The 63,189-nt window shown below is 39.3% G+C and overlaps 1 pseudogene; it reads left to right on the top strand.

Moving 5' to 3' along the window:
• Positions 1 to 19,088: 19,088 nt before the first annotated feature.
• Positions 19,089 to 33,001, top strand: LOC114616729 (annotated as a pseudogene).
• The last annotated feature ends 30,188 nt before the right edge of the window (positions 33,002 to 63,189 follow it).

Consider the following 63,189-nt stretch of genomic DNA (forward strand, 5'->3'; position numbering starts at 1 on the left):
ATTCTGTGTGTGTGTGTGGTGCGTTCTTGCTGGCGAGACGATTACACGCGCGCCTCACAATGAAATAAATAGATATCCCCACAAAGCCAGGCCCAACCATAAATAAAATGAATAACAATTTACATCCAGGGAAGAGAAATCTCCCGAGAATCCCCTTCCTTTTCCTTTCCAGGTAAAAATGAATCACCCGTGATGTCTGCTGTTAGAAGTTCTAATCCAGATGCTGGCCTCCGAACTTATACTACTCAGACCTTTGAAGGGCCATTGACAAGAATATCAAACAGCTAGAGATTGACATCACTAATCTGAAGAAATCCCTCATTTTGCTGTCTGAAGAGACCTCCTAAAATCACAAAGATCCTTATTGGACTTGATTTACTCTATTATAATAGAAAAGGCTGTGTATAGCTCTTGACTGTGTACAGCCCTTAAAGAAGAATATTGCCTTTACATAGACAAGACAGGATGGTTAAAGAGAACATGAAAAAGTCAGAGAAGGTCCTGAGAAAAGTCAGAGAGAGAAAGAGAAAGATGAGTATTGGTACAAGAATTGGTTTTCAGCCTCTCCAGGGTTGTCAACCCTACCCTCTCATCTTGGGACCATTATTTGGGTTACTTTTGCTTATTTCTTCTAGTCCCTGGGCCTCAAATAGGCTAACTCTGTGAAACAACAGATAAATAATTTGGTAGCAAAACCTATTCAGATACATTATCATAAGTTAGCTATGGAGGACCACGAGACTCAAGATGAGGTTGTTACTTTATCCAGGGTGTTCCCAAAACCCATCTCCACCCCACCCAAAAGAGGGGACTTCTGCCCCTAGACCAAGCAGCGAGGGGCCACCCAGAACCCCCTCTGACTGGCGATCTGAATTCTTGCTTAGGCTGCAAGGCTAAGCACTGCAAGGGAATATAAATAAAAATTAAAAATATCTCTTGGGTTTTCTGAGGGACACGTCTGACTGCATAGGGGTTGATGTCAAAAGTATCTCCTCTCCAGGAAAAAGACATTGGGATGGGTATGGCCCTCATGTCTCACTGGACAACAACAGGGGACTGGAGCCATTACAAGGTCCTCTTCAATTACTGGAGGTCAGGCCTCTATCCCCGCCTTCACAAGATTAGAATCACCATAGCCCTTCTATACTTAAAGAAGCGGGGAGATGTCAGGGGCATCCCTGCTTACACACTGAAAGCCTAAAATTAGCCATAGGCCTAAAATCAGCAATAGGCCTGTCATACATGTATACTAACACCAAGTCTTGGGTCTCTGTGGAAAAACATTGAAACAGATGGCTATAAGCTATTGTAAACAGGCAGCTTTTGTGGAAATTTACAAGCCTGAGTAGTCATAGACCTTGTAAATAGGTAGCCTTGGTGGATAATACCAACTTAGATAGGACAAGTGAATCATAGGCAGAGTCATAGTGACCTGTCCCCTGAACCTTCACCCAGCCGATACTCTGTTCTGAAAGATATCTGTATTCCACCTGAACACCCACGTTCCAGTGTCATCCCCTTCCCCATGTCCTGCCTTTTTGTGTTTATAACCCTGTGTGAATGAGTATAAATTACGATTTGAAAAGAATTATTTAAAAAAGTCCAAGCAAAAAGATAAGTAAATAAATATTAGGACAATCAATATGAGGGCTTATCCCTGGGATGGGATAATTCTCCTTCTCTCAGGAGGCATTAGTAGCCTGAAGTTCTTTGTCTAGAGGTGGGACCTTTAAGATTTTTACTTTGTCTATGTTACCATCCTCTTAAAATCATTCCAACCCCCACAATGTTCCTTGATCAGTAGATGCGGGAGCTGTGATGTAGATGTATCCACTGGGGCTGGGATCCCTACAATCTGTTAATCTCTGCATTGTCTCCAGTTGTAGCTTTATCTGATGATGTCCATGTGATGAGGGGTGAGAGTTACACTTATCTGTAGGTATTATGATAATATTTAGAATGTAGTAAGGAATTATGCTGGTCCAGCAGAGTTACAGTAGTAGATTCTTTTGTAATGTCCATAAGCTAAATAACATTGAGAAACTCACTAGATTTCCAGTACTATGTCCAATGCAGAGTGCTCAGCCTTGAAACCATACACGTACCACCAACAAAAGCAGATTCAGGAGGTTGTATTTGAATATATCTATACATGCACATATGTACATATGTTTGTTAACAATAAATATATATGTTTGTTTATATATAACAATAATAACCAAAGAAAAGGATTCTATCGACTTGAGAGTGTGGGGCATGAGAGGGACTTGAGGTAGCTGATAGAGCTAGTGGGAGGAAAGGGGAAATTGTGTATTTCTGTTTCTGTTTGGAATATTTTCACTGTAACATAAATTTTAATAATGTGAATTTCTGTGAAAATATGTAGCCCATCAAGCAAGCAATTCTAGTAAAATACTATCACTGTTTTAAAAACAAAGAAAGAAAAAGAAGAAGTGAGGCATTGCCTATCACTAGCCTTAGTAACCGAAAATTCCTTCTAGATAGCTAGCAATAGCCCTTAAAATCACAAAGTAATTTAGCATTGTTGTAGCATGTATATATTTCAGTTGACCCTAAAGACTCGAATTAATGTAGACCATCTGCATGTTCTCTCAATAAGTCAACAAACATGTTGAACATTCACTATGTGTTAAGCAATATGTTTGAAACTATTTCCTTTTGGGAACTCAAAGTTCAGCCAAGGCAGAGATTGTATACATAAATGCATATTTATTTACTACATGACAAGAGAAACAATCTACCTTTGAATTGCTTTTGTTTTGTAACTTCATACATGCATATAATGTGTTTTGATCAAATCCACCCACCATTCCCTCCTCTCTAATTTCTTTGCCATCTCTACAAGTAGAAATCATGTCCAGTACCATAAATTGATCAAATAATCTGTTCCTGTGTAGGTGATAGGCCTAACAGGAACCTACTACAATAACTAAGTGGACATGATACTAAATAGCCCCCAGTACTTATCTTTATACTCATACCCTAGCTCATTGATCAACCCTCACCAAAGAAGCTTTTTCTAGTAGATAATGATTAATACAGATAAAATCAAAGACTTTGGAATGCCTGGCCCTAAATGGGACACCACTACCACATTCTCCCCCAAGGCTCAGGAGTCATCTTGGAAGAGGGGCTAGGAAGATTGTAGGATCTACACACAGTGGATGACTGAAATAGTAGATGACTAGAAATAGTGTTTTCTAAACATGACAAGGCCATTGCACACAGGAACTCACGATGGCAGAGACTTCATGCATAAGGCCCAGGATAGATCAGCCAGATAAAATCCAGCAAGGATAAGGTCACAAAGTCCCACCTCTAGCTGAGGAGATACTGGTAAGTGATGGTTGCTGGGAAGGGAAACCCATTTTTTTCAGAGATGTGGACCCTGAAGGGATACCCATGTTTTAGGAAATTGTCTCACACCTACGTATATGTACAGAAGCCCTAGGAACACTGCAGTGGATTTGTTTTAGGTGTGTTGATTTTTAAAAGGTAGATACATATGAGCTGGCTTTAAAAGCCTTTATGTGATCACTAAGCAAAGACATATGCATATACAAGGATTAATAAACTTAGTATTCTGAAAACAAGAACAACTTGGATACACAAACTTAAAGGGAATGGGGAGACTTAGGAGGTAGGGGAAAAGCTCAGTCTCATAAATCACAGAAAATTAAGAGAAATGTGAAGCAGGAGAGATAACTCAGTAGTTAAGAGCTTCCATTCTTTTAGAGGAAGTGTTTGGTTCAAGCACACACAAGACAGGTCACAGCCATCCTCAACTACAGTTCCAGGGATCCAATGCCTTCTTCAGGCCTCCGTGGGTCTTGCATGTATATGGCACACAAACATACATGCAATCAGGTTGAAGGCTGAGCACAGAAAATGCATGTTAGGCTGTGAGAAGGATCTTCAACAAGGTTTCCAGAAAATTATAATTGTGAAGCTTCAAGTCATGTGTGGAGCCTGTCCCTATTAGCATTCTCTTCATCTAGCTTAGTAATTCTATAGAGAGGAGATTTAAAACAATTCAAAGAGCTAATTCAGCTCTTTCCCTATTGCCTGTTAATGTCAGGATTTTCCTACCTACAAACTGTCACCTTGTTTTTCTGCTTATCTAATAATCCAAAAGAAGTTAATCAAAGGCAATGCTGCCCCAAATATATCAGTCTTCTCTTTGTTTGCTAAAAGAACTTGAAATGTTAGCTGTAAACATATCTACGTAAAGTTTGCCCTCCCTACTGTTAGGACAGCTAGATGCAGCTCTCTGAATCTAGCCAAAGCAGATAGAAGTATCTTTTGGGGCATTTTTGTTGAGGTGGGTCCTTCTGCCTTCCACCTTCCTGATGCCTGAAATACACACATGAAGGCCACTACTGAAAGACCAATACTATGTCCTAAGGTGACATTAAGGGCGATGTCCCACATGGTTTAAAACTGAAATGTTCTCCCAAAAGCTCATGTTTTGAGAGTTTCTCTCTAAGCCTCACAACATCTTGAGAAGAGTGCATCAAAGATTGACTTCTTACCAAAACCCCAACAGACGTAAAAAAAAAAAACAAAAAAAAAACAAAACCTTCTTTCACTTGTTTTTTTTTCAGCTGTTGCAGAGTTGAAAACCTAATATAATATCTGTGTATAAAAGCCACAAAGAAGGTCCTCTGTATGTACCAGAACCTTGTAGAACAGACACCACACCAGCCCTTTATGGCTTGCTTCAGATATTAACAGGAAATATCTTTCCTGTTTATCCTGTCTTACGTAATTTAAAACGTTTAGCCATTACCTTGGGACCTGATATTGTTATTCCAGTGCCAGCCAGTCATAATGTATGTATCCTCAACCTGATATTAGTGTTTTCTTTCTAAATGCATCTCAGAAATATGCCTTCAGACACACACACACACACACACACACACAGAGAGAGAGAGAGAGAGAGAGAGAGAGAGAGAGAGAGAGAGAGAGAGGAACTAAATCCAGACCTTTTTGGATGAGAATCTGATTCCACCACTAATTTTCTGTGTGACATCCTGGACCTCAGACTTTCCATATGTAATACAGAAGTGTGATTGTTTTGAGGAATAGAAGTCAGTGGGTGTAAAGCCCTCCACTTCAGGCAGAGGTTCTGCACACCACAGCTGCTCATTAAGACATGCCATTGCACAGCAGGATAGAGTAGCCCTGCAACTCTCACTACCTCTTGAATTCTTGTCCCCTCCTGATATTCGTATCACCGGGTATATTCAAAGAAGAGAAAGAGAAGAATGAGTTCAAGTAAAGGAACAGAAAAAAAAATGGATCAGAGAAATCATACCAGGGCCGGTCAGGTGTCCAAGGACCATGATGAAAAAGCAGACTACACTGAGGGACAATTCAGAGCAGCTGAGTGAACAAAAGTAACTTACATTGTCAAAGGCTTGTCTAGTTTTATAAGAAAAGTCCCGTTTTTGGAGGCACTTTGCAGTGGGAAGACAGGGAAGGAGAAAGACCGGGCACTTGGGATCACAGAAGTAAGGAGTTTACTGGCTATCTTTAAAACCAGCAGGTTCTTGTCTGGCCAGTTCTTAAGACTGAGAGAATCTTTAAGAAGAAGAGATAGATGGTCCATATCCACCACAACACTCAGAAGTCCATCTTGATGTGACCAAGGAGACCACACTTTGAAAAGAGAATGTTTGGAAGACTCTCATAACTGGTTCTGACCTTGGGGTACTTGGGAATGGGAAAATGGAGGCCCACTTTTCCATGATGGCTATCAGGTATCTGGCCTGCCATGGTGGGAGAGGAAGACATGGAGAGACTCCCTACTCTCCCCTTCCCATGTCAAGGTACCAATAAGAGTTTCTGGAGGCTATGGGAGTCAGTGAGGGGTTACCTGGCTCGAGGTACTCCATGTATCACAATTTCCAGCCAGAAATATAGAATCCAGGAGGAAGAAAGAGAGAGGTTGAAACTCTACAGCAAGGGAGGATCTGGGCTGTGGAGCCTGCCTGGTGACAGGAGCTGCCCAGTCACTTATTTACTGGGGGATTTTGTCAGAGTTTTCTTATATCCAGATTATAGTAAGATTTCTCAGCATTTCCCATAGAACCTCCCTCCTGTCATTGTTATCCTTGGAAGAAGCAAGAGATAAGTAGGAATTCAGTAAAACACTAATAAGGCCTCGAATAAAAGAACACATTCTGCTATACTTGCCTCTACTCAGTGAACCCTGACCTTCTGTAATCCAGAGCACTGTATGTCGTGAGACCAAGGTACTCATTTTTCACTGCAACCTATCATCAACCAGAAGGGCTCCAGATATTTGTACAATATTTATAGATAATACCAATGTCAGTTATAAAAATGGAGGGGTTTTTTTTAAGCAAAATATATAGGAAGAAGGTCATTCCTGTCTTCTGTCAGAATGCTGCTGCCTTCATGTGATCTTGATAGAAATCTGTCTGCAGTTGCTTTCATGAGGAAGGATGAGGCCTTATTGTGAGAGAGCAAATGTGAGGCCCAGCGCTGCATTTCCTTTCAACCTAAGGAACAATGGTGTAAAAGAATAATAGAAAAGTAAGAGTGGGTGGTGAGTCTTTGCTTGTGCTATGGATTAGCAGAGATGGATGTGGACACACCACTTCGACACATCCACATTTAGTGTGTTTTAGGACTGCTGAGCCAGTTTCGTACCATCTACTACGGTGTGGGGAGATTTTTAACACAAATCATTATGTAACTCTGAACTGAGCTGAATGCTACAGCACATAAGAATAAACTGCAGATAGAGATGTACGTCTGGGGCTTAGAGCAGCTCCTTGGACTGACTGACATTTAAGCTGGTAAGTGAAACGTAAGCAGACATAGCAGGTGACATGTCAGAGTGATAGCTCTGGTGTTTAAAATAGTTTGTTTGCCAGAACTGTGAAGAGAACCAGTACAATGAGCTTCAAGTAAAAGAGAGGCAATAACTTAAGATAAAGTTACTGAGGGAGAGCCTTGTAGCCTTTACAGAACAGTTTTTCTAATGCCATTCCGGGTAAAAATGAGAAAATGGAAGGCTTTAAACACTGATGTCCCATGTTTTAAAAAGCTACCCTAGCTGCAGGCTATGTATGCTATATTGACAGCATTGGTGTCTCTATCTTAGGATCGATGCTGACACAGAGACAAGAAAGTCTCTTTTCCTTTTGACCCCAATGGCTCTGGAGAATAATGCGCTCCCCCAGTAACAGCTCCTATGACATCATTGTACTTATGATGCCAAGATTCCTAGAACCCCAATTTCCAAGGTTCTTCCTGCTCCATATCCAGTTGTTTAAAGTATTCTCCCCATCAGGCATCATAAACTCAAATGAAATTCTTCATCGTCCCCTCAAAGCGTAATGCCACTGTGATTTTCATGACATTCCAACCACTCAGATAGTCCCTATCTTTCTGATTTCAAATACTGAGAAATCTTCAAACTGCAGGTCCTAGACCAGACTACTGTGGCCATTGGACATCCATATGTAGCTGACAGCAATTCTCCTGCATTGAACATTTTATCTCAGAAATTCGTTTTTAACTTCAGCTACTTCAGAAAGGAATTCCCACCAATTATACGAGTAACTTCAGGAAGAACTCCATCTAAAGCAAACTGAGTCAGCAACACTGGACTGGAGGATACATGATCTGATACCCTTTGGGTCTACTAAGAGGAGAAGGGTAACTTAGTTCCTTAGTTACTTTTTAGTTCCTCAGTTACATAGCTTTTTCACTGAGTGGAATGCAGATTGGCAAGGTCACAGCTCAAAGTTCACATAATAAACAGTTGGCAACATTGGTTCTGAGGATGAGTCTATGGGTTTTGTGTTTACAAGAACATCTAAACACTAACTCATCCAGACAGAGATGAAGCTTTAGATAGAATGGGCAGAACTTGCTACTTGTGAGAAAATAAGAAAGGAGAGGATGAGAACCCCAAGGAAACATAGCTTAAGAGCTAAAGGGCATCAATGTGTACTGCGGACAGAGAGGAAACAGAATCCGTGAAGGGTTCAAAGACTGAAAGATTAGTCAGAGAGTGCTAACAGCCTTATCACAATCCCCAGCTCTGTGGCAATGGAAAAGATTACTGTGACCCTCTGTGGACAACTTCTGCAAGTGGCTTGTAGTTCATCTGCTTGCTTCTAGTTGTGTTGATAAGAAGGAGAGCATCAGCAAGGGAGGAAGAAAGAGAGGAGCCTGGAGGATGTTTTCCTCTGGTTCCTCCTGCAGGCTTCTGGGGCCTAGCAAGTGACTGTGAACTAAAGACCGAAGCTCCTATAAAAAAGACTTCAGTTACTACACTCGATAACCACATTATCCTTGTGTTTTCTCTACATCCTGCCCCTACATTGCTATAAATCAGAGCCTTCTAACCTCTATTCAAATGATGTAATTTGCATGTGCTGTCTCTTTCTTGCCAGGATCCATACTGAGAAGAGGTAAAGGACTATAATTAGAAGAGGGTAATTATGACAAAAAGAAAGAATGTCAAGCTGCATGTGTTGAGAGCCACTCTTCTGTTGTTTGGCATGGAATGAAGTCTAGAGTAGACATCCTACCCATTCTTGTTTCTTTTCAAAGACTGGTTAAACAATGTTTATATCTACTTCAGCTGAGCCTAAGGAGTATACCTAGAATATACCTGAGGGCTTTCTTTAAGCTTAGTCATCTTGGGAAAGCATCCTACTAATGTTTAAAATAATTGGAGGATAAGAAGCAGAACAGATGAGTGGCATAAATTCCCAAGAGGAAACTTTCTTTTACTGTGTTAAAACAGAAAATTTTCAAGTTCTCCTAGCCTCTCATTTCACATGAACCCAATTAAATTAAACAGAACTTTAAAATTAACCAAATCCAATCAGGCAGCAGGAGCTCATGCTTCTCAGCTATGATGGAAGACAGCATCATCTCTTGTTCTAATTTGACTTCCCAGCCATTTGACCTCACCACAGTGCCCCAAGAAGAGTGACCCTGGACTGGTAGATGCTCTGCACTCATCCAGATCTGCTTGTCAGTTCCTCTCGTAAACTAACATGCTTTACCACAAGGCCAGCCAAAGGCTTGGAGCTCCAGAACAGCAGAAGAGGAAGATAGTCAGAGAGAAAAAACAAGAGAGAGAAAGCACATTTGTAATGCTAGTTCAGTGGGAGTCGAAATTCCTTTAGTAGTTTTTAGATTTGTGACTTAACTTCCAAAGCTACTCTACCATCTGAATCTGCAAAACTGGTATTATTTTATTCACAAAGAAGCAGGTTACATATCTGGAAATTATTAATGCCTGTCAGCCTAAAATTTTAAGGATGCTAAATTCAATAAATGCATTTGAAGATAGATAAATCTATATTTGTTAGACTCTTTCACATACAGCTATGATGTTTATCCAACAGTATTAGCATATCTCTTCCCAGATTGAATGTACTTTCTAGTAAAGGAAATAGCTCGGGGCCAGCTGAGATGGCTCAGCTGATGAAGGTGCTTGTCACCAAGACTGATGACCTCAGGTTGATCCCTAGAACCCACGTGGTAGAAGGAATCAGTGTCTACCAATTGTTCTCTGACATGTGCCATCTCCACACACATGCTGTGACACTCACATGCACACACAAAAAATAAATAAAAGTACTTGTAAAATACATAAGCAGATAATAGCACAGGAGAAGAGAGTATAAAAATAAACACTGTGGACTTTGGAGAAAAGATGGTGTGTTCTTCCAAGGACGAGCTTCAGAAATAACATAGGTGAGTGTGCAACTGACACATGAGGGACAAGGAGGAAGGTACAGCAAGAAGGATCGAGAAGTGCGAGGCAACACGACTCCCCAGAGGAGTGAACACACACATGTCTTGTCCCACAGGTAAACCAGGAGATCCTGTGAGGAGACTGTAATCCTACCTACAGGGCAACCCTACGGTGCTTACAAGCCTATCCTCCACTGATGTGACTCCACCGAGACAGGGACTCCTCTGAATGAGAAGTCAGCTGAGCAGAAGAGATGAGCTCCGTTAGGCCACTGCCTACATCCTCAAGGGATGTGGCTAGCACCCTGGTGGGAAGGACTATATTCTCTTGGGGAACAAAAAAGAGTAGGAACCACAACTAGGAGACAGGAGACAACCACAACTCGTTTGGAGAAACCAACTGTACAGTTGTGGAGATGAAGGAGCCAAGTGTGGGTACACTGAGAAGCTCGGGTACAGGAGGTTCTTCCAGTGGAGAACACAGTGGTCAGGAGCCCCGCCTTCCATGGAGCTGCTGATGGTAATGGCAGAGAACTCTGAAATGAGAAAGGGAGCCACTCTTCTCAACCATTTACCTCCAGGGTAACTTAGTCCTAACAGGACTGAGAAGTCTGAGGTTCTTGCCCAGCAGCTCTCCAACTGGTCCTCACGTGTAATCTCCCTACTCTGTTTGCTTTCAGTACACACAGAAGACCCACTCTGGCTTGGACATTGGCCACTTTGTAATTTAAAAACCACAGCATCTGACCTTGGAGAACCTGTCTAGTATACAGACTGCAAAACTTAAAGTAGTTAGATGCTCCTAGAAAACGTGTGTGTGCACAAGCACACATGCACACACACACACGCACAAACAAACAAAAACAAAACCAGAAGTCCACATCAGACCCTTAATGGGTCTGTAGGCCATACCAGCTTCAGTGGTAAAAAGGAAGAGAGAACCATGTCCCTTCCACCTATTAGAGTCCAAGACTGGACCTCTGGAAGCAGCTCCTCTAAAGCTTCACTATTTTTTAAACATTATTTTCTCTACTTGTTATTTGATTGTGTTTCTTCTTTTTATCACACTTTCAAAATTATCTTACTTTGTGTTTAGAAAGCTTTCCCCGCTTTTTTATTTATCTGATTTTCTTTATGTATATTTTTCTTTACAATTGGATTTCAAGTCTCCTGGCCTTTATTCTCACTTTTCCTAATAATATCCTCCTCCTCCTCCTCCTCCTCCTCCTCCTCCTCCTCCCTCTTCCTCCTCCTTCTCTTCCTCCTTTTCCCTCCTCCTCCCCCTCTTCGTTGTCATTGTCATCATCATTTTTTCTCCTTCTTCCCCTTCTTATACATGAACATTTATTTAACTTTGCTTCTCCGCTCTTCTGCTTCTTCCTAATTCACTAATTTTACCTTTACCTGACATAACTTTAACTTCACAGTTTATTTTTTGCATTTTGCTCTTCTATGTGTATTAGCTATGCAGTACTTAATTTAATCGATTTTAAGGATATTTCTAACGTGGCTTGTATTCATTTGGTGATAGCTACAGCAATTAGTTTTCTCCTCTCAGTGGCACTAGGAATTGAACATTTACGAGATGCCTGCTCACTAAGATCTCCAAATAAAGTCAGAGGAGATGATATCTATATGAATAGATGCATAGATAACAACAACTACAGACTGGAAACTCAAAGGGGAAAAGAATATGACACCTGCAGAAAAGCATCACTCCTCAGCTACAAATCCAAAGATACTGAAATTAATGAACTATTGACAAAAAAAATTCAAACTGATCACCTCAACAACCTATGGCAATATGGATGCCAAGTTCATCAGGGAAATTGATATTTGGAAAAAAAGAAATGAAAATCTCAAAGAGGAGACTGGAGAAATGGCTCAGCAGTAAGAAGCACTGGTGGCTTCTTCTAGAGAACCCAGGTTTGTTTTGCAGCTGCCACATGATGACTCATAACTGCCTGCTCTTAAATTCTAAGAAATCCAAAGCCCTCTTCTGCCTCTGCAGGCACCAGGTACACACATGGTACACAGACATACAAGCTGGCAAAACACGCATACCCATAAAATGAAAATAATAACTAAATTTAAAAACGTCAACAAACAAATTGTAAATGCAGATGCACCACCAATGGACTGGATCAAGAAAGATGGAACATCTGCTGGATCCACAGTTCAAATGCTAAGACTGCAAACAACAACAAAATAATAAGAAGAAAAAATGCTATTCAAAGCTTCAGCAGACAAATGCTGACTCACAAAGGCAAACATGAGCAATGATGTCTGACTTCTCAGCTGAAATCATAAACAGTGGGTTCATTTCAAGTACTTACAATAAATGACTTCCAACCAGAATTAGTATACTGCGCAAATCATCTTTTTAAACTGATACCAAAAACAAAAAAAAGGAGAACAGTTTAAGACAACCACAAACTAAAGCGATTCATGTACAACAATCCTTCACTGTAGAAGATATTTAAAGAGATTTTACATAGAGGAAAGCAAGAAGGTACTGTAGGCATATTTTTTTCACAACCTACTTTAATAAGGGTTCAACCTCCCCTCTAGCCCACTATCCATCAGAGGTAGTGGGAAAGAAAGGTTATTAGGATATAGGGGAAGTGGATCTGTTTAGAAATAGTTCTTTGAGATGATACCAATCCTTGATGTTTTTAATTCAATCCACTTGGAATAAACAAACACAAATTAGCAGCTGCAGTCCAGTCCACTCAGCAGACACCATACACAAATCAGCAAAGGCAGTTCAATCCAGAAGAACCCATGAGGCTGAGTCTGCAAAAATAGCAAAAAGCTGTAGGAATCAGAAGAAAATTTCTGTGGTTCCTTTCTATGAAGTCACCTCAAGAGAAGCTCAGCAATGCAATATAAGGTGAACCAATACATGTGATTAGTCAGTGAAGACTAGCGAGGCAGAGCAAAGCGAACCAGTGTTTATGCTCCCAGTGTCTGTGGGGTCATCTTTATATTCTTTCTAAATACCATGCATCATTTCATGTATTTGCTAAAGCAAATCATCCTTTCATCTGTGTCTGCTTCAGCAAAACATTCTTTCAAGTATCTGCTCTAGCAAAACATTCTTTCACCTTTCTGCCCAGCAAAACATCATTATAACCTAACTGAGTCTCCAAAGAAGCCAGAAATTTCCACTTTAAGGTACAGTCATGGGGGTACAGGAAAGGGGAAGATTCATGAAAGAAACAGATAAACAAAATAAAGAATAAAACATGTACAATTAAGCAGACAAGCATCCCCCTAGCATTAGTAGAGAAGAAGAGAAAGATCAAATAATATTTGAATTAATCAAGGAAACATCCAAGAAATAACAGAAATCACCAATCCCTCTCAGTAACAACTCCGGCTATAAACTGTTGGAATGCTTCAAATAAAAGATATAGATTGTCTGACTGGATTAAAAACAAAGCCCAGCTGTTTTCTGTCTTATGGAAACTAATTGGAAGTATATCCAAGAACTGGAAGTGAAGGAATGGAAGGAAAAAAAATCTAGAAACTGCCAGCCAGAAACACCAGCCCTGCCACCCAGGAGACGTCAATGTGGGAGATGGCTCTGCCAATCTTCCATGCTGTCTCCGCAAGGCTGGGCATTGCTCAGACCATTCCACCATCCACGCAGGCCCAGTAGGAAAATGAGATTCTAATGCTTAAATTATCCAAAAGCTTATATATTTGATAGTGATCAGTAACAAATTGCCCATACAATCAGAAGTGTAACCCAATACCCAACCTAGATATGCCAACTACCTTTGACTGCTACAGACATGTGAACATCCACCTTCTGTTCCCCTCTCTCTAGTTCTCTCTCCTAGCTCCTCCTCTTCCTTCCTCTCCTCTCCTCCTTACTCCTCCTCTTCCTCTCCTTACTCCTCCCACCTTAGCTCCTCCTACACCTGCCAATGGCTGATCTCCTGTTTCCTTTATCAAACCAATTCTTAATAAGTAATGCCAAATACAAATATTGGTATACATTGTAGTGCTGTTGTACTCAGAGGTTAACAAAATCTTTAAGTGAGGAGTTTATCTAAAGTTGACGAGTATGATAAACAGTTTTATTGGTAATCTAGATAAATCCTATTCCTAAATTGCTTACAAGTTAGAGAGAGAGAGAGAGAGGGAGAGAGGGAGGGAGAGAGAGAGAGAGAGAGAGAGAGAGAGAGAGAGAGAGAATGATGTAATAGTGCGAATTCAGCCCGTAAAGGAAAACATTTGTGTCTGACCTTGTTTTAAACCACTGGAAACCATAGAGGAAATTGACTGCAAACCTTTCATGAAAAGAAGACTCACAGAGTCCCTGTGGGAAAGTCCTGACTGTGAACAACAGTTGCTGAGCTCCTTCCAGGTGTCAGATCTCTCATGGGACTCACTGGAACGCAGCTCGTAGATAGGATGGGAAGCGTAGGTTGAGGAACAACCAGGCAACCTTGTCAATGAGAGAAGCCTCTGTCATTCTGTGCTGCTGACACAGGTGGATATGATATTAAAAATAATCAGTGTTTAGTTCCCAGTGTTTCGTAAAAAGGAAGCATTTACTTAACAAAGGCTGACATTCCTTTCCCAGTAGGCTGCGACACAAACCATGAGGAGAACATAACTAGAATATGAAGCTCCAGTCTCCCATTTTAATCTTTTCATGGTTTGAAGCACATGGCCGATTTCTTCAGACATGAGTGATGAAGGGGTGCTACACACAACACTCAATGCCCACACCCTGACTTCCTCACTTCACTTCCTGCCCCTCCTCAAGGTTAACCTAAGCTGAGGTGATATGACAGTTTAAAGGGATAGTGCTCCCTGACTCCTGATACTGTTCTCACCAGACACATTGGGCTATTAATCTTTACTGTTACAACTACTTCTATCAATAATATAACAAAAGTTATATATAACAGAAGAAGGGTAGAGAAGTAGAAGAAAGAGCAAGACCTCGTGGTTCGGAAGAACATTGCACAATTTAAACAAGTAGTCTAATGCTAATAGCCTCCCATTGCTGCCTCTCCAGCAATAGTGATGATCTCAGATGGTGCTCAAGTCAGCGTATGAACGAACCCTAATTATTAATCCTCTAATACCAGCACCCAGTTTCCTGTATCTTGTCTCTAGGTCATTGACTGTTTCTCTTTTTTTTTCTTTGTATTTATTATTCTCAATTTTCTAGTATTTTATTGAGTGTATAGGTATCTATGCTCATAAAGAAATTTGGCCTGTAATTCTTTCTTTGTGGTTTGGATGTCAGAGTCTCATAAACTGAATTAGGCAATGTTTCTTTTGCTTATATCCTATGGAATAATTTAAGGAGCTGGGATACTTTTAGACTGATTCTGTTTTCTTAGGGGTTCTATGTCTATTTAAATTGTTTATCCTATTTTGATTTAATTTCATTAAGTGGCATCTATGAAAAATCTTAACAATTTCCTTTAGACTTTCTAATTTTGTGAAGTGCTGGTTTTGTAGTATGGCCTAATGATTCTTTTGATTTCCTCAGTGTCTGTTGTTATGTCCCTGTTTTTATTTCTGATTTTGTTAAGTTGGATATTCTCTCTCAGTCTTTTAGTTAGTTTGGATAAGAGTTTGTCTATCTTATTGATTTTCTCAAAAGAAAAAACAAAACAAAACTATGCCTTGCTTCATGATTTTTTTTGTATTGTTTTATTTGGTATTTGGTTCTATTTTATTGATTCAGCCCTCAATTTATTTCTTGATGTTTATTACTCCTGCATCTGATTTCTTCTCTTTGTGTATATATATATATTTAATTTATTTACATTTCAAATGTTATCCCCTTTCCCTATTTCCCCTCTGCAAACTCCCTATTTCATCCCCCTCCTTCTGCTTCTATGAGGGTGCTCCCCTACCCACCCACTCCTGCCTCATTGTCCTAGCATTCCCCTATGATGGTGCATCGAGCCTCCACAGGACAAAGGGCCTCTCCTCCCAGTGATGCCAGATAAGGCCATCCTATGCTACATATGTGGCGGGAGCCATGGGTCCCTCCATGTGTACTCTTCGGTTGGTGGTTTGGTTCCAGGGAGCTCTAGGGGGTCTGGTTTGTTGGTATTGTTGTTCTTCCTATTACAAGCCCCTTCAGCTCCTTCAGTCCTTCCCTAATTCCTCCATTGGGGTCCCCATGCTCAGTCCCATCGTTGGCTGTGAGCATCTGCATCTATATTGGTCAGGCTCTGCCAGAGCCTCTCAGGAGACAGCTATATCAAGTTCATGTCAGGAAGCATTTCTTGGCACCAGGAATAGTGTCTGGGTTTGATGTCTGCATATGGGATGGATCCCTAGGTGGGGCAGTCTCTGATGGCCTTTCCTTCAGTCTCTACTCCACTCTTTGTCCCTGCATTTCCTTTACACAGGAGAAATTTTGGAGATGGGGGCTGGAGAGATGGCTCAGATGTTAAGAGTACTGGTTGCTCTGCCAGAAGTCCTGAATTCAGTTCCCAGCAACCACATGGTGGCTGAAAACCATCTATACTGAGATCTTGTGCCCTCTACTGGCCTGCAGGTATACATGCAGTCAGGATGCTGTATACATAATAAATAAATAAATAAATAAATAAATAAATAAATAAATAAATCTTTTTTAAAACATTGGAAATGGGTGTGTGGCCCTATCCCTCAACCAGGGGCCTTGCCTAACCTCTGGATATGGTCTCTATAGGTTCTCTCTCCCCTTTGTTGAGCATTTCAGTTAATGTCATCTCCATTGGGTCCTGGGAGCCTTTTGCTTTCCTGGCATCTGAGACTATCTTGTGGCTACTCCTAGTTCATCATCTCCAATTGCTACACACCTGAGTTCAAATTTTTGCCCTTCTAAACATCTCCTACATCTCCTCCCAGACCTGATTCTTCCTTTCTTTCCCCCTTCCCTTCTTCTCTTCCTCCCAAGTCTCTCCCACCATCTACCTCCCTTGATTATTTTGTTTCTCCTTCTAAGTAGGACCAAAGCATCCACACTTTGGTCTTCCTTCTTCTTGAGCTTCATGTGGCCTGTGAATTGTATCTTGGGTATTCTGAGGCTTGGGGCTAATATCCACTTATCAGTGAGTACATACCATGTGTGTTCTTTTGTGATTGGGTTACCTCACTCGGGATGATATTTTCTAGTTTCATCCATTTGCCTAAGAATTTCATGAAATCATTTTTAATAGCAATGTAGTACTCCATTGTGTGAATATACCACATTTTCTGTATCCATTCCTCTGTTGAGAGACATATGGATTGTTTCCAGCTGCTGACTATTATAAATAAGGCTGCTATGAACATAGTGGAGCATGTTTCCTTGTTATATGTTGGAGCATCTTTTGGGTTTATGCCCAGGAGTGGTATAGCTGGGTCCTCAGGTAGTACTATGTACAATTTTCTGAGGAACTGCCAGACTGATTTCCAGAGTGGTTGTACCAGCTTTCAGTCCCACCAACAATGGAGGAGTGTTTCTTTTTCTTTGCATCCTTGTCTGAATCTGCTGACACCTGAGTTTTTGTTCTTAGCTATTCTGACTGGTGTGAGGTGGAATCTCAGGGTCATTTTGATCTGCATTTCTCTGATGACTAAGGATGTTGAACATTTCTTTAAGTGCTTTTCGGACATTTGAGATTCCTCAGTTGAGAATTTTTTGTTTAGCTCTGTACCACATTTTAAAATAGAGTTATTTGTTTCTCTAGAGTCTAATTTCTCAATTCTTTGTATATATTGAATATTAACCTTCTATCAGATATAGGATTAGTAAAGATCTTTTTCCAATCTGTTGGTGGCCGTTTTGTCCTATTGACAATGTCCTTTTCCTTACAGAAGTTTTACAATTTTATGAGGTCCCATTTGTCAATTCTTGATCTTGGAGCACAAGCCATTGGTGTTCTGCTCAGGAAATTTTCACCTGTGTCCATGTGTCCAAGGCTCCTTTCCACTTTCTCTTCTATTAGATTCAGTGTTTCTGGTTTGATGTGGAGGTCATTGATCTACTCAGACTTGAGCTTTAAACAAGGAGATAAGAATAGATTGATTTGTATTCTTCTACATGCTGACTGCCAATTGAACAAGAATCATTTGTTGGAAATGCTGTCTTTTTTCCACTAGATGGTTTTAGCCTCTTTGTCAAAGATCAAGTGACCATAGATGTATTGGTTCATTTCTGAGTCTTCAATTCTATTCCATTGGTCTACCTGCCTGTCTCTGTACCAATACCATGTAGTTTTTATCACTATTGCTCTGTAGTACAGCTTGAGGTCAGGGATAGTGATTCCCCAAGAAGTTCTTTTATTGCTGAGAATAGTTTTTGATATCCTGGGTTTTTTCTTACTCCAAATGAATTTGCAAACTGCTCCTTCTAACTCTATGAAGAATTGAGTAGGAATTTTGATTGGGATTGCATTAAATCTGTAGATTGCTTTCAGCAAGATGGCCATTATAGTAATTCTGCCAATCCATGAGCAGGGGAGATCTTTCCATCTTCTGAGATCTTCTTCAGTTTCTTTCTTCAGAGACTTGAAGATTTTGCCATACAGATCTTTCACTTGCTTGGTTAGAATCACACCAAGATATTTTATATTATTTGTGACTATCATGAAGAGTGCCATTTTCCTAATTTCTTTCTTAGCCCATGTATCCTTTGAGTAGAGGAAGGCTACTGATTTGTTTGCGTTAATTTCATATCCAGCCACTTTGCTGAAGTTGTTTATCAGCTGTAGGAGTTTTCTGGTGGAATTTTTGAAGTCACTTAAGTAAACTATCATATCATCTCCAAATCGTGCTTTTTTTAACTTCTTCTATTCCAATTTGTATTCCTTTGACCTCCTTTTGTTGTCAAGTAGTATATTGAATAGATAGAGAGAGTGAGCAGCCTTGTCTAGTCTCTGATTTTTGTGGGATTGCTTCAAGTTATGGGCCTTGAATTGCTTATCTTTGCAATTCTTTATGTAGACGTTTAGTGCTATGAACTTCCTCTTAGCACCACTTTCATTGTGCCCCCTAAGTGTGGGTACATTCATTTTTATTGAATTCTAGGAAAAAAATTATTTTTTTCTTCGTTTCTGTCTTGACCCAGTATTCACCCAGTCAAGAGTTGTTCAGTTTTTATAAGTATGTAGGCTTTCTGTTGTAGTTGAAATCCAGCTTTAATCCATGGTGGTCTAATAGGGTGCAGGATTTATTTAAATTTTCTTGTATCTGTTCAGACTTGCTATGGTCAATTTTGGAGACATTTCTTTGGGATAATAAGAAAGCTGGTATGGCTTCTTCTCACATAGGGGGTCTCTGTTAGAGTTGGGATCTGGGACATGGCTACAGGAAGTGGACACACTGACGACAGGATGGGCACCGAGAAAGTAGGACAGGTCCAGAGGTAGGTGGCTTACCTAGACTTCTGGCGCTGGTCTGGTCATTAGTAGAGCCCAGTTGATCACTTCAACATCAGTAAATCAATAACTGTAGAAGTTAACTTTTAAGAGGTTTTTTTTAAAAAAAATCTTCATTTTGTAACTATACATAATTCTCAATCAAATGTAGCACATGGGAAAGCTAGACACAGTGTCTCTACTGAGATGAACTTCTTCCCAGACCCATAAAGATTGCTGTGGCAGTGGGATTTTAGAGAATGAGTCCCACTCCCTCTCAAGATGTAAACACTTGTCCCATCAGAAAGCGTCACAGGTTAGCATTGTTGACTTAAAGTTGGGTAAGTATAAGCATCCTAGAGAATGCCAGAGTTACTTCCAAATATCTTGTTCCTGTCAAGAAGTATTTATTATTTCTGGTCTTCCACAAAAATTGAATTATTACAAATGTAATCATGACATTACATGAAGTTACCTGAAAGCAAAGTTGAAACAAAATTTAAGATTCCCTGAAATTTGGAGTAATTATTTAATTTTTGGACATTAAAACTAAATAGATAAAAAGCTAATATCTAAAAAAAAAAGAAAAAAAGAAAAAAACTAATATCTACAAATGAGAGAAAAGTTCAACAATTGTCTTTCTGGATTTTGGTTATCTCACTCCGAATGATTGTTTCTAGTTCCATCCATTTACCTGTTACTTTTCCTTTTCTAAATAGCTGGGTAATCCTGTGTAAAGGTACCACATTTCATTATCCATTCTGATTAATATGGGGCCTCAAACATCACAGAGCAGTTATATTGACTTTCTGATTGAATACACCTCCTTCCATATACAACTAATAAAGTCTGATTACTGAAGTGGCACTGACAAACAGTAGTCTTCTTATAAATCTGTCAGTATTCTGGGTATCCCTTAGAACTGTATTCCAGTTTTCTCTGTACATTGTGGTCTGTATCTCTGTCATAGACTCCATATGCCTCCCCTTCTCATAATGAAATAGTTCACCTTGTCTTATGGTATTAGTAGGTAAGTTCCTGAGAGATGATTTACGCCATAAGAGACTTTAACAGTATGCTCTCTGCACACTTGGAACTCTCCAGACTCCTTTAGATGCTTCAGATTGGACAGGCTCCATCAAAACAGCCTCAGCTTACAAAAATGGGAATGTTCCCTTTATAGAGAACACAGACATGACCACACTTTATAGTTTGATGAAGGAGCTTACTGGGGGGAGCTGGGCTTCCTCCTGAACCTTTGTCAGCTTTGAGCCATGCAGCAGGACAAGCTGTAAAACACCCCTGCACCTCACTATTGCCAGAGATCCAAGGGATGTATTAGCCCTCAATGTATTCATGCATACATCAAAAAGCAGCCAAAAGACAATAATCTCTTCATATAACTTTTTTAAAAATCTTTCCTTTTGGGCTTCCAACTAAATATAATTCTTTTATTGAAGACACTAAATGGTTTCCTACTGTAGATTATAGGAATACCAAGGACCTTAGGCATGCATCCTTAATTTTGTAAACTGAGGATTATATCTATTGCTTTGCTACCACTGCACTGGGTTGTTGATAAAAATGGAAGAAATAGTAAGAGCAAGAAATTCAAGATGAAAGTAGAAACTTCCACTTAAATACAGTATCAGTTTCAATAAAATGAAGAAAAGCCTGGGGTATAGATCAGTGGTAGAGTACTTGCCTATCATATTAGAGGTGATGAGTTCAATCACCAATATTGTGGAAAATGCTGAAAAATGAAATGTCAACAGAAGAATAACAATCAACAAGATAAGGATTAAAAAGTTGAAATGCAGGTACTTACAATAAACAAAAATAAGCCAATAGCCCTACCACACATACACCTGTACCCATGTACATAGAATTCAAGAGTGGAAGCAATACAAATAACTTTCCACAAAACTGACAGTAGAGGCTCATTGCTGAAGACAACACCCACACAACTCACTGAACATGGAAAGGTGTTCACATAGAATCTTCACCTTCATGTTCTTGTGTCTATGACATAGAAAGATACTACTCAGGCTACCAAAGGAGAAAAGTAAACACCAACCCAACCACAAATCTGTCATGCCTGCAAAATATGCTAGGGCAAAGTATGGTGATACAAAACTTGTGGGATTTAAGGTCCACACCACAAAATGTAACTCATGCTGGATACTGCTTTGATGACCAAGAACCAGAGTCTAGATTGCCAAGACACTTAGGATAAAACCAAATACTACTAATCTAAAAAAAAAAAAAGGAACAATAAAATGACTCCTTATGATAGTCTGCTATATTCATAAATCAGTGCCTTATTCAGCTATCATAAGAGAGAATTTCTCCTGTGGTAGATGGGAACAGATGCAGAGACGTACAGGCAAACATTACATAGAGAGAAAGAGACTTTGGAACGCACAGCTCTAAATGAGATGTCTCCATAAATTCCTCTGCTCAGAGCATAGGAATCCCATGGAAGAGGAGGCAAAAAGAGTGTAAGAACCAGAGGGGATGGAGGACACCAGGAGAACAAGACCCTTTAAATCAACTGACCATAGCTCATATGACCACAGAGAGAAGCAGCATGCATGGAGAGAGAGAGAGAGAGAGAGAGAGAGAGAGAGAGAGAGAGAGAGAGAATGAATGAATTGGAAACAAAAAAAAAAGTATAATGGTCTCCAGAAGAGAGGACTACAGGGTTGAAAAGGAAAAAGGGCAGACTATGAAGCATTGTATCTGGTCATTTAAAAAATTATTAATAGACTTCAAAGATCTGATGACACAGTAAAATTACTAAAAGGCACCTTGAAAATAATTGTCATAAAAATGACTCTAAAGTTGTAGCCAAGGGACAACCAAAATTAAACTATAACACAGCTTTAAAGAAATAAAAGAAAAAAGTTATGTAAACTCTAATTAGGGTAAAAATATAACTTGAGCTCAATCAAAGAACAAGGAAAGTTAGCCTCTACTCAACTGAATGCAGCTGAAGTGAGGTCATCTTTCCATCTCTCCAAATCCAAAGGTGAGAGCTGAAGAAGGCACTAAAGAACAGTGCACAAAAGAACAGTGTGAAGTTCTTTCCCTGTGACTTCCCACACAAAAGTGTGTGTATGTGTGTGTATGTGTATGTGTGGATGTTTATATTTATATATTTATATTATCAAGTACAATGTGTGTTGCCCATATACTCATTGGAACATGGTCAACTCAACCTCACGGAGTATAAACTCTAGACCAAAGGGACAGTGTGAGTGTGACTATGAATGTGACTTTGAGGTACATATTAATGATTTAGATAGAATCTGGGGCAATCTGAGAAGTTACAATCCTAAGATCCCTATACCTAATCATGAGTGTCTCTAAGCAAATATATTAAAATAACCATTTTCAACTTTCTAACTTGACTAAGTAACTTTAGAACTATGGGAAGCTTTAGAACTAATTATAAAGTCATAAAAAGTGACATACTCTTATTACTGATATTTTTAAACTCATTTTAATAAAATCTAGTTGCTTATTATTTAAATCTTTTGATTTTATATCACTAAAAACATCTGATGTTCAGTCTTTTGCTTTTAAAGATTTGGTTGTAGCATGTTTTAGTTTGAGGCCAAGCAGAAGCTGAGTAAAGCCAGTTTAAATCAGTCAGCTTGGAGGATTAGATTATATGGAGGCTAGAAGCTTTCAGGCCTAGGCCTAGAGATAGTTAGAACAGAGAACAAAGTGCTCTGGGCTTAGCCCAAGCTGTGTATTTGGACAACTTGGACATAGCTCTCGTCACATTACTTCATCTGAAGAAGTAAGTTACTTTTACAGGCAACTGTAGACACTAGAGTCCAGCATACTCTTAGACAGCAAGCAGATAGGGGAGAATGGAGAGAGCTGGGGAGGTAGAAAGGATAAAAGCTGCCTGAGAAGAATTTCAAAGGCAGGACAAGCTTGAGCCAGGAAAGTAGCACCCACCCACCCACCCCAACCTTATCCATCCTGCCCTGATCTAAACTTAAATTCCCTTAAGAGAGAAAGATAGAGGAAGAATAAAAAAAGGATGAGACAAATTTCACTAAGATCTATGTTGACTTCTTAGTGATGCAATTGCATTCTCCAACAGTAACGGGAATGGAGCCTCAAGGGCTAACTAAGCTCTATTATTTTAAAGAATGCATATCCATTATTACAGTGCAAGTCCAAGGAATGGAGTGTGTATTCCCACTCACACAATAGCACTATGGTCTGACTCCATCTCCAGTGTGTCCCCTATGATGACATGATGATCTTTTTCTCCATCTTCCCTGAGACAATACAAAGAAATGCAAGGTGATTTCCTGATTCTTTGATAATCTCAGTTATCCAGATCCTTCTAGTATAAAAACTTGAGAGTTTTATTGGAAATATCTTTGCTTCTTTATTTCACAAAGAATGACCATAGAATGATAATTCTACACACACGTTTCCAGGCACCACTTCTCTGAGAAAATGAAACAGATGAAACTATTGCAATGTATTATGATGGAACTGTCTTTCACATTCTAAGAAACTGAAACTTTTGCTGGCTCTCACAGCCAGAGTTAATAATATCCCTTGAGGTTACTTAAGACTTGGGATTGTTATTCTGCTGTGTGCTTGGGCTGTTTAATCTACCTTTAAGAGAATAATACAACAACCATCCTTATATGTGTTGAATTTCTGATGTATCAACTTTTATAACCTAAGAAAATGCATAGCTGTAGACATTTGTATCCTTTCATGCCCCTGACCTAAGAGGAATGCATGTGTGTTAGTTGTAAAATTTACAGTGGTAGTCATTGTAATTAGGAAAATGTTTAAAGACACTTGCAGTGTGTTTGGAATAATTCTAACAACTCTCTGGATGTTTTAACTTTACATAGTGAGATTATGAATTTAAAGAATGCTGCTCTGCTGAGTGTTGATACGGTAGGTACTGCTGATAAAATTACCCATGGCTTGAGGTCAGTATTTCCATTTTGGTCAAGCTTCAAGAATGACATATATAGCTTGCACATGCTAGCCCTTTGTGTCTTAGGAATATTTTTATTCCTGCCCATCAAGTTAAAGCTTATCTTTAACAACATCAACATGTTGGCAGACAATGTACATGGCTTGAACCTGAAAATGGACCCCTAGACAGAGTTATTAAATTAACAGGTTGGTAAGCCAAGAACAGGTAAGGTTCTGCCCAGACCCTTACCAACCTAAGACAGAAGTACATTGCTTCTGATAATGCATATTCCATGATGGGTAAGGAAGGCATTCTTGTCAGAACAAACTAAGACAGGTTCAGTCTTGTTAATGAAATAAAAAAGGAGAGGCAGAGAGCCTTTGGGGCTGCTTGGCAAGAATCTGACATAGGCCAAGGACAAGAAAATAAGCTACTTGGCAGAAATATGACATTGGCCAAGGACAAGGAAGTAGGCTTCAGGCAGGAATCTCACATTAAGCTAGAACAAAGAAGTAATTTCAGGTAGGAATCTAAATATTAGGCTAAAACAAAGAAGTAATTTCAGGCAGGAATCTAAATTTTAGGCTAGAACAAGGAAGTAGGCTTCAGACATGAAAATGACTTTGGGCTAGGACAGGGAAGTTGACTATTTTGGTTATCCTGATAAGCCTTTAGAAGCAGTGATCATGGAAGTGTTCACAGAATTTTGTTCATTGCCTTGCTTGTTCTTTGACTATTTACATCTATTGTATTGCTAGTCCCTCAACCTAAAACTGACCTTAATACTTACATGTGATTAAAATGATATAAAAGCAATAAGAAGGAGAGGGAATGGGATGGGGGGTTCTATGGAGGGGAAATGGGGAAAGGGGATGACATCTGAAATGTAAATAAATAAAATATCCAAGAAAAAAGAAAAAAGAAATGTAAATAAATAAGAAAAGAATAAATCAGTTTAGGAAAATAAATAAATATAAATAAAATATATTGCTTGTGTAATGGTATTCAAAAGTCTTATTGCTTAAGACAAAACTAAAATTATTTAAGTTTAATAATTTAATTCTACCTAATGTACAATAACACAATAGATAACACTGAACACACTTAAACATTCAGATGATAGATAGATAGATAGATAGATAGATAGATAGATAGATAGATGGATGGATGGATATTTAGCCTCCTTTCAACACTGCCATGGTCAGTAACTGTTTTATCACATTTTCCCCATGCTATGCCATATCCTGATTATACACTTAAAATGCAGCAGTGAACAGAAAGAAATGGAGGTTTCTGCCTACACAGAGCTTACACTTTGGTTCACATTCTGGGAAGCAAATATATTTCTATTTTACATGGGATGAAATTTAAGGTGGGAGATAGAGGCAATTTCCCACATAAATTAAAAGTAGAGTTCAGACTGAGAGCTACTGACTCACAGATTATGTATTTTTCCCTACATTGCACATAATTTTCAAGGGCATAATTCAATGGGAAAATATCTTGGTAAAACCCAGAAGCTGCCACCATCTGAGACAGCTATGAGACAATGTTATCATATGTTTTTATTTGGGGTCCTTGATGATGCTGATCATTTTTTTTAAAGCAACAGAAACCCCAGTGGCACTAACTAAGGAGTAGGTCTTCTGAAGCAGATGGCAAGCAGATGGCAGGCTGCTCCTTTCCTTTCAGCACCTCCTGTTGGAGGAGTGTGATCTGTAGGATTAGGTATATTTGACTTCTCGGGTCTCAACTGGTAGATATTTCTGGAACAGATGCTTCCTTCTCCTGAGCGTGACACATTCACAAGCACAGTTTGTACATTTCCTTTTCTGTCACTCTTCCCATTCACTGTCCAGTTTTATCAACTAGAGGTAGAAGACTTTACACTGAAATATGACCTGAAAAAATACAAATGCTTAGGTGCAAGGAAATCAAAGAAAGTATTCGAATCCTTCAACTTCTCCCAATAAAATGTGTGGCAATCACAGGCCTTTGGAAAAGTCAAAGTTGAATTAAATACACCTTCCAAGAAGCACAGTTTAATATGTCAACCATTAGCAAGGTGCTAGGAAGGTAGAAAAAATGGCAAGGTATGCTCTTGCTCAGTAGGAACTTTAAGATGTACAAGTGGTTTAAACAAGTGTACAATATTTTTTGTGTAAGATACAACTGCCACAGAGGTTCAGAGAGGGAGTTTAGACATTCATAGTAAGAATGATACTTCTTGCCTGGATTGAGAAAGAGCTGGAGCACAGGAGAGTTGAGGTAAAAGCCCATTTCAAGATCAGACTATTCAGAATAATGAGGCTTTTATTATAGCTAAAAATAATGGAATGGTGCCACGGAGGAAAGAGTATACACAAGGAAGATATGCATTATGACTCAACAGTTGAACTATGTGAAGAAAAATGGATTCTGAAGTTTCGAAGACCAAGGCAAACTGTCCAAGCTTAGATCAAACTGTGGCTGGGAACTATGAACAAATTTGTTTCTGATGATGACACAGCCCATGTTTTGTTTTAGCAAGATTAGTTTCTTGGAAGAAGGGGAGAAGTTAATCATTCCAGAGCCAAAGCACAGATGGTAGTAATAGTAATTAAGAGATTCTTCCCAGAGTTTAGAGGAAAGACAGCAAGAGTCTGAAATAGAGCTGGCTCTTATTAAATAAAAAGGAATGAATAGGGGAGGTTACAATTTCTGCACTAAAAGCAGAGCTGTCTGTATCCTCTACAGAACACGAAAACTAAGACCTTATTAAAGTTGCTAGAGATAATAACTTAACAAATAACAGACTCCCCAGGATTCCTGGACTCAACTCATTATTTTCCCTTTCTTAATGAATTTCTAGAACTTTAAAATATATTACAGACATTTTCTATTAGACATGTACAGAGATAGTTTATACAGACTTTGTCTGATGCCTTTATACACTTTATACATAAACCATCCTTGATTTGTGATGGGTCAGTGTGGTTTATCTCTTTTGTAGTTGCATTAGTCAGGGTTCTCTAGCGTAACAGAACATATAGAATAAATCTGTATATATGTAGGAGGGGGTTATTAGAATGACTTACAAGCTTTAGTTCAACTTATCCAGCAATGTCTGGCTATGAACAGAAAGTTCAAGAAGTTGTTCAGGCATGAGGCTGGTAGTCTCAGCTGGTCTTCAGTAGATTCTGGAATCCCAAAGAAGTATTCTCTAGTGCCAGTGAAGAAATGGGCTTGGTACTGAGGCAGAAAAGAGCAGGCAAACAGGAAAAGCCTCATTCTTCCATATCCTTGTATAGGCTTTGATGGAGGAGTAGCCCAGATTAAAGGTGTGTCTTCCACCTCAAGATCTGAGTTAAAGATCATCTTTGAAGCTTTGATGATCTTTAAACCAACAGCTACACCTCCATGTAAACTACACATCAAGACCTGACATTTCTGTGAGCATCCCCAGGCCCATACTTGGCTGAATCAAACTTGGCTACTGTGGAGTAGGAAAGGAATGGTTTCCCCATATCACACATCTGTCCCTTCCCAACACATTTTCCCTTACACCTGGCCACCGTTATAATTTTTAGAACTAATAAAATACAATGTCAGCCAAAAATTTTATTTTTCAAATATTGATGTAATTTTTTTCTTGACCTTTTTCCCCTATTTTTTGAGCTTTCTGGCACATATAGTCACTCCCTCTCTCAAAAATCCTGCTGTGGTGGCAAGTATTGTGCCTGCCATATACTCTATTGCACAGTGAATCTCCTGTTTAGACTTCTGTTCTTCAGGAATGTCTCCTTAGGGGCTGTTGCAATGGTCTCATCCTGTGGGGTTGACTTCCACTCTGCTTGCTCAGGTCTGTTCATATATTCAATATCTTGATTACTGCAGGAACATCAGGCTGTGAGTGATTTCTGCACTGCTGTTTAGTTTCCTGTAGATCAAAGCCAAGGTCTTATATGATGAGATTAGTGTATACATATACATTTTAAAATAATAAATTGAAAGGGAGAGTTTTTATATGTGTGGTATATATATATATATATATATATATATATATATATATATATATATATGTTATTGTGGGTGCACATGTTCATACAGGTGCATGTGCCCACGTATATAGTATATAGATGTGTATAGAAGCCAAAGGTCTATTTAAGGCGTCTGCTTTACACATTCTTTATTTTATTATTTAAGATAGGGTTTCTCACTGAATCTGACACTTACTGATCCAGCTAATCTAACTGGACAGTAATCCTTAAGGAATCCTACCTCTCTCCCACCCTAGTACTCAGGTTACATGAACCATCATGCCCATGTTTGCAAGTGTTTCCTCAGGTTTGCCTAGTAAGCACTTTACTGAATGAGAACATTTTCTGCATCTACAAAGGAAAATTTAGCAACAGCAAAGTCTGGTTACAACTTTAATTAGAACAAATTCACAGCAATAAAGGTAAACAAAATAGTTTTCATCCACAGGCCATAGAGGTTATTAGTGCTCTTCCCTGAAAAGAGACATGCAAACTAAAACTATACTCAAACTTTACTTCATCATATTCTATGTCTATGAAAGAATACCTGAGGTCTATACCTAAATATATAAGAAGTATACTTAGTTCACAGTGTCAGCAGCTATATGTCTTAGATTCCATAGGAACATAGTATTGGCCTCTGATGAAGGCCATATTGATTAACTCACAACATAAAGAAATCAAAAGAGAACTGAAAACATGCAGAAGGTACCAAGTGTGTGAGGAAATCTCAGCTTAAAATAAGTCATTCTTGTGTGACAAAACTGATCTTAAACTAACATCTTCTAATTGGGATACACCCCTTAAGGTCTAATTATCTCACACTAGGTTCCATCTCTTATAGCTCTCATTCTGTCATATAAATTATGAGCTTCTACCTTGTGAACCTATGCTGAACAGAGTCAAGCCAAATCTAAAATGTAGAACACACTTTTCTATCTCAAATCTGCCCCAGCCCGAAAAAATTATAAGATGACAGATCATAAGATAATAAAGCCATGAATGCAACACAGATCAGCCATGACAACTCTAAACAGAAAGGCATTTCTGTGTTTCCTTCTTTCTATTCAATCATGCCTTTTGCCTAATCATATTTCTACATGGTGATCCATGCTTTGATCAAAATAATGCAAAAAAAAAAAAATCCTCCACAAGACCCTAAAGAGGCAGACTTGGTTTTTCAGGTAAAAAAAAAAAAAAATGTAGAGACCTATGCTCAAGTGAGTAAAAATTTAGCCTTATTTTTTAGAGGGTGGTATATCCGAGTAATACCAGGACAGAAAAAAGAAGTTCCTAAACTCAAGAGGCTTCTATTATGCTGTTTATTTGTATCCTTTAAAAATAAACCACTAATTTTAAGGCATGTTCCTTTGAATTTTGGGAAGGAAGAAAAAGAAAGAAAGAAAGAGAGAGAGAAAGAGAGAGAGAGAGAGAAAGAAAGAAAGAAAGAAAGAAAGAAAGAAAGAAAGAAAGAAAGAAAGAGAGAGAAGCATAAATACATACATATATAGATAGATAGCCTTAAAGAAGAACTCATCATGGGAACTAAATTTTACTGGATTGACCCCAAGCTATAGAAGCCTGAACTTGTGACTGACTTCTAAAGTTCAGTCTTGTAGACTACCCTCCTCCTATAGGATCTGACACTCACTCCACATAGTCCGGAATTCAACTAAATATAACTAGAGACCTCAAGTTGTTGTTCACTGCTAAATGACTACATGCTCGCAGGAGGGAGGAAGCTCCACACATTCTGAAATTGCAGGAGTGGTTTATATTATGAACACACAGTAGGAAAAAGTTAATGTGGTTTCTTTATGTACCCTGACAACGTCGAGGTAATGCTTCAACATTTGAATTACTCAGAGCCTCTGGTTTCAATCCAATTAGTTGTTTAGGCATCATTCAGTTTCATTTCAGTATTAACCCATTATTAAAGTCTTATACATGATCTTGTATTTTCTAGAGCCTTCTCTAAGATTTAATCAAGTACTCACTTATTTTCAAAACTTTCTCAAGTAGGCACAGAGTCAGACGAGGCTCTCACTTAAAGTGGAAGAAACAAAGCATGAAGTATCACAGCATGGGGTAGCAGTACCACTGCTTGTCTAAGTCAGGGCTCCCTTTCCTTGCAGTCCTCCTGTTCTTTTTACTTTAAATCTTGTGTCAAGTTTAGCTCTTTTGTGTCTCAGACTTCTGACTACACTCAAGAGCACAGTAGTTTGGGACAGGTAGTGCTCAAAGCACATCCTTTCCCAACAGATTTTCTGGGTATAAATGTTTGCCTCCTTTTTAGTGGTTCTAAACATTAAACAATTTATTCGTACGTCAATTTCCTATCTCAAATTAGAGTAGCAGCATAACCTTCTTATAAATTGTCTAATTTATAAATTGGATAATCATGTATACAATGTATAACATTGTATAAATGAAACACGCACACTGAACTTTAAAACTTGCTATTAGCCCTCCACGCCTGGACTGGGCTGTGGGGGAGGGAGGCGGTTAGTGGGTTTTAGTGCCTTTTCTGAGGGTAGTAGATTTGAAGTGCTTTACAGGACCAGCCTAGAGAAGAGAAACCCTTGGCAGTGCAGGAGCAAAACAATTGGCTCAGTTATCCTTGGTAGATTTTTGGTTTTGTTTCCCCAACTTAAAGACTGAAGTATTGGAACCATGAGAATAAAGTCCAGTGTCCTCAATGGTTTTTTGTTTTGTTTTTGTTTTTTGACATTGCCATTAATAATCAACCTGCTGGAAGAGTTGTCTTTGAATTATTTTCTGATGAATGTCCCAAAACATGTGAGAACTTTTGTTGCCTTTGTATAGGTGAAAAGGGGACAGGGAAACCAACTCAGAAGCCACTATATTATAAGAGCTATCTCTTTCAAAGAGTTGTCAAGGATTTCATGGTTCATGGTGATGACTTCAGTGAAGGGAATGGAAGAGGAGAATTTATATATGCAGGATTCTTTGAAGATGAGAGTTTTGCTGTTAAACACAACAAAGAGTTTCACTTATCAATGGCCAACAGAGGGAAGGATACAAATGGCTCTCAGTTCTTTATAACAACAAAACTAACTCCTCATTTAGGTAGGCATCATGTTGTTTTTGGCAAGTAATCTCTGGTCAGAAAGTTGTGAGAGAGGCTGAAAACCAGAAAACAAATGCTGCTAGCAAACCATTTGCTGAGGTTTGGACACTCAGTTGTGGAGAGCTGATTCCAAAGTCTAAGATTAAGAAAAAATAAAAGAAATGGTGCAAGTCCTCCTCCTCATCATCATCCAGTGATTCACATAGCTCAAGTGATTCTCAGTTGTCTGATTCTGAAAGCACTTCTGAAGAAAAATTCAGAAAAAGGAAAAAGAAACATAGGAGAAATTCCCAAACGCATAAGAAGGAGGAGAAGCAAAAGAAAAGCCCGTCTAGTGAAAGTGAAGCAGAAAATGTTGATGCAGTCTATTGTCTGGCCAGAAGAGTTTCCTCCAGAATCTATACCAGAAAATAGATTTCTAATGAGAAAAGGTCTAATGACAAGGAAAGGAAAAACAGAGATAGAGAAAGAGAGTGTAATCCGCCTAACTCCCAGCCTGCTTCATACCAGCAATGATTCTTAGTTACTAGGTCTGGCAGGAAAATTAAAAGAAGAGGATCAAGAAATTATCGAACTCCTTCCAGATCCAGATCAATGGATTCAGACAAAGTGAGACTCCTCCACATTAGAGACAAGAGATGCAGAGAATAAGGGTGTCAAAAAGGGGATAAGAGTGAGTTAAATGAAATAAAAGAAAATCAAAGGAGCCCAGTTAGAGTAAAAGAGAAAAAAATAACTGATCATAGACACATGTCTGAGAGTCCAAACAGAAAATTAGAACAGGAAAAGAAAGCTAAAGACCATAAATCTGAAAGTAAAGAGAGACATCAGAAGAAATTCAGAAAAAGATGACAAATATAACAAAAAGGAAGTGAAGAAAAGGGGCAAATCCAAGAGTAGGAGCGAGAGCAAGGAGAGATCCAAGAGCAAGGAGCGATACTCGAAGCACAGTAGACACGAAGACAAGAGGGTGAGGTCAAGAAGTAAAGAAAGGGATCATGAGACTACTAAAGAAAAAGAAAAACAGTTGGATTCTAAAGGGAAATATCAGGAAAGGAGTAGACGCAAAGAAAACTCCAAGCAGGTAGAATCAAAAAGTAATGAACATGCTCACAGCAAAAGTAAAGAAAAGCATAGACGTGCACAGTCCAGGAGCAGAGAACAGGATCTGACTAAAAGTAAACACAGTTACAACAGTAGGACAAGGGAGCGGAGCAAAAGTAGGGACAGGAACAGAAGAGTGCTGTCCAGAAGCCATGACAGAGATCGCAGCAGAAGCAAAGAGTACCATAGATACAGAGAACAGGAGTATAGGAGAAGAGGAAGGTCACGAAGCCGGGATCGAAGAACACCAGGACGATCGAGAAGTAAAGACAGGAGAAGAGGGAGGGATTCCCGGAGCTCAGAGAGAGAAGAAAGTCACAGTAGAAACAAAGAAAAATATAGAAGCCAACAAAGTAAGAGCTCACACAGAAAATTCTGTGTGAGAAAAAAAAGTACTCGAAAAGTCCTGATCATGATAGCTCAAATAATAACGGGCGGGGGGTGGGGGAGGCTGATAGAGATCAAAGTCCAGTGTCAAAAACAAAGCAAAGCAGTCAGGACAATGAAATGAATTCCTCCACATTAAAAAAATCAAGAGGGTGAGAAGATCAGATCCCAAGTGGAAAAAGAAAACCAAAAATCAAAGGGTCAAGAGAATGACCATATACATGACAAAAATAAAAAATGTGATTATGTATCAAGGCCTGGAACAGATGAAGACAAAAGTGGATGAGTGAGTTGTGTACACTTGTTTCTTTCCTGTCTCAGATTTTAAGTTTTAAGACTTACTGTTGAACCTTCCTTTTTTGTTGTTTTCATTGTTTTGGAGTTGTTTTATGTTTGTGTACCCCCCTCACCCCCCCCCCACTTTTTTTTGAAATGTGGACTTCATTGAGTTTATCTTTTGATAATCTGCTACCTGGATAATTTATACTGCTAAAGTTTTAATAAACTTGAAATGAAAGAAAAACAAAACAAACAAACAAATAAAAAAACAGAAAAAAAACCTGTTATTAGCAACTTGTGAGTCAGGCCTTAGTTCACTGTAAAAATAAGAAGGTCTCAATGACATGAGCAGCAGTGGTGAGCCCCTGTCAGAAAAGACTAGAAAATGCAAACACAGGAAACAAAGAATGGACCAGTAGTTACAAAGTGGTTACATTTCTTATGAGAATAAAAGAACAAAATTTACTTGCCATGTTGCCTGATTGGTTGATGTGAGTATACTATTTTTCAGGAAACTGACTAATATTTAAGTTTAATTATGTGGCACCTGATTCCATTCTGTTTTCCCTGCTATATCAGCATGTAGGGCAAGAGCTTCCTATCTTTATTAGTTGATATTATCTAATGAATCAGAACTGATACAATGAATAAAAGGGGGATTTTATTAGAATGACTTACAGGTTGTTGTCTGGGTAATTCAACAATAGCTACTTCACAACAGAAAGGCCAGGAATACAGCTTTCTTCAGTTCATGAGGCTAGATGTCTCAGCAGTCTTAAAAATGGAGTCCTAGAGAATACAGAAGAGCTGGTCTTTAGACTATGTTGGAATTCCAAAGAAGTAGGTTCTAATATCAGGGAAAGAATGTTTCAGTAATAAGATAGATGCATTTGCCAGTGAGAAAGAGGGAGAGCAGGCACAAGGAGAAGCTTCCTTCTTTCATGTCTGTTTATGTGGACTCCCACCAAAAGGTATAGACCAGATTTAGAACAGGTTTTAGAGTACATTTCCTCACTTCAAATAATCCCACCAATAATATTGCTTAAAACCAGCAACATATGTGCTAGTTGATTCCAGACATAGCCAAGTTGAAAACCAAGATTTGCCAGCAGAGTATCTGATATGTCTAAGGCTGTTAGACAGTGCTTGACCTCCAGATGGTTTCTTTCTTCAATAGTATCATGAAGTGACCTATTTAAATATAAGCAGCATCATAGGCTGTGTGATTTACTAGTTTTCTATATTTTACTGAATTTGTATCCACTTGTCAGAAAATCTGACTTTCCACTATTGCATGTGATAATGTCATGATAATGGCAGCCAGCACAGCTGTCATGGAGTTGATACAACCTTTGAAGTGTAAAAAGGTTAGAATGACTTTCTTACCCCAAATGCTCTATGAATGGTTTGATTTCTGAAAATATTCATTGACAGTATGAATCCAAATCTATAATTTATTTCTTAACATCATTCATTTGTAATTGATGTGTGTGTATACACATATACACTTTTTGAATACGTGTGTGCATGTGTGCATGTATATACACATTTGTATCGAAGCCTTAGGGTGAGAGCATGAATTTGTCTCAATAGCTCATCCACATCATTCCTTGAGACAGGGTATTTCAGTCAAACCCCAAACTACTATAGCTTTGACCAACTTGCTCACTAAATCTCCTATCTCCAGTTTCTGAGACTGGAATTACAAATTATCCCCTACACCCATCCAACATATAAATGGACTCACAGTATTTAAATTTTGTCCTCTTGCTTGTATAGCAACTAGTTTAAACACTGAGCCATCTGAAAACATAGCCACTACAGCAACTGGTATAATAATGGCATGAACACCATGGAAGCAACCAATTACTTTCTGATTGAATGTAAGTCCTTCTCCACAAGATGAAGTATCATTGTCATTATCAGGCCAACAACCTCTATAGCCTCAATTTAGTTACTTTACTATTGCTGTGATAATACACCAAGACAAAGCCAATATATAAAAGAAAGTACATAACTGTGGTTTCACATAGTTAGAATCCATAACCATCACCACAGGAAGCATGGTGGCAGACAAGGCGGCATGGTGCTGGAGCAAGAGCAGAGGACTCACATCTTGAGACACAACCATGAGGCAGAGATAGGTAACTTGGAATGGTGTGAACTTTTGAATCCTCCAAGCCCTCAGTTACCACCTCCAAGAAGACCAGACTCCTAATCTTGTCCAAACAACCCTACCAACTGGGAATCAAGAATTCAAATACTTGAGCTTATGAAGGCCATTCTCATTTAAATTCCCACAGACTCTAAGAGAGAGTATACTACTCTTATACTGCCAAATGGAGATAGAATTAAACTGATACCTAATGGCCTACCATTATATTCATGAGACATAAAAACCAGGGACATGGGGCTATGGTGATGGCTCAGTGCTTTTATCTCATTATACTCAATACATCTCTCAGTCCTCATCTGAGGAGATTCTATTTACTGTAGATGATGATTAACACAGAGACCCTGTGATGGTTTGCATATGCTTGGCCCAGGGAGTGGCACTATTAGGAGGTGTGGCCTTGTTGGATTAGGTCTAGCCTTGTTGGAGGAAGTGTGTCCCTGTCGGGGTGGGCAATGAGACCTTCCTCCAAACACATGGGAGTCAGTCTTTTCTAATGGCCTTCAGTTGAATTTGTAGAACTCTCACCTCCTCCTGCACTATGACAGCCTAGATGCTGCTATGCTTCTGCTTTGAAATAGACTGAACATCTGAACCTGTAAGCCAGTTCCAATTAAATGTTGCCTTTATAAGAATTGCCTTGGTCATGGTGTCTTTCCACAGCAATGAAAACCTAACTAAGACGGACCCACCACTGGCCAAGGTGCAGGCCATAAGAGAATGCAGAATGCTAAACCCTGAAGAGAACAAATATTCATTACACCTCCTTTCACAAGGATCAGGAATCACAGCAGGAAAGGAGACAGAAAGAGTGTAACAAAGGTAGTAAATGACTGAAAGAAAATATCTGCTGGATACAACAGAACAACTACATATACAAACTCACAGCAATTGAGACAGTATGTACAAAACAGACCAAACCCCAGCACAGAGGTGTGAATTGATCACACAGTACTATCTCTGGGCGTGGAACAACTGGCAATTGTTAGCATCTGGGGTAAGAAGAGTAAGTTCTCTCTAAGAATGTAGGGCCTGGTAATTTACTATATTCCAGTGATCAACCACACATCCAAGATTATTTGGGGTAGCACAAATTGATCTTGAAGGACTTTTGTTAAATGACACAAAGTTGAATGGATATGGGAAGAATTAGTGAGAAAATATGACAAAAATACTGTAAGAAACATGAAACTTTCAAATAGCTAAATAAATTCAAAATAAATAAAACCATTGGGCCATCTTCCTAGCCCCAAATCACTGGATTTTAGGTCTCGGTTTCTAGGCTCATTCCTTTCTTTCTGCTCTAAATCAACAAAATAGTATATTCATTCTAATTTCCATTAGTAATATTTTTTCAAATCCCCCTTGAGGTTATTTTTGTACAGGTAGTCTTGAACAAAAGTTGGGGTACACAGTGATAGGTTCATAGCTTTGGATCATGCAATACCCTCAGTAAGCCATGTGCTCTGGAGGCTTACAGAAACACAAACAATTTTAGCTGGGATATCAATAGGTATAGTATTAAATATTTGGCTGTTGTTATGTCAAATTTAGTTACTTCTTCTTGAGTCTGCAAGCCTCCTGTCAAACTGGTTTGAGAATCTCTCTATCTCATACAAATAAAATAGCTTTCTACCCCTCCTTGTGTCCTTATGTGCAATTCATGTCCTCAAGCATCCTTCTGCTGATAAAGTATTTTATCAGGAAGGGTTTCCAAGCAAGACAATTCTTTTCATAAGAGTAATCCTGATGTCAGCTAATAAAATATTTCCCTTTATGTGATTTATGTGATTTATTTTTTAACACAAAACTACATATTTAATCTAGTTCACAAATATTTACTCAGCTGTGAATAAGGTTTTCAGAACATTCCTGTGACTCAACCATCGATGGGGCCACAATAAAACTCAAATATTCTACTTATGGACAAGGCAAGGTTGACAGAGACAACAGATACAGAATTCAAGACTAAGTACTCTAAGAGTTCAGCTACAGATGGGCTATATTTTAAAAATATCTAAGACAAAGATTAGCATTTTTCAAATTACTGATTCAATTTAAGTCAATGAATTTCCTGATTTTAAGTCAATGAAACCAAATAAGCTATATAGAAATACAAGGAAGAACACTAAAGGTTATGTCTCTTCCAGAGACTTTACACTTTGTTATTACTGTGTGCTTTGCACTCAGAGTAACAGGAGATGACTTATGACACTATCTTTTTGCCATGTGTAAACTCCATGTCATTCCTAGGCATCTAATAATATAAATAAGACAAATAATAATGATGATTGTTTAAGCAAAATGCACATATTTTTTCAAAAGGTAATGGGGGAGAGAGAGACACTTTCATCGGGGATGCAGGCACTGGTAATTGCCAATGCACTTGTAACACCTTATCTGTGTTTCTGTAAGTGGCACTAATTAAAATCATAGAGTCAGGAAAAAGGAGACATGAAGGAAGGAAGAAGAAGGAGATGAGGAGGAGTAGGGGGGCAACAAGAGAGAGTGAATGTGATCCAAATGTACTACGTATACTATGAAAAGTCACAATGAAACCCATTATTGTAGATAATTAGCATATACTAATAAAACACTTCAAAAGGTAAATATGCTTACAAGGAAGTTGTTAATATTAAAAACTGTTAAACAGATGAATATATGATTGTTTTATATTTGATCAGGCAATCCAAAATTTTATTATTCTGGCAGAATGACAAAATGAAATGAGTATTACATTGAGAGGATGCCAGGAGGAAGAAAAAACTCTGTGTGTTCAGCTCTAAGTGGCAGAGGTCTGGGACTGTGTGGGGAAGAGTGAGCATGGGAAGGACAGAAGAAGCAAAGCAGGTCTTCTGTTGTCTTCCCTCTGAAGCAGACAGAGTTCCTAGACAAGAATAGCACTTATTCTGTACATACATCATGGTGGACAACCTGTAGACATCATCATCCATAGATGATGGACAACCTGTAGACTCATCCCGCATGCTATTAACTTTAGGCTACTGGGATCTCCAAAGATGCAGGGGATCTCAGAAGAAGGACTTTAAAAATAAAATTTTCACTAAGAACAGTGTTGCTTCCACTGTAATGACTCTTCATAAGCCTTTATGGAAGGAGCTGGAGAACAGGCCCAACGGGTAAGAATGAATACTATTCTTGTTGAGGACCCAAGTTCAGTTCCCAGCACTCGTGTCAGGCAGTTCCAGCTCCATTAGATCTAACACCTACTTCTATCCTCTTTAGGTACCCGTACTGCTATGCTCACACACACACACACACACACACACACACATGCACACACATTATTATCTTTAATTTATGGAAGTCATGTCTCCTGGAATCCTGGAATCATGAGGTCTTTAAAGTTTTACTTCATCATAGTCACTAAAGTAAATACCAAACAATGCAGCCAAATACCTGATTCTGGAACCAACATTAGCAAATTCTTACTTAACAGCATTCTCTATACACTGAAAACATATAGACATGAGTTTAGTAACACTTTTTTAAATAATAGTATTGAGTGGATGAAGATGAAAGTTTATGGTAGACAGCATGCCTAGTGTATGCAAGGCCCCACATTCAATCTCAGCACAGAAACAAAAAGAAAGGCATTCCTAACAGTAAAAGAAAGAGTACAACAGATGGTATACACACACACACACAAACACACACACACAAAAGACAAGGAAGCTGGAGAAATGGCTCAGCAGTTAAAATCACTTGCTACTTTTCCCTAAGACCCATGTTTGGTTCCCAGTACAGAGAAAAAGAAACAAACAGAAAACAGCAGCCAACTTGCCTCTCTCTCACTTTGAGACAGGTGTGGAGCGTGGAAAGGCTGGATGATGATAAGCAGCCTATAGCAGAGGGGCCAGCCCAGGCATTGTAAAAGCATCCCCTCCTCTGGTAGAAGCAGACCTTGCCAACTGGGAACTACAGCCTGGGGTGCTTAGGTGGAACAACTTCTAGGGTCACTATCTACCTTGAGGCTCACTGCCTCGTCATCTGAAAACACCAATGCTGTAGAGACCTACTAGACATCCACAGAGCAACCCACAGCAGGGTGGTTAATGCTCACCAAGTTTTGTGATTTGCTTTTGTTTTTAGAGTAAGAAGAGTCTTCCACTTGTATGGCTCTCAGTGCCCCGCTAGTCTCCCACACTCCCAAAACACTTCAGAGATACCCACAGATAGAACATTAGCCACCTCAGGGGATATGAAGTAGGGGTTCTAGGGAGAGACGGAGATCCTGCCCAGCACTTAGACTCAAGCTCAGTGTGCCCTGAGAAGAAGAACTGGCTCACAACAAAGTGAAGGGCACTCTGGCAGACACCAGCATAAATCAGGAAGAGTCCACATCAGCTGGCCACAGTCCTCACGCCCCAGCATTTGCAATCCTAAGTTTCTGAGGATACAGAAGAAATTGCTTCATTTTTCCTTACCTTTTCTTAGTACTCCCTTGTTCCCAAACTTTTTTTTTTCTACTATACATTATAGTGTTTCTAACTTATCACTTTTGGATTTTTAAATTTTCTCCTCATACATTAACCTAATTTTATTATTTTTCAATATCAAGCAATCTTCATTCCTTTTTGTTTTTTGGGGGGTACCCCCATATGGTTTTCTTTTTATTGTTATTCTATCATACTTTTAGCAGTATTTTATTTTGTTGGGGAAGAGAAGGTTTATTTCACTCAAGGCTCAATAACACAGTTCATGATCAAAAGTAATGAAGGAAGGAACTCAACCAGGGCATAAAAATGGAGCTGATACAGAGGTCATGGAGGAGTGTTGCTTATTGGCTTGTTCATCATGGCTGGCTTGGCCTGCTTTTTTTAAAATTGAACATAGATTCTTTCATCATAAAATATGAATGTTCAACATCCTTAGTCATCAGAGAAATGCAAATCCAAACAACCTTGAGATTCCACTTTATACCAATTAGAATGGCTAAGATCAAGAACTCCATCAATAGTACATGCTGGCAAGGTTGTGGAGAAAGAGAAACACTCCTCCATTGCTGGTGAAATTGCAAACTGGTACAACTGCTCTGGAAATCAAGCTGGAGGTTCCTCAGAAAACTGGAAATAGTTCTGCCTGAAGACTCGCTATACCACTATCCAGGTATACCACTATACCATCTTTTGGCATATACCCAAAAGATATTCCACCATATCACGAAGACACATACTCCACTGTGTTCATAGCAGCCTTATTTATAACAACCAGAAGCTGGAAACAATCCAGATGTCCCTCAACCGAAGAATGGATACAGAAAATGTAGTTCATTTACAGAATGGAATACTATTCAGCTATTAAAATAGAGGACATTATGAGTTTTGCAGGCAAATGGATGGAACTAGAAAATATCATCGTGAATGTGGTAACTCAGATACCAAGGACATACATGGTATGTACTCACTGATAAGTGGATGTTAGCCAAAATATTCAGAAGACCCATGATACAACTCACAGCCTGTAGGAAGCTTAACAAGAATGAAGGCCCAAGTGTGGATAACAAAAACCCACTTAGAAGGGGAAACAAAATTATCATTGGAGACAGAGGGAGGGAGGAAACTGGGTGAGAGATGAGATGAGGGGCAGAATCAGGTATGGGGGGAGACAGAAGAGAAGCCCAGAGGGCCAAGAGAATGAATTAAAATATGCAGCAGTGTGGGGTGTGATGAGGGGGCAGGGTGGAACCTCTAATCTCAGAGACCTGGGATGGGAGAGACTTCAAGGACTCAGTGGTGATGACATTAGCCAAAATGCCCAATAGTGAAGAGATGGAACCTGAAGCAACCAACTCCAGTAGACAGACATGGCCTCCAGTTGAGGCAGGGAACCACCAACTTATCTTCAAACTTTTTGATCCAGAATTGTTCCAGTCTAAAGAAAATGAATGGACAAAAATGGAGCAGAGACTGAAAGAAAGGCCATCAAGTGACCTACCCAACTTGAGATCCATTCCATGTGCGTACGCCAAACCCTGACACTATTGCTGATGCCATATTGTGCTTGCAGACAGCATGGCCGTCCTCTGAGAGTCTCTACTAGCAGCTACTAGCAGAGACATATGCAGATACTTACAGCTAACTTTTAGATTGAGGTTGGGGACCCCTATGGAAGAGTTTAGGAAAGGACTGAAGGAGCTGAGGAGGATTGCAACCCCACAGGAAGTGTCAAATAACCTGGACCCCTCAGAACTCCCAGAGACTAAACCACCAACCAAGGGGCATACATGGACCAGTGAGCACTCACATGGGTAAAGAGAACTGCCTTGTCTGGCCTCTGTGGGAGAGGAAGTGCTTAAACTGGATTCCCCAGGGAGAGGGATGCTGACAGAAGTGGGGTGGGGGTGGGGAGTAGAGCACCCTCTCAGAGGCAGGGGGCAGAAGAGATGGGATGATGAACTTGGAGAGGGGGGTACGAAAAAGAGGATCAACTTGTAGAATGTAAATAAATTAAATACCCTGATTATAGTTTCCAGTTTTCTACATCTTCTGATTCCTTTCCACCACCCCTCCTCTCCAAATTCACTCTCTTTCTGTCTCCCATTAGAAAAGAACAGGTTTCTAAGAGATAACAACCAACCTTGACTAAGTAAAATATAATATGAAAAAAAAAACCCTTTTATACTGAATTTGGACACAACAAGCCAACAGGAAGAAATGAGTCTCAAGAGCAGGCAGAGGAGCCAGGGACCCACTCATTCTACAGTCAAGAGTACCATAAAAATACTCAGCTATAATACAGCTAATAGCTATAATATATATTCAGAAGATCTGGTATAGATCCATGTAAGAAATGTGATTGCTGCTTCAGTTTCTGTGAGCTCATATGCACTTGCTTTGATGATTCAGAGAGCCATGTCTCCTGCTTTCCTCTATCTCCTCCAACTTTTACAATTTACTGCCTTTACTTCTGCAGGATTCTCTGAGCTCTGGGGGGAGGGACTTGATGAAGAACTCCAATTTCAACTGTTTATTAACATAATGTTTAGCTGTGGGTTTCTGCATCTGTTCCCATCTGCTGCCAGTGGAAGAAGCCTCTCTGACAATGCCTGGATATAGTACTAATCTTTGTGTACAGCAGAATATCATTAGGAATCATCTTATTAATTTTTTATACCTGTAATGTTTGGTTTTGCCCTATGTCCCTGGGCTATCTACTTTCTGGTTCTTGGTTACCCAAGCAGTCGGGTATGTTCTATCTCATAGAGTGAGCTTAGGTTAAATCAGATATTGGTTAGTTATTCCCTCAAGTTCTGTGCCACCATTTCTGTAGCATGGACAGACAGGACAGATTGTAGATCAAACATTTTATGGCTGGGTTGGTGTCCACGTTTCTCTTTCAGTAACCTACAGAGTACATTCTTGCACCAAAGATACTAAAACATGGAAGTAAAGGTTTCATGTATGAACCAGTTCTACTTCTCCATGTTCAGTGAGTTGTGTGGATGATGTCCATGGCAATGGGGCCCACTGTCATGTTACAGAGAGCAAACTTTTGTCTTAGCATCAACCTTGACTGTTTGAGTATTTCTATGGAATCCCCTTAGACAACAAGGCAATTAAACGCAACCCAGACCTGCCACTGGAAGCCTTGTCTGGCTCAGGAAATGACCAGTTAAGCCTCCATATGCCCCATAACAAGGAATCCTCATTAGGATGACCTACATAGATTCCAGACAATTTCTCCTGCACTATGTTTTCACATGACCCTCCCCAGATACACCCCAATTCCAGCCATCTTATCCCACAAACTTTCCCTCCAGCCCAATTTCCCCAGCTAATCCCTCCTTCTCCTATTCCCACTCATGCCCAGTCCACCCATAAAATCTATTATTTTTTATTTGTACTTTGCAGGGAGATCTATTTATCATACCTAGCTATCTCTTCTTTATATAACCTCTCTGAGTCTGTGGATTATAGCTTAGTTATCATTTATGTAACAGTGAAGACATAACTTATTGTTCTTTCTGTGTCTGGGTTACCTCATTCAGGATGACTCTTTTTCTAGGTCCATCCATTTGCCTGCAAATTTGATGGTATCATGTTCTATTTTAACAGTTGAGTAATACTCCATTGTGTAAATGTACTACAGTTTATCTATCCATTCTTCAGTTGAGGGACATCTAGTTTTTTTCTAGTTTCTGGCTATTATGAATAAGGCTACAATGAACATGGATGAGAAAGTGTCCATATGGTAGGATGGAGCATCCTTTGGGAACATGTCCAAGAGTGCTATTGCTGGGACTTGAGGTAGATTGATTCCGAGTTTTTTGAGGAACCACCATAGTAATTTCCATAATGGCTATACAAATTTCCACTCCAACTGCAATGAAGGAGTCTTCCCCTTGTTCAACATCCAGCATGAGTTGTTATTTGTGTTATTGATCTTAGCCACTCTGACAAGTATAACATAAAAGCTCAAAGTAGTTGATTTGCATTTTCCTACTAAGAACATTCATTTCTTTAAATGTTTTCAGCCATTTGAAACTACTCTGTTGAGAATTCTGTGTTTAGATCTGTACCCCATTTTAATTGGATTATTTGTTTATTTGGCTGGTTGGTTAGCTTGGTTTTATTTCTGACATCTAGTTTCTTCAGTACTTTATATTCTGGATAATAGTCTTCTATCAGATATAGATTTAGGAAAAATTTTCCCATTCTGTAGGTTGCTGCTTTGTCTAACTGATGGTATCCTTTGCCTTACAGAAGCTTTTCAGTTTCATGATGACCCATTTATTATTTGTTGATCTTAGTGTCTGCTTCATTGGTATTCTATTCAGAAAATCATCTAATGTCCCAGTGAGCTCAAGGCTATTCCCCACTTTCTCATCTATCAAGTTCAGTGAATTTGGGTTTATGTTAAGGTCTTTGATCCACTTGGAATTGCGTTTTGTTCAGGGTGATGAATATGGATCTATTTGCATTCCTCGACATGCAGATATTCAGTATGAAGAGCAACATTTGTTGAAGATGTTGCCTTTTTTCCCAGTATGTATTTCTGGCTTCTTTATCAAAAATCAGATGTCCTTATGTGTTTGAGTTTATGTCTAGATTTTTAACTCAATTGCATTGATCAATATGTCTGTTTTATGCCAATATTATATTATAATGTAGCTGTGTAGTACAACATGAAGTCAGGAGTGATGATACCTCAAGCGGTTCTTTTATTTTTCAGGATATTTTTTAGCTATCCTGGGTCTGTTTCTATTTCTCAACAAGAAGCTAAGAATTGTCCTTTCAAGGTCCGTAAAGAATTCTTAGAATTTTGATAGAGACATCATTGAATCTGTAGATTGCTTTAAGTAGAATGGTAATTCTTACTATGTTAATACACCATCCCATGAGCATGGAAGATCATCCTATCTTCTAATAATGTCTTCAATTCCTTTCTTTAAAGACTTAAAGTTTTATCATACAAATCTTTCTCTTGTTTGGTTAGAATTACCCCCAAGATATTTTATTTTGTTTGAGATTATTGTGGAAAGTATTGTTTCCTTGATTTCTTTCTCTGTCCATTTGTCATTTATATATAGGAGAGCTTCTGACTTTTTAAAATTTATCTTCTATCCAGATACTTTTCTAAAAGTGTTTATCAGCTGTTGGAATTTCCTGGTAGAATTTTTTAGGGTCACTTATGTATACTATGATATCATCTGCCAAAAAAAAAAAGATATTTTGACTTCTTTATTTCTAAATATACCTTCTTTGTAGGACCTCAATTTCTCAAACCAGAAACTGATCACATACTCAGATACAATCTCAACAGATAAACAAAAGTTGAAATAATTACCTGGATCCTATCAGTTGTCTTATGTCTAGCTAAAACTTCCAGTACTATATTGAATAGATATAAAGAGAATGTATAGCCTTGCTTTGTTCCTGATCTTAATAAAATTGCTTTGAGTTTCCCTCCATTTAATTTGATGTTGGTTATAGACTTGTTGCAAATTGCATTTCTTATATTTAGGTATATTCCTTGTATCCCTAATCTCTCCAAGACTTTTATCATAAAGGGGTGTTGGATTTTGTTAAAGGCCTTTTCTGCATGTAATAAGATGATCATATGGGGTCTTTTTCTTTCACTTTGTTTATATGATGGATTACACTTACTGATTTTCTTATATTGAATTATCCCTGAATTTCTGGAATAAAACAGACTTAACCATGGTCTGCTTTTTGATTTGTTCTTGAGTTTGGTTTGCAAGTATTTTTGGGGTGTTTTTGCATCTGTGTTCATAATGGAAATTTGTCTGTAATTCTTTTTCTTTGTTGAGTCTTTGTGATTTGGGAGTCAAGATAACTGTGGTAATATAAAATGAATTGTACAATGTTCTTTTTGTTTCTAGTCTTTGTAATAATTTGAGGAGTATTGGTGTTAAATCTTCTTTGAAATACTGGTGCCAGGTGGTGGTGGTGGTGCACACCTTTAATCCCAGCATTTGGGAGGCAGAGGCAGGCAGATTTCTGAGTTTGAGGCCAGCCTGGTCTACAGAGTGAGTTCCAGGACAGCCAGGGTTACACAGAGAAACTTTGTCTCGAAAAAAAAAAAGGAAAGAAAGCAAGAAAGAAAGAAAAGAAAAGAAAAAAGAAGAAATACTGGTAAAATTATGTACTAAAACATCTGACTCTGGGCTTGTTGTTGCTGTTGCTGTTGCTGTTGCTGTTGTTGTTAGACTTTTAATGACTGCTTCAATTTTACCAGGGATAATAGGTCTATTTAAATAATTTATCTGATTTTGATTTAACTTTGGTAAGGGGTACCTATCAAGAAAATTGTTTCTTTTAGATTTTCCAATTTTGTTGAGCAGAGGGTTTTAAAATATATTCTTATAATTCTCTGGATTTCCTCAGTGTTTGTTGTTATGCTCCCCATTTCTTTTCTTTTTTTTTTAAATCAAATTGTAATTTTTACTTATTCACACAGGGGTTATAAACACAAAAAGGCAGGACGTAGGGAAGGGGATGACACTGGAGCGTGGATGTTCAGGGGGAGTACAGATATCTTTCAGAACAGGGTATCGGCTGGGTGAAGGTTCAGGGGACAGGTCACTATGACTCTGTCTATGATTCATTTGTCCTTATCTAAGTTGGTATTATCCACCAAGGCTACCTATTTACAAGGTCTATGACTACTCAGGCTGATAAATTTCCACAAAATCTGCCTGTTTACATTAGCTTATAGCCATCTGTTTCAGTGTTTTTCCACAGAGACCCAAGACTTGGTGTTAGTATACATGTATGACAGGCCTATTGCTGATTTTAGGCCTATGGCTGATTTTAGGCCTTCAGTGTATAAGCAGAACTGCCTCTGACATCTCCTCCCTTCTCTAAGTATAGAAGGGCTGTGGCGATTCTAGTCTTGCAAAGGCAGGGATAGAGGCCTGACCTCCAGTAATTGAAGGGGACCTTGTAATGGCTCCAGTCCCCCTGTCGTTGTCTAATGAGGCATGAGGGCCATACCCGTCCCGATGTCTTTTTCCTGGAGAGGGGATACTTTTAACATCAACCCCTATGCAGTCAGCCTTGTCCCTCAGGGAACTCAAAGAGATATTTTTAACTTTTATTTATATTCCCTTGCAGTGCTTAGCCTCACAGCCTAAGCAAGAATTCAGATCGCCAGTCAGAGGGGGTTCTGGGTGGCCCCTCTCTGCTTGGTCTAGGGGCAGAAGTCCCCTCTTTTAGGTTGGGTGGAGATGGGTTTTGGGAACACCCTGGATAGAGTAACAACCTCATCTTGAGTCTCGTGGTCCTCCATAGCTAACTTATGATAATGCATCTGAATAGGTTTTGCTACCAAATTATTTATCTGTTGTTTCACAAAGTTTGTCAGCCTACTTAAGGCCCAGGAACCAAAAGAAATAAGCAAAAATAACCCAATTAATGGTCCCAAGGTGGGAGGAAGTAGGGTTGACAACTATGGAGAGGTTGAAAACCAATTCTTATACCAGCTCTCATCTTTCTCTTTCTCTCTCTGTCTTTTCTCAGGGCCTTCTCTGACCTTTTTCATGTTCTCTTTAACCATCCCTGTCTTGTCTAAGTAAAAGCAACACTCTTCTTTAAGGGCTGTACACAGTGTTCTTTTCTGATTTTCTTAATTTGCTTTCCTATTGTTTCTCCTTTTATTGATATCTAACTTTACTTCATGTAGGTTTGATAGGATGCAGGGAATTATTAAAACTTTCATGTATCTATTGAGACTTCCTTTGTGTCTGAGTATGTGGTCAGTTGCTGGTCTGAGAAAGTTCCATGAGTTCCTGAGAAGCATATATATTATTTTGTGTTTGGGTGAAATGTTCAGTTGTTGTTGTTGTTGTTGGTGGTGGTGGTGGTGGTGGTGGTAGCAGTGGTAGTGGTGGTAGTGGTTGTGTGTGTTTCCTTGTTTTTGTTTTGCTGGTATAAGATTATTTATTTCCTTTCTTTTTATGGATATAGTTAACCTCCTTGGATTTTCTATAGGGCAGGATTTGTGAATATATATTGTTTAAATTTGACTTTATTATGGAATATTTTGTTTTCTCCATCAATGGTAATTAAATTTTTCATTGGGTATAGTAGTCTGGGCTAGAATCTGTGGTCTTTTGGAGTCTGTCACATTTCTGTCTATGCTCTTCTGGCTTTTAGACTCTCCATTGAGAAGTCAGGTATAATTCTAACAGGTATGCCTTTATATGTTACTTGGCCTTTTTCTCTTGCAACTTTTAATACTCTATGTTCTATCTGTTTAGTGTTTTGATTATTATCTGGCAAGGGAACTTGCACTTCTGGCCCAATTTATTTGGTGTTTAGTAAGCTTCTTACATCTTTGTAGGCATGTCCTTCTTCAAGTTAGGAAAATTTCTTCTTTGATTTTGTTGAAAATGCTTTGGGCCTTTGAACCTGAACAGGCTATCTGCTGTAACCAGGCAAGGCCTCAAGTAAAGAGATTGGGGCACCAACCTAGCCACAGTACCTCCAACCCTCAATTTGTCATGCCTGTAGGATGTGATGGGGACCAGAGCCATAATCACCAAGAGAGAGATCAGGGGAACTTATCCAGGAACTGATGGGAGCAGATGCAGAGTCCCACAGACAAACATTGGGAGGAGATTAAAGAGTTCTGCAGAGGAAGGGAAAGAAAGACTGGAGGAACCAGATGGATTAAGGACGCCACAGGAACACAGCCCATAGAATCAACTGACTGAGACTAAAAGACTCACAGAAATCAGGGAGCCTATATGAGCCTCACCTAGGTCCTCTGCATATACACTATGGTTGTGCAGCTTCGTATTTTTATGGAATTCTTAACAGTGTTATCAGGGGCTGTCTCTCTTTTGCCTCCCTTTGGGACCCTTTTCCTCCTACTGGGTTGCCTCATTCAGCCAAATGTGAGAATACGTGCCTGGTAGTATCATAGCTTGTTATGCCATATTTAGTTGATGTCTCTGGACTACTCTTTTCTGAGTGGAGGTGAAGTGGGAGTAGATCTGAAAGAAAGGATTGGTGGTGGGGAGAGCTCTGGGTGAGGGAATGAAGATAAAACTATAGTCAGGATTAATATCTGAGAGAAGAATAATAAAAAGGATAGATATTAAAGTGTGACCCACAGGAGACTCCTGACCATCCATCTGTTGTAACACTGATCTTTCCCTAATATTTTCTGTGTTTAAGTATTTTCTTGTAGGCAATTGGGAATTTTTTAAACCTGAAGATCTTATTTGTTACTTAGCTTTTATGAAGATTGTTAATTGATAAGAACACTTATATCCTATTTTCTTTGGCTCGACTTGCTTCATATTGGAAACCTATTTTTCTAATATTAGATGAAAGAAAACTAATCTGTCCACTGAGGTGACTAATGCCTCAGATAAAGGACAAGTCAATGCCTAGATAGTTGTGAAATTCCAGTAATGCACTCCATTTCTTCATAAAACATTTATGGAAATATGCCTAAAAGGGTAATTTTGGGTATGCACATTTGATCAAATATGCAAATATATTGAAGTTTCAGAGATTTCTTAAAATGGACCAAAACTTCAACACCATAATATTGATGACCAAAAAACAAGGTTTAGAATGAAATCCTGTAAGAACACTGTTGTGTAACATTTTAAATTTAAGTTTTCTTCAGGCTTTGAGAGAAAAATGTTCTTTTGCTTTATGAACTTCTACAAGGATGTTATATTAAATGTGGTAGAACTGACCCACTAAACATTTTGCAAATTTAATTAATTTTAAGTACAATTTTAATACATTTTCTATAAATTATTTTATTCATTTACATTTCAAATGCTGCCCCACTTCCTGGTTACCCCTCCAGAGCTCCCTACCCCATACCCCCTCCCCTTTGCCTCTAACAGGGTGCTTTCCTCACTCATGCCTCACCACTCTAGCATCCCCCTTCTCTGGAACATCAAGCCTCAAAAGGACCAAGCATCTCCCCTCCCACTGATGCCAGATGATGTAGTCCTCTGTTACATATGTATTGGGAGCCATGGACCCATCCATGTATGCTCTTTGGTTGGTGGCTTAGTCCCTGGGAACTCTGAGGGGTCTGGTTAGTTGATACTGTTGTTCTTCCTATGGGGTTACAATCCCTTTCAGCTCCTTCAGTCCTTCCCCTAACTCTTCCACTGGGGCTCCTGGGGTCAGTCCAATGGTTGGCTATATCTGCATCTGTCTTAGTCAGGTGTTGGCAGAGTCAGAAGACAACCATAAAAGGCTCCTGTCTACAAGCATATCTTGGCATCAGCAATAGTGTCAAGGTTGGCATCTCTGGATGGGATGGATATCAAGGTGGGGTGGTCTTTGGATGGCCTTTCCTCAGTCTCTGTTCCATTTTTGTTCCTGCGTTTCCTTAGACAGAAACAATTTTGGGTTAAAAATTTTGAGATGGGTGGGTGGACCCATCCCTCAACTGGAGACCATGTCTATCTACTGGAGTTATTCTCTCCAGGTTCTATCTCCCTGCTGTTGGGTATTTCGCTAATGTCATTCTGACTGAATCTAGAGCCTCTAGCATTTCTAGTGTCTGGAACTTTCTAGTGGTTCTGTCCTGTTCATAGCCCCTACTGCTACATATTCATTCTCTTGGCTTTCTGAACTTCTCTCCTGTCTCCCCACCCCCATACCTGGTCATGCCCCACCTTTTTCCTTTTCCTTCCCCTCTCACACCCAATCCCCTCCTTCCCTCTACCTCCCATAATTATTTTGTTCCACCTTATAAGTGGGCTTGAAGCATCTGCACTTTGGCCTTCCTTCTTGTTGAGCTTTATATGGTCTGTGAGTTGCATCATGGGTATTCTGAGTTTGGGGGCTAATATCCACTTATCAGTGAGTACATACCATGTATGTCCTTTGGGGTTTCATTTACCTCATTCAGGATAATATTTTCTAATTTCACCCATTTGCCTGCAAAATTTATGAAATCCTCATTTTTAGTAGCTTAATAGTATTCCATTGTGTAAACGTACCACATTTTCATATCCATTCTTTAGTTAAGGAACATCTGGGTTGTTTCCAGCTTCTGCCTATTACAAATAAGGGTGCTATGTAGTCAAGCATGTGTCCTTGTGATATGGTGGAGCATCTTTTGGGTGTATGCCCAGGAGTGGTATAGCTGGATCTTCAGGTAGAGCTATTTCCAATTTTCTTAGGAACCACCAGATTTATTTGCAAAGTTGTTATACCAGCCTGAAATCCCACAGCAATGGAGGAGTGTTCCTCTTTCCCCATATTCATGCCAGCATCTGCTGTTACCTGAGTTTTTGATCTTAGCCATTACGATTAGCAAAAAGTAGAATCTCAGGGTCATTTTGATCTGCATTTCCCTGATGACTAAGGACTTTGAACATTTTTTTAGGTGCTTCTCAGCCACTTCATTCCTCAGTTGAGAATTCTTTGTTTATCTCTGTATACTATTTTTAATTGGGTTATTTGGTTTTCTGGAGTCTAACTTCTTGAGTTCTTTGTATACTTTGGACTAGCCCTCTATCAGATATAAGATTGATAAAGATATTTTCCCAATCTTGCCCTATTGACAGTCTCCTTTGCCTTACAGAAGCTTTTCAATTTCATGAGGTCCCATTTGTCAGTTGTTGATCTTAGAGCCTGAGCCATTGGTGTTCTGTTCAGGAAAATTTCCCTTGTGCCAATATGTTCGAGGTTCTTTCCCACTTTCTCTTCTATTAGACTCAGTGTATATGGTTTTGTGTGGAGGTTCTTAATCCACTTGAACTTGAGCACTGTACAAGGAGATAAAAATGGATCAATTTGCAGTCTTCTACATGCTGACAGTCACATGAACCAGCACCGCTTGTTGAAGATGCTTTCCCTTTTCCACTGTATGCTTTTGACTTCTTTGTCAAAGATCAAGTGACCATAGGTGTGTGGGTTCATTTCTGGATCTTCAATTCTATTCCAACCTGCCTGTCTCTGTACCAATACCATCCAGTTTTTATCACTATTGCTCTGTAGTACTGTTTGATGTCAGGGATGGTGATTCCTCCAGAAGTTCTTTTATTGTTGAGAATTGTTTTGCTATTCTGGGTTTTTTGTTATTCTATATGAAGTTGAGAATTGCTCTATCTCAGGGAAGAATTGAGTTGGAATTTTGATGGGGATTGAATTGAATTGCTTTTGGTAAGATGGCCATTTTTACTATCCTAACCCTACCGATCCATGGGCATGGGAGATCTTTCCATCTTCTGAGGTTTTCTTCGACTTCTTTTCTCCCCAACTTACTTCTTGGTCATGATGTCTTAGCTGGGGCTGAAGAATCAGCTGTGATTAACAAGATACCAGAACTACTAAAGCAAAACATTTGCATTACTGGGACTATTGATGCGGGTTAGCTGGAGCTAAGAAATTAGCAGTGACTAAGAAGAGACCAGCATTGTTGAGGTGAAATCTTCTGGGAAGTGTTTTCTGAAAGCACGAAGAGGCTGTGTTCCAGAGATAGCCAAGGTTGTACCTCGTGCTGTGACTGGACTTGGTAATGTGTAAGAGTCACCCAGGTGGCACTGGTTTTGAAGGCATGCAGAGGTCATGAAGAGCATCTGAGACTTGGCACTGTGAGAGGCCAGGGAAAGCCATTGGTGAAGGTGTGGCCTCAGCTGCAATTGATGGCCCAGGACTGAAGGAGTCATGCAAAGGAGTTGAGGCTTGGCACCATAAAGAGAGTTTATGAGAGGCTATTGGTGAAGCTTCGTTGCAGTGGAAGACAGCAGTGTTTGGGAGATGTCAGTACCATGAGATGATCACCAAGAACAGCAGCAGCAGTGGAGTACAGGCAGCTGGAGCCTAGAAGACAACATGTGTGCAGGGCTGGAAAATAAGGGCAGGGCTGGAAAAGTGACCCAAGCCCTTGGAGGAGCCCAGAAAATCATAAGTGGATCCCAGACATTGGACGGTTGGAGTTTGATTTTGCTCTTGATTGTGACTGTGCCCTGATATTTTTTCCCTCTTGAAGGGAGAAAGTATTTTAGTGGAGCCCATAGTTAAGAGACTTTTAATTGTAAAAAGACTTTGAATTTTAAAAGAGATTGGATGTTTTAAGGGGATTGACATTTTAATATGTAAGAATTTGCAGAGACTGTGGGAGTTTTAAAGTTACTTAGATCTTGAGGATGAATAAGAAAGTAAAGGTCAAGGCTTACTAGTGATGTGTTTGTGTCAAATTGACAAAGGGTCAATTGTACTGGCTGGTTTTGTGTCAACTTAACACAAGCTGGAGTTATCACAGAGAAAGAAGCTTCAGTTGAGAAAATGCCTCCATGAGATCCAGCTGTAAGGTATTTTCTCAATTAGTGATCAGGGGTTGGGAGGTCCTTGTGGGTGGCACCATCCTTAGGCTGGTAGTCTTGAGTTCAGTAATAAAGCAAGCTGAGCAAGACAGGGGAAGCAAGCCAGTAAGCAACATCCTTCCATGGCCTCTGCATCAGCTCCTGCTTCCTGACCTGCTTGAGTTCCAGTCCTGAATTCCTTTGATGATGAACAGCAATGTGGAATTGTAAGCTAAATAAACCCTTTCCTCCCCAACTTGCTTCTTAGTCATGATATTTGTGCAGGAATAGAAGCCCTGACTAAGACAACTACCAAATTAGTGTATCATAGATATAATCTTGAGGAGTAACACAAAGCAAAGATGGTTTGCAAGATGATTGCTGGAGAAGTCAGGAGCTTTTCATCATTTGCATAGGTGACTGAGAGACACCAAGGTCAGTAACGACCCCATGATAACTTTGTGTTAAGGGTTTGGATAAGTAACAGCATGATGCTGCTCTCAGTTAAAGAGCTAAAACTTGAGATAGAGCGAGGGGTTGGGTATGTAAGAAGAGTTGGAGGAAAGGAAGGGGAAGAAGAAAATAACATAATTATACTTTAATTTTAAAAATTTAAAGAAATGGAAATAACACAATTTAGTTATTCTCTAAATGTATTTAAACTCTTATAATAAATGTATTAAAATCTTTCTCAAGAGCTACTGTGACATTTTTCTCCATGGTAAGAGATGACCAAACAACGTTACAGATTGTCCTTGGTGTTCTGAATTTCCCATGAATGACCAGAGCATGATGTAAAACACAATAGTTTGTTTATCCACCAAAGTAAGACTTCAAAATCTAGTATTTAAGGGTTCATTTTCCAGCTGAAACTGGTGGCTCCTGCCTGTAATCCCAGCACTTGGGAGGCTCAGGCAGTAGGACCAACAATCCAAAGCAGAGAGACCTAGTTTTACATAACAACAAAAGTTATTTGCAAAATAAATTGCCAAGCTAAAGTTTGTTATTGCAAAAAGTATTTCACAATTGTGACTGGACTAGACCATTATTATGGTTTGAATCTAAAATGTTCTGTTTCTGCTCATGTTTTGAATGTTTCTTCCCCCAGCTGGTGGCACTGTTTAGGGAAACTGTGAGACCTCTGTAGTGGGTGGTGCCTGATTGGTGGAAGTCAGACTCCTCCTCTAACTCAACTTTTCTAACTCCTGAGAACCTTCCTCAGAATCCTCTGTCAAGGGAAGGACATTGTTCTTAGATCCTGAGTAAGGTGGATCTAAGTAAGGGAACAAGGTAGCTCCTTTATGTAGAGGTGGGGACCAGAAGGTTCCGTAGGGTTCATAGGCTCCTTATTACTTGCTAGTGTCTCTCTAAGCATGCTCCAAGTAGAAAACCTGGCAGGAGCTGTCTTAAGCTCCATTCTTACTAAACCAATTGTTTAAGTCTATTCTTTTTGTATCCCATGTTTATACATCTAAAATTCCCTGGTCTGGAAACCAGGGGCTATCTGTACAGCTGGAAAAAATAAGTCAGCTGACCCAAGTTAACCTTAATTTCTTTTTTCTAAAGTATATACTTAGTAATATGTTATCTAATAATAAATTGTATTTTATAACATGTATAATAATATATAATATAGGATAATATAATAATGCCATGTTAACAATAATATGTTTAAAAGTATGTATTTAATAAATGTTAGCTATCTTTGACACCACAGACTTAACTGAGGAAGGTCAAGTGTGGGGTTGGTGAATGGGGTGTGTGCTAATAGCAGTCAGTGGAAGCCACTACTAATAGAGCTAGTAGACGGCTGGTTCAGGTAGCAACGGATGGGGGTTGGTGGGGGCTACTGCGATAGCAGCCAATAACTAGAATTACTCAGCTAACTTTTCTCTGACGGAATACAGCTTGATTTACTGGGATTGGTGCTCCCTGTGACAGGTGAAAAACAGTCTTTAAATTTTGGGGGGACTGGCGAGAAGGAGAAGAGAAGGGGGTTGAGGGGAGTCATGCACACACATACAGAGAGACACATTAAGTCTATAAAGCAAGACAAGCTTCAACAACTTCACACATACACACACAGACAGACAGACAGACATATTGGATGAACGGAGCAAGCCCCAACAAGCAGTTCCAAGCATTTTACACACATATGGATATTCACACATACATATTGCCGGATGGAGCGAACTCCAATGAGCAGGCTCCAACACCTTTTGTTTTCCTCCCACAGCTTATATATCCCAGCAAAATGTTTTAAGCAGTATAGAATTATAATGTGAATTATAATTCACATTATAGAATTATATATAATTCTATTATAATAATTATATATTATAGAATTATAACATTCTATTTTTCTTCTAATGAATGAGTATGAAATGACAGTGAGTTCCCCAATACATTCACATGAAAAAACATTATATAGTATGGGTAAAGAAAACAAATTATTCCCAATAACCCATATGTGTTGCTGCCTGTTCGGGTCAGTCAGCAGGGTCTCCAGCGCAGGAGTGAGGATGCACGCTTCCAATTCCCGCTGTCCGCTGTCCTTCACTGTATCCCGCTTACTGGAGCTCCAACGTTGAGGCGCCACTTTGTAGCAACCCGAGCTGCCTCACGTTCTGGGGCCATTTTGTAACCGCCCGTTCTGCTGCTCCGGTCCGAGGGTCAGAGCCTAGCAAGAGAGAGAGTGGGGACGGAGACGCGAAGAATGGAGACAAGACAGGGAGTCTGATCAAGTCTCGTTTATTGGAAGGAAATCCTGGGTATTTATACCCTTTACCACGTGCCTTGCCCTCATGGACAAGCACAGCTGAAGGCACTACGTCATGTGCCTTGCAGCGTGGATATCACGTGCACCTAGCTAGCAGTGAGGAGACCACGTGCGCTCAGCAGCGTGGATATCACGTGCGCCTTGCAGCTGGGGGCACTAAACAGCAAAACAAGATATGTGAGAAAAACAAGATGTTTATCAGAGTGTGCTCAGCTGTTTCGGGCTGTTGAAAACAAGTCTCTTGTCAGGGTATATGGCCTGAGATGGCTGCATAGATGATAGCCACTTTCGGCTAGGAGTTGGCTCCCAACACATATGCATTTGTAATTACCAACTTGTTATAGATTAACAAATTGTGAGCAAGCGAGGTAGTTTTCTTAACCAGTTTTTCTTACTGGCAGGCAGCAATTTGTGGTTACAAAGAAAGGATCAATTGTTTTATTATTTATCTGTAAAAGTAATCTTATAAGCATCTTTAAAGAATCACAAGTTTAAACCTTTATATAAAAAAAACAGTCATTTCTACTTACACATCCACTCATCAGCAGTTTTTATTAAATCATATTAGGAAGCTGAGGGCAAAAACAGGTATAAAAAATTCATTACCTTGATCACCAGCCCAGCTACAGCAAAAGAATTACATCATCCAGTGCTGCCATTGTTTTTGTTCCCTGACCTTAAAAAATCCCTAGCTTAACTGTTAAGACTGTGTTTTTCTGAACTTGAAATTGGTCCACAAGATTTTCTATATCAAAGCCATTAGCAAAAACATCTTAACCTAACTTCATTAACAATTTATTTTTCCAAATCTTTTCTAAGGGCAATGGTCATTGCTGACAATCTACATATCTAAGTTCTTTTCTAGGGTGGGGATTGAATCATTAATCTGCTCCAGCAGCAATGCCTGAAAGAGATCAAGCATTATTACTGTGAGTGCCAGAGGTACTGTGCAGTGAGGGACTAGAAGCCCCTTTAGAGTTTTCATACAGTTCTTAGATTAAGAGGAATGTGAAGATAACAAGCAAAGCAAAACTCCCCAACAGCATGAAGTCCTCAGGACACATAGTCCTCCAAGGCACACCCATTGTGATTGTGCTAACCAGTGGGTTGCATTCCATAAATTATAAAGCCATTTGTTGTTCCTTCTGCATGCCCTTCTACAGAATGTCTTTTGATTTCAAACCATTCTCTAGGTCATTCACTTAAACTTTCCTTTTAGAATAAAGATATATTCCCAGACTGTCCCTAATTCCATCCTCCCCATCCTCAACCCTTCCTTCTGCTTCCAGGAATTGTTCCTTTCCTTACTCCAGAGATGCAGTTCCCACAGTTACTACCAGTTACACCAGAAGTGGAATACAGAGATGGCAGCATTGGAGCTGTAAATCAGCTAGAGCTGAGTGTCAGCCCTGTTTCCTGGATTGTGTGACTATGAGTTGAGAACTCCTGAGTCTTCTGAAGTCTGTAATCTAGATGGAAGAAGGCATGGTTACATGAGATGTAGGGGTGCAGTCTCTAAACCATCCATGACTCTAAAGCTCTACAGGCAATACACCATTTCTGATGTTGTTTAAAATTATAGATAAACACAGGGGCACACACACACACATTTTCTGTTAATAAGGCAAGTGTGTGTCACAGTTTATAGCTAAATGAGAAGAACCTACCCTTCACTGTGAAGTAGGCAGTTATAAAGCTTTTAACTGCTCCATTTGTTATACTTGGGAAGTGGGAGACATTCTTTTTTTTTTTCTTTTCTGAACTCATACATGACTACTCAACTTTAGTCCCATCAATATGTTTCTGTCTATCTGTTTCCTATCCTACAATCTCAGAATGAAATCATGCAATGTAGCCAAAAGATCAGAAGGAGGACACTCAAACTACCTCTCAGGCAGATAGAAAACCAAACATTTCTGAAAGTCAAGAATAATGCATCCTTTTCCCCAGCATGCAAAACACTTACTTTTTGGTTGTGTTTTGTTTTAATTTATGAAAATGACTCCTTGCCTCATTATTGACTTACTGAAGCATTCATAAATGCAAGTCACTCTGAGTAGATGATGGCCAAAAGTGAAAAAAAATAAACCAAATGAATTTAGTTTAATTATGCATTAAAATGTGCTTATGAATGCACAGTTCAAAAACAAAATACATTATGTATGAAATTGAGTTACATTACTGCTTTGATGTCAAAACCAAAATGTCTCACAGTTCACAGGCTAAGTTGTTAATAAATACAAAAAAGTTAAGACTGATTATTCTTGATAATAATTATATTTTAAATTTATCATAATTTTTATGAAAACTTTCCACTTTCTACCTAAATCTTGGACTGTTTATGTCTGTGATGACATCCATTTTATTAAAGTTACAGTCCATGATCTTAAATCAATATTCTATAAGCCTTGGGAAACAGATACTATCTCTTGGTGTTATCTCAGGATTTGCGTTTGCCAAAATTAGTTGGTGTTCATGTTGATGTAACAAAATATCTCATAAAATCAACTAAAGAAGGAAAAGGTTATCTCAATTAAAAGTTCAAATATAGAGACTATCATAGTGGGTGTACTGGCTAGTTTTATGACAATTTGACACAAGCTAGAGTCATTTGGGAAGACAGAACCCCAATTGAGAAAATATCCCCAACAGACTGACCTGTAGTAAGCCTGTGGGGCATTTTCTTGATTTATGATTGAAGTGAGAGGGTACAGTTCACTGTGGGAGGTACCACCCTCAGGAAGGCAGTCCTGGATGCTATAAGAAGGCAGGCTGAGCAAGCCATGAGGAGTTAGCCAGTAAGCAGCAGCCCTACAAGGCCTCTACTTCAGTTCCTGCTTCCAGGTTCCTGCCCTAATTTACTTCAGTGATAGACTATAATTTAGAAGTATAAGCTGAAGTAAGCACTTTCATTTCAAAGTTTCTTTTGGTTATGATGTTTTATCACACCAATAGAAACTTTAACTCGGTCAGAAATCGGTACCAGACTCCTAGAACATTGCTGTAACAGGCCTGGTTGTGCACTGGGGAGGATTGGGAAAGGAGTTTAAAACTGAATATTGAGTTTTCAGAACTTAACAGGCTATTGTAGTGACTTGGAAGGTAATGCTAAGAACAGTGTAGACAATGCAGGCTTGGCTGTGAAGTTTCTGAGGGAAGCAAAGACTATCAGGGCCATTTATGTGATGATTTGAATTAAGAACTTATGGTTCTGGTCAGCTAGAGTGGAAGCCTGGGGACTGGTTAACAGACAAGACCCACCAAAGTCAAATCTTTGCTTTGCTGGAACAATCAATACTTGAGCATATGAGGCCTCAAAGTTCACCCCCACAGTGACACACTTCTTACAACAAATCCAGACCTCCTAATAGTACCACTCCCCATGGGCCAACCATTCAAATACATGAGTCTATGGGGGCTGTACTTATCCAAACCACCACAGGAGCTTGGGAGAAAAAAATCTCAATTCACTTATTTATGTCAAAACTCTGAACTTTAAAATCTTAATATAATAGTAGCATAGTAAAAGGGAAAGAAATCTGAAATATTTTAAATTGTTTTATATATATATGTACCTTGAATCATTTTGTTAGACCTTTATAACTTGCATTTATATACCTTAAATCATTTTCTTTGACCCTCACAATTTACTTAAGCTTTCATATCCTCATACCTTTATATGTCTTAAATTACTTTCTTAAACTCTTATAGCTTATTTAATCTTTTATGTCCTTAGACCTTTACAACCTTCACCCTAAACCATTTCCCTAGACCTTCATAGCCTTTATAAACTCTATTTTTTTAATTATTTACCATGAGACATAGTTGGCTAATTACTAAGATCATTGAGAAGAATTTTTTTCAATAAAGGGATAGTATAATTTACATTGAAACTTTTCTCTCTCTCTCTCTCTCTCTCTCTCTCTCTCTCTCTCTCTCTCTCTCGTGAAGCCTGTCAGCAAGGTAAACTGTATGGGTCTGCCATTTCATCAGGAGACCCAGGAGCCCTAAAAGGGAAAGGTCTTATTTCCATGTGTGAAATGGGTCAGTGGGCAGCTGCAGCCTTGGTGGAAGGAACTGCTTGCTTGCTATTGTTATACTGACAAAGCTACAGTTACCCATTATCATCATCAGAGATCTGAGAAAAATAAATTTGAACAGAAAGTAATTCAACTGGCCTCTGTATCAATTAAAATGATAGGGACTTACCTAGATTGTTACCCTAGGCTCCTCCAGGGTTGTCCTGGGAACAGAGGTAATCAGTCTTTGGCAGGCTTACAGGACAGCAGTAAGTTTTTATTGTCACACAGAGCAGCACTAAGCTTCAGCTGCCAGACTGAAGGATCTCAGAGACTTTTTTGTAGATGAAGAATTTAAGAGACCAGCCTGCCTTGGAAGACGACGACAGGCAGTCAAATCTCCAATATCCTGCTTATCTGCAGTTTGGGCAGGATCCTGTTGGTAGGTGAGGCACAGAGCAATTCTTTGCCAGTGATTAGCCTTACCACAACTTAGATGTTGTCATTTTTGCTTCATAGTCCTCTTTTCAGGAGTCCTTGGGGCTGCCTCTGGGATCTTGCAGTCTTGTCTGTCATGGGAAATTTTTTATTAAACATTGTAAATGCCATATTCAGAAGATCTCTGAGGAATTTGAGAACCAACATTGAACTTATTAAGTATATCTGATTTTACGTTAACTTTACTTGTTTTTAGTTACTTGCTCCAGGAGTTATCTTGAAACCATACTCAGAAGGCTAAGTAAAGCTTGTCCCTGAAAATAAATGGCATTTGTACCTAGCGTGACCACAAGCATAGTTCTGATCATATTCAAAAATTTGATCATTTATCAGGTGACTGAACATTACCTTGGATGTCTTGTCATTAGTAGTTTAAAACAAGTTAGTAGCTTTGACAATATTAGGATTTTATAGTTTTAACTGTTAAATTTAGCCTTAAAATTATACTTTTTGAATTGAAGCTCTCTTAATATTAAAATAAAACTTTAAATCTTATCTAAAAGTTTTAGAATAAAAAATCATTCTATGTAAACCCATCCTAATTCAATATACTATAGAGACCTATTGTTGCTTCCATGGACAGGTTTGTTTGGATTTTGTTTAACTATTAATCTTTCTGTTACAAGTTTTAAGCTAAGTTCTTTGCTTAGAATTTTATAGGTTTCTTTTGACTCATTTCACTCTATGATGGTCTTATAGATCTGGAAAGAAAAAAATTATGTTTCAGCAAAAGTTGTGAATATCCATGACTCTGCGCAGAGGGATATATTTTGTAAACAAGAACAAAGAACTGGGAAAGAAGGCAAAGAGCTGGGCGTCTGTAATTACACTTAGCATCCTAACTTTGCATCTCAAAGTTGCAGTAGACATCCCAAAATTGAAGGAGTCATAAAGAGAAGGTGACAGTTGGTACCATGTGTCAGAGTCAGAGTCCCTGAAGAGAGCCCAGGAGAAGCTATCAGTGGAAGTGTAGTCCAGTTTCAGTGAAAACTCCATTTTGAAGATACCAGTACCAGGGATGAGTACCAAGGACAGCAGCAGCTGTGGGTGGGGCTACCCTGAGCTTGGGAGACTAGACAATCTGCTTTCAAGTTCATTTGGTGACTGGAAGAATCCAGTGGCTTTCAAATTCTCAAACTGAAATCTTAGGTGTCTGGCTATCTGCCAGGCTGAGGTTGTCCCCTAATCCTTGACAGCTGGGCCTTTGCATAGGCTGTTCACAGTATGACAGCTTCCCTCCTTAAAACCAGATGCTGACAGACTCTATGAAGATGGGCTCACACATGACTATCAAAAGTAAGGCTAAATGAGCACTGGGTAATTAACTGACTGATGACACGTGTTGTCTTTCTGAAAAACTGCTGAGCTTTCTCTAGTCTTTATAGACAAAAATATGTACAGTCTGAATTTTAACTGAAGGCTTTTGATGAAAGAATAGGGAAAAATTACAATGAGCAATAAACTTTGGAACAAGACGCAGCAGGCTATAGGTCACTCCATGGCTACATCTAAAGGAGACTGTATTAGCCACTTCTCATCATTGTGACTACATACATACCTGACAAGAAGCAATTTGACAGAGGAAGGGTTTGTTCCAGCTCATATTTTAAAGGGTTCCAGTACATCATGGTAGGAAGGCAGAAGCCTGCAACTGAGACTCCATATTACCTGATGCTATAATGAGGAAGCAGAGTGAGGACCAAAAGCATGACTAGGCTATAAATCTCAAGGTCCACTCCCAGTGCCCCATGTCCCCCAAGAAGACTCCACACATCTGTCCCCTGTGGAAACAGGCAGCAAAGGAAAGCTATGAATACAGCCAAATGCAAAATTATAAACTTGTTCAAAACATTGTGACATTTTTGGAACGTTTTTATTTTACATTTTAAATTTACCTTAGTCAGCAGGGGGTAACGTGTCACAGTGTAAATATAAAAGGACAACTTGCAGAAGTCATTTCTTTCCTTCTACCCTGTGGGTCCCAGGAATGAAGCTTAGGTCATCTGACGTGGTGGCAAGCACCCTTATCTGTCCAGCCATCCCATTGAGCCTACCATATTCTTATAAGTCTACTGTGCAGTTCTCAAAGACCAACTTTATAGACAAAATCATCATGTCTCTGTAACCTCTCAAAACAGCACCTGGAACCAGGCCCGCGGGAAACAGTTCCTAGTGAAGCCACAGCAGGGATCAGGAGGACTAACATCAGACTTCCACACACTTGGTGACTTTCAAGTGTTATTTTAGTAAATGGCGACGCTCACTTGATGGAAGAGGAATAGGGCTCTCTTAGGTCCACCTAGCTTGAACCTGTGGGAAACACTGGAGACTGCGCTCCCAGGGGAGAAAAACAGGCCTGGAGGGTGGGAGGATTTTTAAAAGAAAGCAAGCCAGCGCTCTGTATAGCCCTTCACTTAAGGCAGTAAGTGACAGAATACACTTCTGAACCGCTGCATTAGTTACTTACTCATTATCTAAAAATTACCACAAAATTTGTGTCTTAATGCACACTTATCATAGAAAATGAGCATGGGTCAGTAATCAGGGCACAAGCTAGTTCAATTGTCTAGGGAACATCAGGAAGAAAATCAAAAGTCTGCACAGCTGAGTCACAGTTTGCTCGCTTCTCCCCTAGCCCAGCTCTGCCCTACAGTTGCAGCATCTCAGGAATTTTCTAGCTAAACTCCACCTCCACAGTTACCTGGCAACAGCCAGGTAGGCCTGGCCCACTATAAAAGGGGCTGCTTACCCCCCTCCTCTCTCTCTCTCTTGATTTCTTGCTATCTCTTGCCTCTTGCTTCTCTCTGTCCCCTCACCCCTTCTTTCCCCCTTCCCTTCCCCCTCTCTCCACATGCTCATAGCCAGCCTCTACTCCTCTACTTCTCTTTTCCCTCTCCCCTCCCCCTCCCCCACCCCTCCCCCTCCCCCCCTCTCCCCTGCCTCTATT

This window comes from Grammomys surdaster, unplaced genomic scaffold (genome assembly GCF_004785775.1).
Source record: "Grammomys surdaster isolate TR1022 unplaced genomic scaffold, NIH_TR_1.0 62, whole genome shotgun sequence".
NCBI lineage: Eukaryota > Metazoa > Chordata > Mammalia > Rodentia > Muridae > Grammomys > Grammomys surdaster.